The sequence below is a fragment of the Haliotis asinina genome, chromosome 9 (genome assembly GCF_037392515.1).
Source record: "Haliotis asinina isolate JCU_RB_2024 chromosome 9, JCU_Hal_asi_v2, whole genome shotgun sequence".
NCBI classification, from domain to species: Eukaryota; Metazoa; Mollusca; class Gastropoda; order Lepetellida; family Haliotidae; genus Haliotis; species Haliotis asinina.
The window spans coordinates 31827633-31899721 of record NC_090288.1 but is presented as its reverse complement, the minus strand read 5'-3'; positions in this window follow the sequence as shown (position 1 = coordinate 31899721).

Sequence of the window (72089 nt, the reverse complement as noted above, 5' to 3'; positions counted from 1 at the left end):
TTCGTTCTGATAGCCTGTTTATATGCGACGCTGTAAATGGTACAGTCTATGATGACCACACTGACTGTAATGAAACAAATCTTGAAATGCTTGAGAAAGGTCCACAAACAAACTGAAAAGCCTGACACCAGCGTAAACACGAATTAATTTTATGACACTTGGGGAAACAAGATTCGAAAGAAACATTTAGAGACAGGATTCTGCAGAAACGCCCCTGATGTTGCCAGCGTCACCGCCTATCCAAGTATATATTATGATATTATCTTTGACAGCCATGGAGGTCTGAGGAGTAGCACGTGGGCATGTATCACAAAGTACATGGAATGTATCATCTATAGACATCGCTGTCTGAAGAATTAGAGTCTTGTTACCGTTTGGACAGAAAATGCTTACCCTTTCCGTGAAAACTGGTATCATCCCTGATTATCCATTGATGCACTCATATTTATGTCACTGCTTTAAGCATGGATTTTTACATTATTATGCGTTCACGTTCTATATCTATATATAACTTCACATATTGACTTCCATGAAGAACTCATGCATAAAGGGATGTACCTGAAGTAACACATTACATGCGCTACATTCCAACATACAGAGACCAAATCATTGACAGATTGACATGTCTGACATGTATGACTTGACACATATACAGCCTTTCAACTCTAGAGGCATCCAGTGGATCGTGAACAGAAAGTGAGTGAGTGAGTTTAGTTTTACACCGCTTTTTAGCAATATTCCAGCAATAACACGGCGGGGGACACCAAAAAATGGGCTTCACACTTTGTACCGATGTGGGGAATCGAACCCGGGTCTTCGGCGTGACGAGTGAATGCTTTAACAACTTGGCTACCCCACCGCCCCGTGAACAGAAAGACTTGTCTCAAGTCTAAATAATACTCTCGAAAAAATCCCGCATACAGTGGATCATTTATAGACAGGCTTGTCTAGACAAAACATTTTTGATATTGTGTTATCAAAGACACATAAAGAACCATTTAGAAATAGTCTGAAGAAATTGAAGACGTATTTGGCTTAAAGCAAGAAACGCATCCACAAGATCACTTATTGAATGTCATGTTTCCCCCCTGACGAAACAACTTTATGCTTTCACATCACGAAATGCATACGACAGTCCTTGTCCGCAGTAACACATGCAGTCTTACATCACAACGCCCATTGCATTTCGCAGTATCAGAAAGACTTCCCTAATCTAACAAATGTCGTTGCAGGAAGTATCGGTTGGTCTTGCACCATGGGAGGTGAAAGGATGCCTGTCACAATTGCTGCACTGACAAAGCGACTTGCATACGAGTGCGTGAGTGTGAGGTAGTATTTGTTATGTTGGTGTGAGATGAATGAGGTGATTGTATTGACTGGTCCTGCACATAATCAACATGTCTCCAAACCATCTAGTTTCATGCAGGAAAACGTTATTTTCTATTCCTGGATTACATGGACACCTCGCTGAGCAATGTATAAATGCATTTTTCTCATCTATTTCGGAGACAGGTACAAAAGACGAGTTGACGTCTTGTGAGGTCAAAATAAACGTTTCAGTCTCAATCTCAAAAAAGGAAAGAGCGCCTCATTTCCACCTCAGAAGACTGTTCGAAAGGTTGATATATTTCCATTTGGCACTGCTTAGTGGTCGAATCTGAATTTACTGCCTCATTAGAAGCGTCATAAAAGATGGATCGTGAAACTGAATATATCGAACCTGGAGAGACAGGAAACGAACAATTCAGTTTTCCCGTGATGACCATTGTGCACAAAGTGGAATCTCCATTACGTTGAGCCTTCCGAAAGGAGATGTAACTCCACTGTAACAGTCTATCTGTTGGTGAAAATGCTGGAAAAAACGAGTCATTTCAAGCGTCACGAACACCATAAAAGGTTACCCAAGGGCAAAGCGAGAATAAGTATGTTGAGAATTTCAAAGAAGGAGAATAAAGAAAAGGTCATTATCTATCTGTCAGCATTAATCAGGTGAACCGTCACGTCTTGGATAATTGCGAATGACGTTGCATGTTCTGAAATGAAAGAGATGCAGCATGTAGACTGAATAAGATGATCGGAATTGATTTGTCTACAAAAGTGGATTTTTCTCGACATTAATTTACAGTATAGACATTTTTCGTCACACGCGAAAATAACGCCCCGATGTATTCAACCGCATAGCTCTATGATGCATAAAATCCCCGGCATTATGTGTTCGCAAGCCCTGCAACCTTGCAATATCATTAGCGTGAGAAGCTAATGTTATCATTTCCTTTATGTACGAAGTGTACCTGGAGCCGCAGCCTTTTTTTTCTGTCCACACTATCACATCGTATGAGGTAGAATTGAGCATGCCCTTTCCATGATTTCAAAGAGCTCCCTGTGACGCTTGCTCAAAGTGTAGTCAGTGTTAAGTCATTCAAGATCAATTACAGCTTTTGTAAAGATGGTTGGGTGACTGTAGATGAGATTTCCAGATTTGGCGTGTCAACGACCAACCGATGTCCGGTGCCATTCCCAATATGGAACCTTACTTTTATGTTCACATCAAGTGAATAAACATAATTAATCTGGCCCTCACTGTGTGACAAGTCGGTGCTATTTGACAGTCTTCCACAAACACATGTTCATGACGGTCATGTTGTTTTCGTTCAATGGACTCTGCTTTTTTTCCGATATGTCTTTTGACAGAGCGTGTTGCTGCACTTATTTGACACGCTCGTACATCCTAAATGCTGCAGCAGTTGCGAAGAACAGGGTTTAGGTGATATTAAACTGTACTTCTTTAACTGGCACTTTAAAAAGTTGGTAAGTTCGTGAGCTTGACCGTTGTAAAGCATTTGTAAAGCGATCGTGTTATTAGCAGTCAGAAAGCCAGAAATGTCCCTGGCAATTTCCTTTTTTATATTCTATACATCATTAGGAACTGCAGAGTATATCCAATGAATACATCTTGCAAATGAGTTTCCAGATCTTTGCAAGTATATGATGCCATTTAGAATCTTTTAACCTTCCATAACGTGTAGTATGTGGAATACGTTTTGTTGAGCGGGTTACGGCATTGCAGTTCTTGAAGGATCCAGCAAAACCTCACTTATATGACAACATCAAGTAAATGAAAGTAACGACGAAATATAGTTTTATGGGCAATATAGGATTGCATAAAAGACGGCAATACACAAGTGTTACTATTACACGTAGTACTCCAGACCTGGTGGCTTGCGGAGCTGAAACATGTATACACTCATTACTGATTTGAAGATTCTTCATGAAAATAAACTTTGGATTTTCAGAATATTCCCTGATGAGATTATAGATTTTGTTCAAAGTTGTAACAGTGAACATAACTTTGTAAAATATTATCGATATTACCGTAATCACAAGTCCTTGTATGACTATTCTGAAAAGAATATTGCGTCGGTACTTTTTTCATTCGAATCTTTTTTATTGTTCGGAGTAAACAAATAAGCAGCGCGTTTAACATCGGGTTTTATATTCATTATCATTTCGGCGCCTGTTCATCGTTACTGTGTGACTGCAGCTAGGACGAGAGCGTCCCTCCTCTTCAAATGGTCTCCTAAACCCCGATTGAATCTTTATTATTGCCTACATAGATGTTGTGAAGGAACAATACAGACATAAGAACAGTTAAACATTTAAATCCAGACAGGAACTCATCTTGTTGGTCCACAATTGGTTTTACACTGCCCATCATTTTGGTTTATAACTGCCAATCGTACCACGGGACCTGTTGTGTAATTTCGCAGTTGAAGAATGAAATCGGGCACTCTATTAGTTATGAAATAAGATGATGGGAAACGTCCGACAAGGGACGAGTCGTTTTCATTTTCATTGAACCAGTTCTCTAACTCGTGGCCATCGGCTATTGCTGTGTGGACTTGCAGTTGCACTGTGGTTCAAATCAAGATGAATGAATGAATGAATGAATGAATGAATGACACCAAGCTTCCATAAGAATCACAGATTTTGGATTTATTAATATCATTCCATTTTGCCTCTGGGCATATGACATCTATTGTCAATAGGTGACGGGGATTTATGAATGCTATGAGCAAACACGATTTTTCTGTATACCCCTGAATTAGCAGCCATAACATAACCTCCCTCACCCCCACCCCCTACCCCCACCCCCACGTTTTAGCATACCATACCAACTTTATTATTATCACACAAAACATGGAACAATATTTCTTCTTGCATGTCTGAAAAGGTTAATGCAGTAAGTCGTGCTTTCAGTGTTTGTGTGTTGTATCTAGACATAGTTATTCGTTGCCCATATCGGTTGTGCATTACACTTACACATAACTCACCTGTGAGGAACTGGTTTAGAATTACCTAATCGGGTGGTCGGGTTCAGTAAATCCAGACAGGGACTCATGGGTTTGCTCATGTCATTGTATACCAGTTGCGTAGTTCGATGATCATGCTGCTGATCACTGGATTGTCAGGTCCAGATTCGATTAGTTACAGACAACCGCCACATAGCGGGGACATTGCTGATTGCAGTGATAAACAACAACAACAACAAAAAACAACCAAACAGAAAAAAACCCACTAAAGGTAACTGGTACACGCTGTTGACAAATGTCTTAAGTATCAATTAATCGTTATTTTATCGATGTTTTATGTTATCTATCAGCAAGTAATTGACCCGCTGGTATCAACAGTGGGCTCAGATGCACAGTAATATATTTTATCCGCAGATAGATGCTCATGCTGTTGATCCTTGGATTGTCTGGCCCAGACTCGATTATTTACAATCCGCAGCCATATAGATGGAGTATCGCAGAGTGCGGCGTAAAAATATACTCACTCACTCACTTTTATGATGGTTTTAGAATGAAATGACAGTGGAAAAAATGCACTACCCTCTGTCATAAAAGTAGATGGACAGATATAGCGTCTATAACTTGAGGGCTCAAATAATGACATTCAAAATCTGCTTTAATCCATTCAATAAAAAACCCTCTCTTTTTGCATTATTCATCTATTCATAAACAAAAAAAAAACCCCGCTATTGCAAGCAATCAGTCAAGTAATCAGTGTCTTCAGACAGAGGTCAGTTGTACGGTATACCTTAACAATAGAAATCATTAAGAAATCTTGCCAAATGTCAAAAAGCATTTGTGTCAAGATGCATTGTTTTCATGGTGCATTAATACAGTTTCATTGGCCTGGTAATGATGTGTCAGTCTTTGCACATTCTCGTAACTATAGTATCATCCTTGTGCATCTACATACGTGGATATGTATCCACTCTTTGTGCTGACTCAGCATTCACCCGAGGAAGCAGCAAGAATTAGCCCTGAAACGTCGTGTAAATAATGAAAGCAAGTTGTCATCCATAAAACGTGACATGTGCTCATGGACGTTTCGTTGTTAAAAACTCCCCATACCCAAATGCACACTAATTCCCACAAACATGACAATACAATAGCCGTGTGCTATACATACAGGTACTTGAACATCACTTCAACATTCCAATTCACCATTTGCAGCATTACAAACCATATCATATAAGAGACAAACGTTACATATTTGAAGAGTTGCGGTTATTGCTGAGTATTCAAGGCATGGAATTCGAAATTTCATTGCTGAAAACTCCAAATACCCAATACATGCGTATACCAATTCCTACAAAATTAACAATACAATAACGGTATGCTATACATAAAGTTACTCGTGAAGGTCCCGGGGGTAGAATAGGCCTTCAGCAACCCATGCTTGCCATTAAAGGCGACTCAGCTTGTCGTAAGAGGCGGCTAATGGGATCGGGTGGTCAGGCTTGCTGACTTGGTTGACACATGCCATCGGTTCCCACTTACGCAGATCGATGCTCATGTTGTTGATCTCTGGATTGTCTGGTCCAGACTCGATTATTTACAGACCGCCGCCATTTAGCTGGAATATTGCTGAGTGCGGCGTAAAACTAAAACTCACTCACTCACTCATACATAAAGTTACTTGAACATCACCTCATCATACCAGTTGTGGCAGCATTTATTTGGAGCATTACCTACCATACTACTTTATATATAATTAATGATTTGCGGTTATTGCTGAGGATACAAGGCATGGAATTTGAAATTTCATTGTTGAAAACTCCCAATATCAAATGCACACATACATGAAAAATGGACTCTTCGTTTCTCTGTGTTGTTTGTGTAAGTGTATTCGTCGGTAATGTGCATGTATGCCTATTCTGTTGACCGTAGTGGACATGGTGATGTATGAAGGTTGAGAATCTCGTGCCTTGCACTGGCGAATCGACTTACACGTCTGCCATCGACAAACGCTGGTAGTTCTGACACCCCTGATATTGTTCATTGCAGTTTCCTCTCGGTTACAATCGTATTGATTTCAAAACATCAAGAATTGAAACGTGCAGTATTTACGTACGCATGTGAACATTTGTAAGCATGTGTTTCAGATGTTTGCTTGATGTGTAACTTTCACAGCATAAGTTAAGAGATAATGCTGAAATACTTAACACTGACAATATTGACGCTACACATTTAGTGATGTCAGATTACCTTCCCCTGCAACCACATTGCTATTTACATTGCGAATCACACGCCGTAAGGAAGGAAATGTAAATAGATTATGTTTCCAAGCTAAACATTTTATCATTCACTCGGAGACTCGGAGGCTGTTGTTATTACAATTGTTCTGACCCTGGGGGATACTTAAAAACAAAAGGAACGTCAGATGTCAATTGTGAAGCGGTTCTGCATTCATATTCCTTAATTCGTTTAAAGATGAATTATGTAGTTCAGACCGATTTGTTCAAATCGTTAAACGACAACATAATCACATATGCCATCGAATGGAAGCTTGAGAGTCTCCTAAGGCGTGCGACGTTAATGAGCGGTTCACCTCAAAAGAGCTTTCTTTGAACATTTAGCAATTTTTAGGACGTAGTCATCTGAACACTGGAGACATGCCCCTGCATTTGAAATGTCAGCCAATGTTTTTATAATACACGGGGCAATGAAATATTATGTGGTAAAGTTTGAAGTTATACCGAGATGAGACTTGAATAAATTTGCCTCTTGTATGGGAAATTATACCAGGATCCAGGTAGATCCCGTTTGTGGCAGTATTTTGATGTATATCAGTGACGAAAAAATACCCCGATGGAATTGTTGGTGTTTTGTTACAAATGTTTAAGGCTATTATACCGTTTTCACGTTTCCCTGTACAATACACAGGATGAGGTCGCATAACCGTTTGTGCACATGGACAATAATGCCAACATCAAAATGGCTGCACGACGTCATTGTACTGCTCGCATTGTGGGGAATCGAGCCTGGGTCTTTGACTTGACGAGTGAATCACGGTGACCTCACGGTTCAAAATAGAAAAAGTGAGTTCATCCTTCCCAACCGATGACATCCGTGACAAGCACATGCAAAAATGTATCAACAGTTCACTTGACAAAAAGGCAGAACTACATGACGTAGGGAAATGTATACGACACTTTGCATCTGTTTTATACATGTCCTTATCCAGCTGAACATATACCTGTTGTTCTTACCAGGGTCAGCTTTTATTTGGTTCAGGTTCATGATTAGCTGCGAAGGAGGTCATTGTTTTATCAGCACATATTAATGCCTGTCAGTTTCGCGGGGTCTGATCTGCACTATTTTTCCTGCTGTTAAATGGGGAATATCTCTCTCACTCATTCTTGATCCAGAGTAAATAATTAAAATATGTTCAAACTTGTTAAAGGAATTAAAACTTCGCAGTTAAAAGTAATTTGACTTTAAGGTCCCACACAGTGACTGTATTCCGTTAATGTACCCCATGTCTTTTTGTCATCGCCTGACAACTGTCACAAGCTAAGAAAAAAGTCTCGTATGTACACTCATTATACAGGGTCGATATTTCAAAGGAATTTCCAAAAACTGAAAACCTTTGTTCTCCTTACAGTAAATCATGATCTACGTGATATAAATTCTGGCATAAACATTGAGATTGGAGGTTTGTAAATGTTGAGGTTTTCGTTTGTTTTGATGACTAAACTTTATTAAGTGTGATGCTGTAGATCGTACAATTTATGAGGACCATGTCGACTATAATCAAACATATCGTGCAAGATGTGAGAAGATCTTCCAAAGAACTGCCAGCCAAATTGAAGAGGAATAATGTTCTTACTTTTAGACACATGATTTGGCAGAAACGTCCATGGTGCTGAAATCGACGCCGCATTTTCAAGCTATATTATGATGCTAACATTATCAGCTAGACAGGTCTGAAGCACTACATGGACATATACCACAAAGTACATAAAGTGCATCATCTGTAGACAGTTCTCTGTGAAGAATTAGATATATAGTCCTGTTACCGTTTGGACAGGGCATGCTTACCCTTTTCACAAAAACTGGTATCATTGCTGATTATCCATCGATCTACTCATATTTTGGTCACCGCTTTAAGCATGGATTTACACTCGGTGAAATCTGTCCCTGGGCATAGTGACGTCTGGTCATTATCCGGTGTTCATATTCTATAGTTATCTGTATGACTTAACAGATAGACGTACATGGCGAAAACATTGAATAAATCATGTATAGAGAGATTTGCCTGAAGTAACAATTTACATTCCTAACACTCGTACTCATATATACCAAATTACTGACGGACAGAGTTGTCTCACTTAGCACATCATCTGTCTTTCAACACAGGAATCATCCGGTGGCTCATGGACAGAAAGAATTGCCTTAAATCAAACATATATATGATCTCGAAAAATGTATACAGTGGATCATTTGTATACTTGTCTAAATAACATTTTTAATCATATGACATACAAAGAAGCATTTATAATTTATAAGCCATATACGTGTTCAGATTCTTAACACTATTTAAAATAGGCTGAAGAAAGTCAACACCTATATGGCTCATAGCAAGAAACGCATCCTCACGATCACGTATAGAATGTCCAGTTTTCCCCTGAAGAAACACCTTTATGCTTTCACATCACGGAAAGCATATAGCAGCTCTTGTCCGCTGTAACACATACATATAGTCTTACATCACGAGACACATGCATTGTGCAATACCAGAAACACTTTTCAAATGTCTTTGCATTACGTGTGGATTGCACACAGTGCATAATTCAATTCTCACAATTTGTGCATTAACAAAGAAACATGCATACGAGCGTGTGTGGTAGTAGTTGTTAGTCTTGGTGTGAGCATTTACGTATTTCCTGCGTTTGAATATATTGTGAACGTCTATAAATAAATGAGGTTATTTTATTCATTGGTCCTGTACATAATCAACATATCTCCAAATCATCTCGTTTCATACAGGAAAACGTAATTTTCTCCTCTTGGATTACATAGACATCTCGTCAAGTGATGTATAATTGCTTTTTTTTCATCTATTTCGACGACAGGTACAAAAGACGAGTTGACGTCTTGTGAGGTCAAAATAAAAGTTTCAGTCTCAACTTCAAAAAAGGAAAGAAAGCCTCATTTCCTAATCTTTAAATCGAGAAGACTGTTCAAAGTGCTGATACATATCCATTGGGCACTGCTTAGTGGTCGAATCTACATTTACTGCCTCATTAGAAGCGTCATAAAAGATGGATCGTGAAACTGAATATATCGAACCTTGAGAGACAGGAAACGAATAATTCAGTTTTCCCGTGATGACCATTGTGCACTACAGTGAAATCTTCATTGCGTTGAGCCTTCTGTGAGGAGATGTAACTCCAATGTAACAGGCTTACCAAAACCACTTTTTAGTTGGTTAAAATGCTGGAATAAACGAGTCATCTCAGGCTTCACGAACACCATGAAAGTTAACCAAGGGCAATACCAGAATAAGTATGTTGGGAATTTCAAAGGATTCGAATACAGAAAAGGTAATTATCTATCTGTCAGGGTGAACCGTCACGTCTTGGATGAATGCAAATGACGTCGCATGTTCAGAAATGAAAGAGATGCAGGATATAGATTATATAAGATGTTCTAAATTGATTTTTCTACAAAGATGGATCTTTTTTGTCATTAAGTTACAATAAAGACCTTTTTCGTCACACGTGTATAATTACGCTTCTATGTATAGACATGCATAGTTGTCTGATCCGTAAAATCCTCGGCATTACATGTGCTCAAGCCCTGCAACCTTACGATATCATTAGCGAGAGCTGCCTATTGTCGTCATTTCCTTTATGTTAAAGAATATACCTGCAGCTGCATCCTTTGATGCAATCACTATCACACAACTGAGATAGAATTGAGCATGCTCTTTCCATGACTTGACACAGCTCCATATATGGCTCCTGCTCTATATGATTCTTGTGTGATCAGGATTACGTCATTCAAGATCAGTTTTTATAAAGTTTGGTGTGACTGCTGAGATTCCCAGATTTGATGTATCAACGACCAACCGATGTCCGGTGCCATTCCCACGGTGGCACATTAACCCCACTTTCACATCAGGGGAATAAACACAATGAATCTGCTACCCATTGGGTGACAAGTCGGTGCCATCTCCCACAAACACATGCTCATACCTGTCATGTTGTTCTTTTTGTTCAAAAGATTTTTGTCGATATGTCTTTTGACAAAACCTGTTCTGCACTTATTTGACAGCCTCACAAAGGAAGGACATTCGAAGGTCAACATATTACCATTCCAGTAACAGAAAATAACTCGTACATCCAAAATTCTACAGCAGTTGCGAAGAACAGGGATAAGGTGATACTAAACTGTACTTCTTTAACTGGCACTTTAAAAGTTGGGAAGTACAATAATGACAATCTTTGTGTCTAAGAACTTCTTTTATTCGTGTCAGAAAGCCAGAAATGTCCCTGGCAATTTCCTTTTTTATGTTCTATACATCATTAGGAACTGCAGAGTATATCCAATGAATGCATCTATCTATCTATCTATCTATCTATCTATCTATCTATCTATCTATCTATCTATCTATCTATCTATCTATCTATCTATCTATCTATCTGTCTGTCTGTCTGTCTGTCTGTCTGTCGGGGAATTTGTGGTGTAGTTCTTAACCGTTGACGTTGACTTGTATATGTTACAGTCAGACCGTGTAATCAGTCATGCCGTGAACTGACAGAACCTTTCATTTAGTTCGTGTAGTCATGAAATGACTGAAATTTGGCCATGGGAGTTACACTATCTGACTGAAATAACTGTTCGCTGGTGATACTTCATATATATCAATGCGAAATATACATATTACATTCTTTTATTTCATATTCATGTAACCAGATAACCATCATTATTCATAACCCATAGAGGCAGGTCTTGGCACATGCAAATATTGTATCACAACAGTTTAAGCTATTATGGCAACGACTGCTACATCTCAGTTTGACCCTAAAACACTTGCACCTAATTGTCTGGTACCCTTTAAGTCCTGCAAGAGGGCGGGACCTGGTACTCGAACATAAGGTAGTACTCATGACTCTTTTTACATGTTGATTCACCAGCCTACCTAACCTCTTCTACCAAAGTGAAGTACTCTTCTCTGGGGATCATGTCCTTTGGGCATCTGGCGTATGTCTCTTGTAGTCCAGTAAGAAACCGTTGCTAAATACTGATATCCAGACTGAAAGTTGGCTGCAAATGTACGTTGGTGGCAGTGTTCGGTACATTTTTTTAAAATTCAGGTGGTGTTTTCATAACTACCTATTCCAACCACTTGAATCTTCTCCAGGAAGGAATTAATCCTTGAGAAACAACTAAAGGACAGCAGATAACGATGTTGTGATAGCTATGTTGCTTCAGAGTACACTCCCTGTGAACTCATTGTAATGTTAAGCTAATTAGAATGTTTTCATAACAATCCGTCTTAGTTTCATTTCTGCAAGTACGAATGTTATAATGCAATATGTCAATAAGCAACACAATACTTTCCAGTACATCTCTGGTTGCTGTGCGGGGCATCTGAATACACAGCTCTGGTAGCCTTTGTCACATTGGTTACCTCCAGATAATATAATTTCTTCACCTCGGTTAAACAGAAATGTTCAAAATAATATTTAATTATAAAAGACGCAGACCAGCAATATCGTTACCTGAATCTAATTATATTTCCTATCTGATACCAAGACATTACAGCTATGTGCGATCAAAGAACGTATCATAGTGTGGAGTATGTGTCTAATTTTTATAAAATGTTTCAGTTCTTTAATGACCCAGCATAATTAAATGTCACCACGTACGTAATATGCAAAACATCAATTACATCATAACATCAACTAAATGTATTTCATAATGAAATATATTGTTTATGCATAAGGGTCAAATATGATCGCATGGCAGACAGCTATTTGTGATACAAAAGATCTCTTAGAACACATAGTAAGTGGCGTACTTAGCTGAAACACGTACACACTGCTTATTGATTTGAAGATTGGACATAACAATAAACTTTCGAGTGTCAGGATTATATTCTCAGATAAGACAGGAGATTTATTTCAAAGCTGTAACAATGAACACAGTTTGGTAAAATATTGTCCATATTATCCTCAGCACTTGTCATTATATGACTATTCGAAGAAAGTTAATTTTACTGTTGTGTCGATACTGTTTTCATTACACTTTGTGCATCATTTTTATAGTAAAGGAAAAAGGAAGTGAACTCCACATGCCCCTTGAACATCGGGTTATATATTGATAATCAGCCCGGCGCCTGTTCATCGTTACAGTGTGACTGAAACTGGGACCAGAGCCTCATTTCTCTTCAAATGGTCTCCTAAAACCCGATTGAATCTTTATTACTGCCTACATAGATGTTGTGAAGGGACAATACAGGCATAAGAACGGTTAAACATTTAAATCCAGACAGAAATTCATCTTGTTGGTCCCAAATTGGGTTTCACGCTGCCCATCCTTTTGGTTTTTAACTGCCAGTCGTGCCTTGGGACCTGTTGTGTAATTTCACAGATGATGAATGAAATCTTGCCCTCCATTATTGATCAAATAAGATCTATATGAAAACGTCCGACATGGGACAAGTCGTTTTCAATTTCAGGAAAGGCAGTTCTCCAGCTGCTGTAGGAATGACTTGCACTGTGGTTCAAATCAAGATGTAATAGTTACAATTCTGCTCGTATCGCTTCAATCCTGAATGTTTTGTTCACTTTTCTTTAAAGTTGCAGTAGTGGACAAGGAGGTAAATTGTTTCACGTGCAATTTAATAGGACACTGAAACACTGCATGATCCATTATGTTATTCTAGTGTTTCTGAGTAGGCAGTGAGCCTGGTATTTCTGTCATGTACATGAATTCATTTCAATGCCGCGTGTTTGTGTTAAAAACATTCATACCCCGCAAACACCCCCATGCTCAGGCTGTTTATCGCTGGATTGTCCGGTCCTGACTCGATTATTTACAGGCTGCAGCCATATAGCTGGCATTTTGCCGCAATGTAAACAAACAACTAAATACAACTAGTACATACTGTTAACTGGTACAGTCTTTGATATCAATTACATGCTGTGACGATGTCATATTCTAATCTATCAACAAAAAACTCACTGACAAGGCTGGTATCAATTGTATGCTCTTTTATGATGAAACGACAGTAATAAAAACACACTTCCCTCTGTCACAAAAGTAGCCGTACAAACCTAGCATCTGTTACGAAAGGGTTCAAATAATGACATTCAAAATCTTATTCGATCAATTCAGTAAAAAACCCTCTCTTTTGTATTATTCATCTATTCGTAAAAGAGAAGAAAGGTCATTCCAAGAGACCAGTCATGTGTCTCCAGACAGAGATCAGTTGTACGACATACCTGAACAATAAAAATCATTTAGAAATTTCATCTCGCGAAATGTCAAACCCCAGTTGTGAGATCAGAAAGGTTTCTAAGTCAAGATGACACGCCGTCCTGACTGTAATTAATGTCCTAAAATAACACCGATCATGTCAAACAAAAAGGTAAATTCAATTTATTACCACAATAAAACCGCAAGGAGGTCCATAAAACACAGTCAGATATGCTGTCATGTGAAAATGGGGTTTTCCGAAATATAATTTTTAACCATCGTCGATGTCATTCAATAGCTAAAGCAAATTATTTTTTTTGACATTCCAGCTTACAACTGATATATGAACATTAAGGAGTCGAACGAAGTGAGGCTTGGTGACTGGCTGATTGTAATCCAAATAAACTGCCATATTCTCTTGTCTTTGAGTTTTTGTAGAATCTGAATCAAGACATGATTGGCTAATCATTAATGAAGTCTTTCGGCACCCTCCATGCACTGCTGTCTCCAATAAAACCAAATAGGAACTTTTGTTTGTTTCCACAATACCCGTTCATTTGTGTTTCCACGGTGCAATAAATTCATACGACGTATATTGTTCTACGTTAGTCTCACACCAAGCAGGAATATCTTCCAAACAGCGCTTCCTTCGTATGTACAGGATCAGAAACACCGCAACAGAGCCTCAAAGTACAAGCGGAAGCTGTCTGAACAGGCACTCTTTGGGACTGAATAAATAATCCAGTTTAGACAATGTGCTGGATTGTAGAGCTGATGATAAGTGTCCAAGTCACAGATGGGACTGTGATTTCATGTCGGTGTTGACAAGTTGCCGGATTGGACAGATGCCGATTCTGACAGCTTCCACTGTATTTTGCAACACCATAATTGATGATCCAGTGTTGACAGATGCTGAACGTTTCAAGATATGTGGTCCAAATATCCACGGAGTGTATAGTAACGGAAGTGGACAGACATAAGTTTGATAATTTAACCCATAGTCATCCCTTCAGCTTGTTCGTAGTTGAAGAAAGTGAAAATGTTTCCCAAGACATTTGGGTGCGAGAATAACAAATACGAGACATATTGGCAATATTTTCGAATACTTAACAAAATCAAATTAGAGAATATTTATGTTTGTTAATACGCCTCAGCATAATGGTGGTGTATATGTTACACGATATATTATATGTGAGAACGCGTCCAGTACATGGCCAGACTGCTCTGAATCTCTACGCCATGCTATTTTCTGGCACCGTTGCCCGTTGGAGACTCAAGTAGTGTTACATATTAAACTGAGACGTTGTCTCTGTAATCAGTCCGGGCTATTATCCGCTCGCGTGATAAACATAACGCAATTAACACAGATATCAGAGTCTTGATTACGACCTTATCAGTATTGCTTGGATAATATTATGGGAAGTAGTTTGGGAGTCTGATTACTTGTAAATGCACATTCCTAGACGCGTTAAGTGTCTCCAAATTGTTTATAGCTCGTTCAGATATGTTCAATGTATATATTTAGTCAATCTTCGAGAAGACTATAAATCACAGTCTGATTACAAAATACGAGACCACTTTATGCACATTATATATTCAATATAACCTTTCTTGATTACACTATAAGCCTTGAAAAGTGGACCATCTAGGCTTCTGATAATAAACTAAACAGTTGTATTTTGTAAGAGAATGCGCTCGATCGATTGAGGAACTATATTAAGGGAAGGGGATACATCATTGTGCAGCCTTTACCATATTTGAAATATAAACTTCTTGATATCGTGCACTGTTGCAAAAGATGATTGGAATAATTCACTTTATCACTTTACCACACTTCGTATGTATTCTGTAGCAAACCCAGACACGACATCTGACGGGCTATCAGATGAAGTTCCAAACATACGTACACGTTTTCACTTTTTTGAAGCTCGTTGCAATTACTGAGTCTGATATCAATACTACATATAGAATTATCCCTCAAACAAACGTTGCCACGCTCAACAATATCCCTGCAAAATAACATCACTATGTAAATAATCTGGATCAGACAAAAACATGTGGTCAGCAACATATGCATCGATCTACACAACTGGGACACGGCGACATGTATCAACCAAGTCAGCGAGCCTGAACATCCGATCTCGTTAGTCTCCTCTTATATCTGAGGGTTGCTGAAGACCAATTCTAACCCGGATCTCCACGGGTATGTTGGTGAGTTCGTCGCCCTACAAACTGCACTATGACTGCGTACACTTTGTTGGTGTTTAAGCAATATTTACGACTATTACACTCGGGCTAGAAGACATTGTGGTCTATATTACGATCAGAGTACACCAAACCACTCAAACTTGTTCAGTCGCATCTTGCGAAGTACATTGGAGTACTGATATTTATTCCTTGCATTATGATCCTTGTGAAGATACACGCCCTTTCTGTTTCTCTTTGTTGGTGATTCCTATATATGAAAACGTCAAAAATAATTCACTTAATCATACGAAAATCTCTGGTAAAGTCGCAGTCGATCGTATGGCACACTCGTGTGTCCATGAATCACTCTTATGGAGAGTTCATCCAGCTATCATCTTTACAATATTTGCTTGAGCTTACTGGACAAATTATACAGCAAAACTCAATCCAATGTTTCTAGATAGAACGTCAACTCGAACATCCACGATGAGTTTTACAATGTAAATAATTTTGTTTCATTCGCTTTCAGAAAGGTAAGATTGTCATTGATTTTACAGGAGACTGACATGTCCTGTACGATATAAAATATCAGTCTGCAAACTCTGGTATTTAGACATTGATCTCGACATTTTCCCAATACAAGCAGTGAAATACTGAGTGTCCAGACGAGGCATAGTTTCATCATCAAATGATACGCAATGAATATGATTAAGGTGATAAAGTATTTTCTCTTGCAGATTGGAAAATGTTATTAGACTTCATTGTAGACCACAGATAAAGAGTAAGTGATGTTTGTGTCTGAGGAATATGTTATCATATTAGACTCACTCCGTATTTCGTGCACAAATCATCACAAATATCTTGTTCACTTGTTTTCGGGGATGTTATTGCATGTACGGATAATACCCCGGTATATTTATATAATTTTGAAATAATAATATGCATAGCCACCTATCTTCATGGAAACCTTTTCAGATTCAGCTCGACAAACATTGAATCCTGGTCAAGGAACAAACCTATGCACTACGAGAGGCATCACTGTAGACCACGTGATCAACCATATTCCTTAAGCTGAACTCTGTGTTATGATTTCGAGAATATAAGTTTGTACTCACCAAATAAAAACAGAAATGATGATAAATGTAGTGAGTTTAGGTTTACGCCGCATTCATCAATATTTATCTATATGGCGGCGGTTGGTAATTATAGACTCTGGACCAGACAATCTAGTGATCAACACCATGAACATCGATCTGCGCAATTGGGAACCGATGACATGTGTCAACCAACTCAGCGAGCCTGACCACCCGTTCCCGTTAGTCGCGTCATACGACACGCATAGTCGCCTTTTATGGCAAGCATGGGTTGTTGAAGGCCTATTCTACCCTGGACCTTCACGGGTCATGACAAATGTAAAATCTAAAGACACTTAAATGTAAAGTGTAAAAACACTTTGAAGCAGCAATTATTCAAGCTGAATATTAATCATTTCAAATTATATTCATGAAGAAAATCAAACGTGATCAGTGTCACTGCTGGAGGTTCCAATTTTATGTTTATTAATATCGTAATCCGGGCCCCACGAACTGACAGCATTATTACTTTATCTGTATATTAACTGCCTGGCACGTTATTCCTTCCAACCCATTATATGGCTTGAACGGACACTGACACTGAACCGTGAGCACCGCATAAGTATTCATCTTGTTAAAGAGAAAATGGCACTGACACGAAGCATGTTTTAGCATTAAGAAAAGCTCGTAACTGCAGCTGCCACCACATTCAAGAGAAATACTTAAGTAAGCTCTCTCGTTGATCAGGGAATCGGAACGGGTAATAAAATGTACACCTTCTGGGAGGTTGTTACATGCAAACTTACACCCTCGGGCATTAACTGTGAGATTTAAATATTTATTTCTTGGTTAAAACACAAGGACAAATTACAACTGCGGGAGTGCTTGAGCTTTCGGGTTATTGAAGTGCTTTCTTAATCTTTTACATCTGTGGTGGGGATAGTTAGTAGAACCCAAATTAGATTTATCTTGGATTTATTTCTCGGGGTGTTGCAATACCGGTGGTCCGGAAAATAATTGTAAGGTTGCATCACTTTTAATTTTAGAGTTGTTTGCTTCGACTGTTAACTGTAATCGGTATGTTGAACGCATAATGTGGGTTAGTTGCTTGTGGAGAAGCGCCGGAAGGTGTTTCAGAAACCATATCTTGTTTAGAGTTGAACACGGTTCTTCAGCAGAACGAAGACAAATATGCCCATATTGTGGTATATCTTTGGCTGTCTTCAAAACATCATCACATGGGAGCCGATTCCAGTGTCACATATGCAATGATACCATTTTCTTCTCAATAGTGATACTTTTTTAATAATGTTTTTTTTCATTCGCTGTGTGTTTCAATATTGTTCTTTCTACAGACTACGAACAGGTGAATTTAACCATGGCTGCCCATTACAATACTGTATGCGTTTGATATCAGCCTATTAGAATTGATGAAATACATTTCATGTATACACCTGGGACTTAATTAAGCACCCCTTGATATATTTCATGATAGTAGAGCAACTGTTAACCATCGTTAAACATGAATGGGACTTTCTTGGACGCCATGTGAGACTGAGAGAACCCCCGTCTCCAGATTCTTGCACAGCTGGAAGCTGCTTTGTATGAAGAATGGCGGCAATTGTCACTTGATCTTATGAGAAGGTTTAATACCGATACTGACGCCAGACACATCAGACGTTAACACGTGGCATTCCTTGTGCATAATTTCTTGTAATAGTCAGCCATTGACAATGCTACGACCATACGTGTTCAGTGACTATTTTCATAAAAAATCAATAGTGACCAAATGACACTGGTTACGCAATTAAAACAATACGAACTGGAATAATTTTCTTGATTTTTATTTGCCATTATATGGTATGTTTCACAGTCGCTAAGGTTCCACTATCTATGGAATAGTGAGAGAGGTACAGTTGGGGGTTGGGTTGTGTGTGTGTGTGTGTGTGTGTGTGTGTGTGTGTGTGTGTGTGTGTGTGTGTGTGAAATAATGAAAAATGGGCTTCGTGTTCTGTTATCAAGCAAATAATCATCACCAGTGATCCTGTGGCAATATTGCTGTTTGAACCTGCACCAGATCCCGAAGCTTGTCGTCAGATGCGACTAACGGGATTGACACAGTCATAAGTGAGTCAGTCGTCATGATTACCCGTTTCTCTTCACACACGGAGTCCATATGAACAATTGTACACGAGTCGCCAACATGACAAGCCAGCACTATAATTACAAGACTAAGTATACCATTCCACCTTTTTACTTATGTACTCCGACGAAATGAGGACGATAGTCAATAGTGACATTTGTCACGATGACCTTTCCTTTACAGAGCCATAAGATCTGAACTAATCGCTGACAGCGTTAGTAAAGTAATAATTCCAAATGTAAGAAAACACGCCATCACCAAATGTATATGTCATATACCGTGAACAACTGACTATAATACCTAATCTTCCAAGAAATACGCTTGTGTCTGATATGTGCACTCTTACTATAGAACTTGTATTAATGGTTTACTTATCAATATAACTCTGAATGGACTACAAACCCGTGAAGGTCCCGAGGTAGAATAGGCCTTCAGCAACCCATGCTTGCCTTAAAAGGTGACTATGCTGGTCGTAAGAGGCGACTAACGGGATCGGGTGGTCAGGCTTGTTGACTTGGTTGACACATGTCATCGGTTTCCAATTGCGAAAATCGATACTTATGTTGTTGGTCACGGGATTGTCTGGTTCAGACTCTATTATTTACAGACCGCCGCCATATAGCTGGAATATTGCTGAGTGCGGCGTAAACCTAAACTCCCTCACTCACTCATTGAATAGACTGCAGTCCAAGGGTTGTCTCATGAAGGGATACCTAATCAAGATCATATGTCCGTCTGGAAAGCTAATATAACCTCGATCATCTTCAAAACCTGAGTTCATGACTGCTTAACACCGACGGAGGAAGGACATTTTTTCCCCAGTTGTGGATAATTAATGGAATCTCGGCAGTAAATGATCAGACGCTGGTTTGTAATGGCTTCGCACACAATTGGTAAAGACATAACCCTTCTATAAAAATAAAAATAAATTATTTCTCTAAATAATACTATCAGCCCTCACTGAAGCTAGCATATGATGTAGTTTTCAAAATGCGTATTCAGTTGAATTGCATTAAGTCGACTTTCGCGCCTTCTACCGGCCGGAGTTATTTCAAGCGACCTATATAGACGTATGTTCCTTGGGGTGTTATTTACGAATATCCTATGCACCACCTGTGATAGAGACCTGTACCGTAAACACATACAACACTACGTGCGACAGTTTTCGAAATACGGAGCAACTGTTTACATTCATTTAAACACACACACACACACACACACACACACACACACACACACACACACACACATTGGCTGCTTGGAAGCTGTTCTGCTCAAGTTTCAGTTAGCGATTTCAAGTGTGATAATGAGTCTTTTACTGCACCAATAAGGACCTTAACGTGAATGCACGTGTCCCAATATATATAACGTATTTTCGTAAATGTTTAACTGTTTGTCCCATTCAGTGTTGACTCTTGACATGATCGACTGATCAGAAAGCTGTGTCTCTTCCACGGGATTTGAAATTCGCTTGTTCTACTTCTACACTTCTTCTTCTATGTAATTGTATTCGTGGCTTATTATGTAAAGATGCTTGCTACAGCCTATACGCATCACCGAAAGTGGATTTGATAATCACGACGTATTTGACCAGACAAAAAAAGTGATTTGTGAGTGAGTGAATTAATATTTAACGTCACATCGGCAATATTGCAGCCATATCGTGACGAGAACGAGTAATTATGAAAATACAAATGAATTAATAGCACATACATCGTAAAACCCTGGACAGTAAAACTAACTAGGATATCACAAGGTAGAATGTAAAACTAGTGAATAGACCTAAAACAATGTATCTATAGAGGACAGTATAATATAAAAATGAGCTATAGGTTGCCAACAACTGAAGGTAGATCACCATACTAGGGACAATAGTGATTTGTACTATGTTCATTATGAACATATTCCTTCATCTGGAACGTCGAATGAAGGATAATGCCTGGATTGATTTAAAGGTTAACTTATGCTTGCCGCGTTCTTACGGAGCAGCTTCCTTCTCTCTGAATTCTCCAAATAATATCTGAGTCTAGATGAATCGATTCACAGCAACTAACGTTGAGTAGAACAGCTGATTTGCCGGCAGCAACGATATCACCTGAGACACGTTTCGATTGTACATTCATAGAGAATTAAGTGTGAAAGTTTACTTTATACAGACGAAGAATCCGTCCAAAGACTTATTAACGTTTTTGTGACAAAAAAAAAAGAGATTTAATTTTATACGTTACTTGAAGGCGGGCGTAGGAATTACTAAACTAACTTTTAAAACCAACCTGGTTGTGTTTTCTGCAATGTCACGCACAGTGTTGTATCTACAAAATATTGACTTTAGAAGCAGTGGTGCTTCATTCATATCACATGTGTGCGAATAAGGTATAGTGAAGTAACAGCTCAGCTTGAGTACGAGTGAGTGAGTTTGTCTTTACGCCGCTGTCAGCAGTTTACTCCAACAATCTCACGGTGGGGGACACCAAAAATGGGCTTCACACACTGCACCCAAGTGTGGGATCGAAACCGTGTCTTCAGCGTGACGGGCAGACTCTTTAACTATCAGGCTAGCTCACCGCCTCATATTTATACAACTGATCTTTTTCAAACGAGAAAGAAAAAATAATAAAGCAATGTTATAAATGCAAGTATATGTATAAGATACGCTTAATGTATATCGCCTAATTCTTCAAACCAATAGTAACTATTTCTGAGCAAAAACAAAACAGCAATGCTTGCATTGCCTTCAAGCAGGAGTCAGGTAGACGGCAAGATGAAATAACAGATAACTCAAAGCCTGGTCGACTGCACAATTAATGTAGACTGTCAACCAAGAAAAGGAATCTATTTCTTAAACACGATAAGGCGAAATAAAGCATTATCAAACAGAAGAAAAACAGTGCTGTAATCCTATATTGTATTATGGGGAACATAGAATGGCCAGAAACAACGTCTGTATGTGTGGATCAGATACATTCCAACAAACATCGGTATCAGTAATGTCAAGAATGTGAACAGTGTGTTCATTAGAACCTATCCGTGTCAGTCGCGCCTTAAGATATGAAAACAACACCAACACCTACACATTTTGCGCGTTCATACCGTTTACGCCAAGCACACCAGAAATGAGGGTGAGTAAGCTTAGGTTTATGTCGCTTTAGTAATGTTCCAGCTATATCCCGGCAGCGGACACCAGAAGTGGGCATCACACATTATTCCCATGTGAGAAGTCGAACCCGGGACGAGCAAACTCTTTAACCACAAAGCTGCCCCACCCAGAGATAAGAGAATCATGTAGTCAATGCATTCTTAGGGCAATCTTTACAACCAGCACTCTTAACTGAAAGGGACATTTTCTGAATGTAGCCGTAATTCTATTACTACAGAGATTTGTGATGCCGGTGGGCTCCAGTTACATTTTAAAGTGCCAGAAAAAGTAGCAGCTAATTGCTCCTCAAACATATGCATGTTTTATGCCCTTCCTGGTAATAAGCGTTATGGATGCACTTCATGATATGCACTTCAGGATGTACACTCGGTGTGAACGATGTGAAGACGTTTACTTAATTATATGATACATTGCCAAGATGTTCAACCATAGTTAAGGCAAATTGACTGGCGAACGAAAGCGCCCGTCCATGTTTTAGGTGGCAAAAGGTGAAACAAATAATAAATGGTTAGTCGATGGTGATGCACTTGATGCAGGCATTGCGGCTGGCTTGGTACTTGAAGCCGATCTTAGGGACTGCTCATCTTTTTAATGTTCTGGTCAAAGCCCAATTTCCATGTGACCTGCCTTCGTCCGGCAGTTTATGAAGATGACCATACCTCCCCTTGCCACTGAGGCGTTAATAAACTCATGCTTTCTGTGATACTAGTTTTCTATGATAACAAAGGTTCACCATCGATGTCATGTGTATATGGTCATTTCATAATTTGCATATTTTAAAATACTTCAAAACATGTTAAATCATTGCCATATTCATTGGACATTCGAATTAAATTAAAATTGAATACTTTTCTTAAAAGACGTTTTCCTTTGCAGAACCAGGATAACGGGTAAATTGAATTAAATTAAAACTGAATACTTTTCTTAAACGACGTTTTCCTTTGCGGAACCAGGATAACGGGTAACAATGATAGCTAGCCAGTAGCGACATTGATATTCCAACATACAACTTCAGGGCACTGAAATTCATTAACAAATCTTTGATTGGTGGTCATGGGAATTAGTCATGGAATTGGGAAAATGAGATTTGTGACAGGGAAAAATATGTGATCATTATCATGAGTATTTTTTAAACAATCTGCCTGTCGTCACAAACAGTATTGCCTGATCACACATTCCATGCAATTTACCCGACATATGTCTTCTGACATCCGCGCCTCGAGAAGACCCAGGGTTGAACTGGCCTTCAACAAGCAACGCTTGCCGAAATACTAACGGGACCAGATGGTCAAGGTTGCTCACTTGTTTGGCGTATTTCGTTAGCATGGTATTTCTGTTATTCCTACCAAATTTGATGCCTACGTTCTTGTGGCTGGAAAGGATTCCGCCTCTTTGTCGTGTCATATCTCGATAATCCTGCGACTGAAAGTTTCCCTGATTTATGCTTGGTGTCAGCAACATTCACGGGCTAGTAGCTATTACCAACGATTTAGACCCACGCGTTGTCTCTGGCCCCGCTCTCAACCGTTAAATTAATGATAGCTTAAGGGTCGCGGTCATTTGTGTTGTTTGTAAGGGGTAACCGAATTTATTGGTTGCTGACTTGGTTGTTGGCAACCAATATGGTCCATTCTCTAAATATCAGATATCAAACACAGGGTTGAATAAGCCCACTTTTCTTTCACTTGTCACCGCCAATAGCTGTAGTGTTGCTTAGTTTACAAACAGACAACATTAGTCAACAGAGGACTGATTGGAGACACTTCCATAGTGTTTGCTTTAAATGTCTTTTCTTGTAAATGTCCATTTCTGGTGGGATATCCTAGTGGTTAAAGCGTTCGTTCGTCACGCTGACGACCGGGGTTCAATTCACAATACGGATATCGATTTCTGGTGTCTCTCGCCGTCATATTCCTGGAATAGTGGTAAAACCGACGTGAAGAAGACTCATCCACTTTTGCCCATTTTGACGTCATTGAATGAGACGCCTCATTCAATGTTTGTGGTACGGTTCAAACTGCCCTCCTTGTTTCGGTCTGGAAATGGAGATGGATTCTGGAGATTTCGTTTTTAACAGGCAGCAATAAATCACATGTTGTACCCGATCACTCCCAGCCCTTTCCTGAAAATGTTCTGTGGCTGATTCGAACAGGCGCCGTTTGATACGAAATGGTGATGTATTGCAAGGTTTTTGGTAAAAGAAGGGAAGTGAGTAAGAAGAATGATTTGCATGCCACAGAGGTTGAAATCGTTGAGGGGGCGGATCACAAAGTTAAACGAGAGATGGGGTGAAGGACGTTCTCCAATGATGGGATTGCGGATCTAAAGATTAGTTGTGCGTGCGATAGGCAGGGTGAGCAGCATCCGGCTAAATAATCGTCTATCTTGGGGTTGGTTTATTGACTTGCTTACAACTTGCTTCTGAAACGGTTAAGATGCCGAAAGTTTGAGTATGACGATAAGACTTACGGGCAGTATTCTAAAGACTTTCTTGCCGAAAATGTAAGGTATTTCATGAATGTACCTGAAATCAATACTGATGACGTATCTTCTTAACGGTCAAGTTATATCAGGACTGGACACAGAGGATGATGCTAGAAACGACTGTGGACCTATGAACCTGGGCAACTGCTCTCATCCTCAGGATATTCTCTGAAAGGTGTTGATAGTCTTGTGATCCAGGGCTATTCCTGCATTCGCCACAGTTTGGTGCAGATTGAGGCGCACTCGACGGCCACGTTCCAATATGATGACATGACGTTCTTATCTAATGAAGGAAGTATAGATTCCTGAAACGTCCAGTCTGTGAACGGGTATTATTCTCATTCTCCAGGACAGATAAGGAAGCCGATGCCTGACTACATCATGACAGCATGGTACCCAGTATGTCAACTGGCACCCCTACTCATTGTACAATTCGACTAGGTAATCTGTATATGTACAGACGGAACTTCGATTCGTCGTTGGTCACAAGATCTGGGTTCGATTACATACTCCCTCATTCACACCATTCTAAAACAGAAGTAGTCGCAGTTCATCATTACGGTTAATTAGCTAATCTCAGAAAGTTTGAATATCAGCTTTACCTCCAAATGAAGTAACAACAAGGAACATGCACATGCTCATGGTGATATGTTTCAGTTACTCTGTGTTAATATCTGTTAAAATATGTTCATCCCATTAACTTTACTTCAAAGCAATATCCAATTATCAATCTCATGACTTTTGGTGGTGTTTTGCCATTTCCATTTTTATCAGAGCGAATACTGTGTCCAACTACAAGCACACCATTTGTTTGATTAGGTTTTCGCAAACGGATTTATTTCCGTGAAAAAAACCCACAGTTCCATAAATCCAATTCCCATGAAAAAGCGTTCTAAGATGTGGAAAATGCAATTCAAGGTTTTATAAGAAACTATTCAAAACATCAATTCCATCCAACCAGAACAGCGGTATGATGGTTTTCGATGTTTTCTTTGGTGTCATGGCAACCTGACCACTTGATCGGACCTCGACACTTGACCTGCAACACAGCTTGTTCAGAGATGTGTACAACATTCTCGAGGAATAACAACCCCAATCTGTTATTCTTCAACACTGGCATTCAAGATTGAATTGGAAAAACAGATTGAAATGGCCTTAGATTTTATTTCCGGTAAATTGTACACTACAACCTTTCCACTGTCAGTCCTGTTTGTCTTCCATCCTCATGTTCTGAACAATTTCGGAAAACACAGCAAAAGAAGCGCCTTAGCTGTTTTGCCAGTATTCCCGATATTGCCAATTTGGGCAAACAGCATCATGCATCATATATCGCGAACATCGTCATCTTAAAGAAGACGAAAAAAGTTTTGTTTTGGTACTCTTTCTAATCATTACATCTGAAACATATTTTGTTATTCTTAAACGGGACACCAAGTTCAATCTGAAAAAGCTTGGGGTTAATAAATATCAAGCGATTAAAGTTGCCAAAAAGTCGTCTGTTTCACTCTCGCCCACCAACGGAAGATACTGGTTATGTAACTCGGTCGTCAGAGGGCACTTTAACGAACCGGAAGGGAAGTTACGCGAGGAAAGATTTGTATATAATGTGTGTATGAAGCTGGTCAATTTGCTCATTTCTCGAACCGGTGGGTTGCCGTCAATTGCTCCCGGGATCGGATGATGGTGTCACCATGCACAGATTTCCATCGGACCCCGCAGATCGTGCAAACGTAAACGGATGGCTCGATCCCAACACAGACAGAGACAATATTGCGCGATACATTTCTTGCTACATCCACGCTGTTAAAGTCCATACTAGTCAATCTCCCTGTTGCTGTGATGAACCAAGCAGGTCGTCGTTTTCGGTATAACTGTGATTCCAACAAAGAATAGCCTTGTGATTGTTTCCTCATTGGTGTCCGAGGAACAGTCTCTACTAGAGGATTGACAATCCATGTAAAGGGAAAGATTGTTGCTGTCTGAATTACTCCGGTCATGTCAGAGTCTTCCTTTTATTGAAATGCCAACCCACTTAGTTAATGTTTAAATCACTTGACACGAGTGAACCGGGAGCAAACGCCATACCATACCAACAGGTAAGGGTTATGACAGCGAGCGATTTTGACAGAACTCGGAAGTTACAGGTGACCCAGTTATCTGATAGAAGGTTGGTAAAGAATAAAGCTTTCATTTTTCAGAACAGTTGTCACGATTTCAGATTTAGAGAAACCTGTAGACATGAATTCTACAGCGCCCCTCTTATGCATACCTCATATTACGTCACTGTGAGGCTCCCTCCCGTTGGTTGAAATTTCGTTCGCGGGAGACAGTTGTGTATTGTTGTCAAACAGGCCGATTTAATTTGATTTTAGATGTCGAACTGATTAGTTCCTATGACGGGGTTTCATTTTTTGCGATGTCAGTATATGATTTATGTATTGTACAGAACTAAATGTTTTTAAATGTATGTGATCAGGGATAATCTACAACTGGGATAGGTCACTCGCTTGCTTTCTTTACCATTTGTAACTAATTAGCGTGTGCCTTGTCATGCTCCAAAGCACACGTCGACTTGGTTCTTTCTCTTGAAGGAAATATTTGTGACCGCATGAATCTTGGAAGTAGTGAGACTTTTGTTCCTGTTTTTGTTACGAGTTGTATTGATGGTGTCGTCAGTGTTACCATAAGGCTGCTCTTGCAGAGATGTGAGGAGGACTATCAAAAGCAGAATTCTGCACTGAGCACACAAGAATGTGCTGCATTTGATTGCAGGTTTTCTGATCTGTTCTCTCAAGAAAAGTGCCAAACAGGACGAGAACAAGTTATAAGAGACCTCAGATTCAAAGAAGGAAAATATATTCGCTGATGTGGTCTCATAAAATTGACTGTCTCCAACCACCCTGTGACGCCCTTCTAACTGTCAGACTGTTTGAAATAGAAGCCAGGTAGGTCCTGCCAGTGGCTAAAACCAACAAAATGGATAACCAGTCATGAAGAGAGGTCATCCTCACAAATGTTTTGGTAATTAAGTAATGGAACTCTCTTGTCGCAGACTCTCACATTAGTAGTCAGCTGTTGGAAGAGATCGTCCAAAAGTTCCTCAAAGTCAGGTCACATGGGATGGCAAGAAAACTAGAGAGGCAAGATGAGCTGTGAACGCTAAAAGAGCGCCAAGGAAGAAGTCGAGAAGTCTCCGTGGTTCACTGAAGGACTAAACTATGACTTGAAACATTGTTTTGTTCTAAGAATTTCTGTTTGTGTGACAATTGTGATAGAGCGTTCGAAATGCTCTCCAGTCCAGAGGCCCAGCGCCGGTTGTTAATGTATCGGGCCGGCAGTTTCAGATATCTGCAAGCCCCTGTGGCCTTCAGTTAATTATCTCTCATTTCCTTTCAAATAGAATCATGCCCATAATTGTAATCTTTATTAACGTTTGGGAATCATCCCTGATCATACATGTTACGATAACTTACAGTTTCACTTCCTAGTATTTCAGTGCTTGGCGCACTGGAATGTCAACACCAGTCTTTAACAAATATAAACTTTTCTTTGCGCCAGAGGCTTCACTAACGGATTTTGTAGAAACTGTGACACTCCGTACAGTGAAGACTATTTTGTCTCAATTTCTAATTCTACACTGAATGAATGAATGAATTGTATGTGAATGAATGAAAGAATAAATGATAAAACTCGGCCACCCCTCCCCAAACACTATACAGAACACAAAAGTATCACTAGAACACGAATTGACATCACCTGTTCTTTATCTTTAAAAATCTTTTTTGAGACATTTTCTTACATTATTAATTAATTAAGATATCCAGATATCTTCCTGCATGTGCGCAAATTGCATGGGTGTTGACAGAACGTTAACTGACACTCTCACTCCCCCTTCAAAAACAGAAAGTTTAAATTATTAAAGCGTTGAGAAGACCTTTCTTGTTTTGTCAAATACTAAGATGACTATGTGAAAGAAGTTTTTGGAGCAATAACTAGAACCCTCAAACAACGCCGTGTAGTATTTCAATGGCAGATCAGATCAGATCAGATCGGCGATATGTGATATTTTTCACACACAGCAATTACAACCTAACAATTTTTTAAAGTCACAAAACTATCACTGTTACTTGCAAACACCTTTCAACTAAAGGTATAATTAAAATTAAACGAATTCATGAAAGAAGTTTTCATCGCCACAGTTTAGTCTGTCTTCACAATGTACCGAGAATGGAAGCCAGAGTTACAACATGGCGACATCATATAGATTCTGAAATATATTGTTTTTATACTGACACTAATAACAAATATTTGACTTGAACCTAAGTGACTTACCTTCTACATGTAGGGTTTTAGTTGTCACAACGCTCAACAAATTTAAACAGCTGTTGAAAATAAACCGGGCTCAATCTTAAATACAAAGCCGCCGCCACATTGTCTATACTGGTCACGTGACGAGCTCAGGCATAGGTTCAGGGGCTTTTCGAGGAGTTTCCACTCCCTCTGTATATGGTCTCCCTGATGTGATCTTTAAGATTCACACTGCTGCTTTACTTATGATTACACATGCACCCACACGCACATAATTATTGTCGGCAAATTTGTGCTCGTCCCTCCTGTCATTTTATTGCTCACATCTAGTTTGAGTAGAATTCACACTAATGATATACAAACCACTTTACAATCCCCATACAGATTTATGTACAGTGAATATTCATAAAGTGCACTACTTGTTTAGGTATCATGTTCTTTATGCATGACTTACCCATTCCTTTTAGGTAACACGTAGCCCATGTTTCTCCAACAGCTGCTCACAATATGGATCGGTTGGTTACACATTATGACCTAACTGAAGGTCATTCTGACCGACGGCATTCGTCAACAACTGGTTTGCCTGACCCAGCGTCGATCAATCACAGACTGCATTGAAGGAGTTCGAATATGGCCCACTGCAGAGTGAATCAATATTCAATTATACACTGTCTGCAAACAGTCCATGACTTGACTCCTTCCTGGCCACCAACATCATAACATCGAGTTATCCGTTTTCTCGCAAACTCCGGATATTGTATTTATAAATATGAAGTGATAACATCTCAGACACACACACGCATGCACGCACACTTACTTTTTATGAGCACCTGCTTGGAAATGTGTTTGTTGAGTGCAAACATTATGAAAGAATGAGACAGACGTATTTCTTCAATTACGACATCATATTTAAGGGGATTTGTTCGTAAATAAACGCAATTAAAAAGTGGACATTATACCGTCTGGTGCCCATATCCAGGGACGCCATAGTCACGTCCCTAATGTCTTAACAAGTTTCCCGTATGTTCACAACTGCATTCGTTTCAAAGAATAAATGTCGAGTGGAAAAAAAGAAATTCTAATTCATCCATTTGAAAATGGGGAGAGTTACTTTATTTACTATTTTATGGCACGTCAATACCGATGTAGCAAGGTTCAAAGTCATTACTGTCATTATTTATTAAGCCAGGGGGACTCTTGTCAGGCAGTCGATGGACTATCTCGACCACTGATGATGCCCAATCGGTAGATGAAGGTATCATTTGTGCACATTTAAGTATCAACCGTTAAGATACACGTATCATGTACGAAGATACAGATGTTCGTATCATCATCTTGATGTGAATAAAGTTTCATCACGATGATAGCACCAGGATTTCTCCGTTGATTGTCAAAATGAAAACAAGATAATTTGGCCCAGAATTGAAACCTCATCGATGAGGTAATATATCGATGACTTGATATCGCTCAGTAACCATGAAATAGCCAATTTCTATTCGATGAGTGACCCGCCTGAACTAAAATTACAGAGACTGGTGAAACTGACACATCATTTCACAGTTAGATCTATTTACATAGCTTCAGAGTTTATCTACAAAGGTCAGGAGACAGTTTGCAAAGAGTTCACAAACCCAACAGCCATCATACTTATTAAATGAGCAGTATTACCACAGCTGAAGTCATGTGAGCTCGCAAGCTTTAGGTTTGGGCTACAGTCTGAATTTAGCTTCACCGAATATTTATCATATAGGATATTTATATGATTCGATATAGGATATTTATATAACGCACAGATTTAGGCGCACGTATTTTTCCCTCGATCACTGGATGTCAATCTCATCAGCACATCGTGTTTCAATCTTAACTCCCTGGGGAGTATACAACTGTTGCTGCCACTTGGCGCACCGAGTGTATTGAGGCCGTCTCATCCTAGCGAGGTTTAACGTATGTTGTATACGGTTAATTATTTGGAATATCACATAAGGGGTAAGTTTCAAAGCTTGACGCATTGGTGACAAAAACAACAGCCAATACCCAGTTTGCCTAAACTTCACTTAGTAACAATGAGGCAACATATCCTTGTGAATTATATAATGAACCGTTTCAAAACAATGTGTTTGCGTTGACCATGTTTCACTGAGCGAAAACTGGTAGTTACATAATTGCTGTTCCGAACACCTTGGATCACATCATTTTTTTAAACACATTAAACATGACTTTCGACACAGGACTGAACTTCCACTAAAACCACTACTCGAGGTAGACCACATAACTGAACTGGATCATGAAGTCGACAAGTTTCGTAGAACCAGCCCTTGATACGGAAGGTGGTATACCCGATATGGTTTGCTGTGATTAGACTTGATGAGACGCAAACCACAAAGACATAGCTGGAACTCTCCTTTGACCTGATCCACGAGAATTGGAGAATCAGGTGAATCATGAGGCATTAGCATATTTTCCGTCGTATCTCGGGGGTTACAACTGGAGCAACACAATTTCCATCGTACACACAAGATGACGACAAATGGTAGCAGGAAGTCATCAAAGCATAGGCCAAAGGCGCCATCATCAGTAATAGATTTACAGTGATCTGGCTCCGATGCAGCATGTACCCTTGCTAATTATGTCAAGCATTGGTGTTTCTTGTACATACTGGAAAATTGTCAAGTCTACGTCAGAAATCATGCACACAAATAGAGAAACAAACAAAAGTTCCATAATATAGTCTTATTATTATGAACAAAGAAGAAATATACATCAGAGGACAGTGACCTTTACAAGACAAGACTATTGCTTTGATCAGTCGTTCACTGACCTTCTAAAGCCTTCAAAAATATTTCGAGAGTATTTACAACATCAAATACCGCAAAATCATCTGATCAATACGCATGCCCTTAAATTGGACATAAAGAAGCTTTCAAGAGATACCAAATGGTCTGAAAACCTAACATAACATCGGATCTAAATATGCCATTTTCGCCATCAATACCAATATTTATACCTACCACACTGGACATGATGCTAGAAGATTGTATTAACTTGTATGATAACGACAACATACTGGTGGAATAACCAGCGGTTACTGTGCATGCTACATTTAATACATCGGTAATTACTCTGTAGTATGGAAGCGTCAGCGACCAAGAGGATCATATTTGCAAGTATATTATTTTTATATCAACGTTAGCCTAATACTCCAGACAGTCCTGTTATGACCAAGACTACGACCCATCCTATACAATGTACGTTTTAAGTAATCTGGTTTCTCAGAACATTAAGCCAGTTTCAAATCGGTGTAATCTTTTTTTATGTCAAATCCCAGTATGGTAGTTAGAAATATGTAGGGCAACTAAAACCTCGGATTCGTGCAAAGGAATACATTTGTCGAGTGTCTAAATGGCTCAAAGCGTCAAGGTTTCTTATTCTTATTACTTGTAGTTTGTTACGAATAATCAGAATACGCTTTGATGTTTTTCTTCTTGTATTTCCGTTACTGTTCTTCCAATTCTAATGATGAGCGCTGTTGATCAGTCTCATAAATCCGCGATATTATATTCACGAATTTTTTTCATTTTTGATCAAAAGATCGTAAGCACTTCCAGGCATTTGGATCAAACGTAATTCCATTGAGTTTAAGACTCATCTTTGATGTGACGTAAAACTGAATAGGTTTAGTTTGGTAGTTTTCCCTGTACCTATCACCTTTGACGTTTCTTAAATCATAGATGCTTTTCCAGTATTGGACTGATTATTGTAAACATCCATCCTGAGCTCAAAGTGTGTCTTGTAGTTTCAAAACTGTTTAGATGTGTTGTTGTTTCCCGCCCTCAGCTATATTCCGACTTCTTGTCTGTGTCTGTGAATAATCGCGTCCGGACAATACATTGACTGGCAACTCCGCAGTTGGACTATTAAACACTAGTTAGAATATTATGAGAACACACACACACAGACACACACAGACACACACACAGACAGACAGACAGGCAGTCACTGATTCTGGAATATTCTAGTACTTTGCGACCACATCGCCACCAACTTAGTACTTTCTCGCAGATTCCCGAACGTAGACAAGGGAGGCAGCTCTAGAGCACTATATATATGTATATCTGTAACACACACACACACACACACACACACACACACGTACATATATACACACAGCATGCATATATACATAAGTTTGTGTTAACAGTTAACAGTGTCGTTGCCGTGCTCTTGGGAGAAGACGTGTATGTAAGTCGCGAAACCTTTTGCTTAAAGGTCCTTGTGTACTTTACGCGGTATCGTGCGGTGTTCGTACCTATGGATCCTTTGATCGTTAATTGGCGTTCCCATCGGTCGTGATCTTATATATAAGAAATATCTCTTGTAGGTCTTCATTTCTGATGAAATATATTTATGTAATGAATAGTAATAAAAATCCTTTTGAATCTGTGATGTCGAGAATTTTGAGAACAGGCGTTTAATGATTGATATGAAACCTGTAAGGAATTATGGTTATATCTGTAACGTAAAATATCTTGATACTTGCTGTCGACAAAAATTACAATAACAGTCGGTACATTGATTTCGGTTTGGTTGCTGTTGTAAGTTTAGACCTGGTAATTGATTTCAGGTCACCTAATGAGGTAATTTTGGTGCTGACATTCTAACAGGGTGTTCACAGTAGAAAGAACATATTTTTGTTTTGAAAAACGATATGCTTCCAGTGTCACGATTGTCGACTCCTGATGTTTCATTGTCCTTGCTTCACCGTAATTCATTCGTTTTTACCTTTCTTGCATAACTGTCGCATTAAGCAAGCATAATGAAGCTAATCAGCGTATTCCATCGCTGATTTTCAGTCCCCATAGCACCAAATGCATTCTGTTTCTGAGGATGATGAAAACTGGTTATTCATATGCACAGACGTTCCATTTAAATTATTTCCATGCTGTGTAACGTCATGAGACAAAAGTTAACAACCATTTACTGCGTGTTTGAGTGAATGAGTTAAAAGTCTAACGTCGCATCGGCGTATCTTCAGCCCAAAACATTGCAAGGGTTCATCATACATTTAACGCACACACTGTGTGTAGCGCAATTATTTCCAACAGTTTCAAAGATGAGCCCCAGCCACCTGCAACTGAAGCTCGGCCATTCCGCTGAAATCAGGGGACGAATACAATTGACAGCCAAAGAAGGTATTTCATGGAGTTTATTATTTCCTGCCTTATGCGCCCCCAAGTGTTTTAGGATCCCGACTATAACTCTAGATAGTTGGTTTGAAATCACTTCTCGGTGTAAGAAGAAGATAAACCGGTGTGAAAAGAGTTGATTCGGCCGCAGCTTTGAGATTTTGTTACCGACAATGTACACGCGACTTGGCATCCAGCAAAACATGATGTCATATTGGTCAGTAGGAAAAATATTAGCTATAGTTATAGTTAATATATGCAACTGAATTGAGCTATTACACGCATAAAATTATTGTAATACTTTGATTGAAGTTAGTACAATATTGTGTATACATAGTTACTCTGGTATGTGTTTTTCTGTAAAATCTCCCATTTTCCCAGTTACCTCCACATCGCTTTAAAACTAGCCACATTAAACTCAAACTGCCACTCGGACTTTTTCTCATCCTTGAATCAAAAAGGCCTGTGTAAATCACTTAGAAATCCTCCAACAGAAAGACACTTAGCAGTGAATATTGCCCTTCTTGTCAACCCCAAATTGACTGACTTGCTAGCTTCTTTGGCTGTAATTGAGGCTCACCTCCAACGCATATGTTGTCCTCCTCATCTTGGAAGAGCTGGGAAAGAGGTTTTTGAAAAAGTCATTTATCATCCGATTCCAGTTGATGTTGGGAATCTTATTGATACTAATCGGGATGAATAAAGTACCAGAAACTGGATGATATGTAGCTTCCGATATTTGTACAATGTGCTTAAAATCTAGTTGCGATATGCTTTACAGGCACGCGCATTCACACTGTGGTTCTGTTGTGCTCAGACTAGAATGAGACCTTTAAAGTAGTTCTGGTTATATTATAGGAGTATGACATGGTTTTGAGAAGTATTAGACGGGAAATGACGTTTTTGTCACTTCACTGCAAGTCAGTTTGTCCCAAAAGCGTTCATAAATGCTAATGGTATCACCAGATTGTCTGGCCCGTGAGATCTCCCAATATACATGTATCTTGTTAACAATTTTTTTACATACATAAGTGTATACTCATTATAAAAGTTTCAGCTAATAGACGTTCTGTATACGATCGTATTCAAGAAGTGCTTTATTCCTTGAAACGGTCGAAACCCTAAACCTTACATGTTAAAGCCCGTGAAATACACGGTGTTGGCGAACATTAATTGAACCAAATACCATACTCTGAAACAAACGACACCAGTTCCAAACAACTTATTCTTAAAAAAAACAACAATAAAGAATAAAGGATTTTGAAATGGTCTGGAGACACTGAATCGCAGACACTACATAACCCACAAAACAGTGTCATTTCAGCACGTGATTGCAATTTTGATAAGACGCCGATAGATTTCATGATGATGCGCCTGTGGACAAGCAAGTTTTAAGGCAAGCTTTAATATATGCCACTGGAAAAAAGTTCACCTTTACAAGCTTGTAAATCTTTTGTAAAGATGTTTACAAGACATTTACAATTTGGGAAAGATGATGTTTACAAGACATTTACAATTTGTAAAGATCCACAAGGGGAGATAACTGGTGGGTGATGGTAAAACGGTCTGCAAGGCCTCAAATTCACACCTAATAAATCCCAAAGGCTAATTACAGTTTGACCCCTCGACATAATTAATGAGGTAATTGCTGCGTGAAATATGAGTCGGACAGACCACTGTTCAGTGGAAGGGGTCACTCTGTTAGGGGTAGGATGCTGATGCTCTTACTACAGTGTTCGGTGGAGTGAAGATGCATGGGTGTGTCTTTCACTATGCGCAAGCTGTTAAGAAAAGAATTCTGATTCAGTATCCCACTTATTTTGTGTTTGAGAACAGTGAATAACAATAACCATAAACAATATCACCTTGTCACCTCTGATAATATGCTAAATGATAGAGATTGTGTTGTGATAACATAACACATGACAGTGTATGTTGCTATGAATCATGTGGTCGATCCAACTTTTACCAAAAGTACCAGTGATACACATGGGATAGGTCACCTTTTGAAATATTTCACAATCATATTTGATTTTTGTTGTTTCTGTTGATTCTTCCTTTCTGTGGTCAGCCAAGCAACAATCCACCATAATCCCATAAAATCATTGAGGCATGAAGTCCCATAAGCCAACTGATTAATTTTAGGCTTCGTGGGACTACACCTCAGGCCCCCCTAAGTAATTGAAGGAATTACAGCAAATTTGAAGGAATTGCATCTCAAATGGATACAAACGCAGCCCACTCGCGAAACAATTGCAGCGATATCGGTAGTTTAGCGGTAATAACAGAAACACATCGGCCCTATCGGAAGCAATGTCGGTTATACTGGAAACACGCTCAGCCATCTTCGGAGATTTTTCGGTCGCGAGCGGAAACTCACGCAGCAAAACATGCCGTCGTTGGAAGAAACACCCGTCTCGGTGAGTTGTGTTTTTCGTTCCCACTATTACATTTTTATACCTATCCATCTTTGACAACCCGTGTTGAATGCGTTTAGGTATGAGGTGTTGTCGGGGCAATAGCTTATGTTTTTAGGAAAAGATTGCCACTGCAGAACAGTGTCACAAGTCATGCCCCTGGAGATTGTTTACACCTGAACATCGAAGTCGTGCCGATGATTACGAACATCATGAACGTGCGCCATGAAGAAGTTTATGAGCCATAATTTTTCTTTCTATGAAGTGCAGTTGACAAATTTAAACATATTTTACAAAAAAAATGATGTTATATCTAGCGCACGTTCGTAATCATCGGCACGACTTCGATGTTCAGATGTAAACAGCGTCCAGGGGCATGACTTGTGACACTCTTCTAGAGTGACTATCTTTTCCTAAAAACATAAGCTATTGCCCCGACAACACCTCATACCTAAACGCATTCAACACGGGTTGTCAAAGATGGATAGGTATAAAAATGTAATAGTGGGAACGAAAAACACAACTCACCGAGACGGGTGTTTCTTCCAACGACGGCATGTTTTGCTGCGTGAGTTTCCGCTCGCGACCGAAAAATCTCCGAAGATGGCCGAGCGTGTTTCCAGTATAACCGACATTGCTTCCGATAGGACCGATGTGTTTCCATTATTACCGCTAAACTACCGATATCGCTGCAATTGTTTCGCGAGTGGGCTGCGTTTGTATCCATTTGTGATGCAATTCCTTCAAATTTGCTGTAATTCCTTCAATTACTTAGGGGGGCCTGCACCTGTTGTACACGGGCTAGCTGCAGTTAACACATACTGCTATATGAGAGGTTAAAGTAGCTTGTTGGAAAAGCCCATCCCAACGTTTTCGAGATGATAAATTTCATGTTGAACTGGAGACGCAAATTAATAAACTGAACATGGTGCAACATAGTGCTGGCCAGACACTGCTCCCAAAGAAAAAGAAACGTCAAAACCTCCAGAGAGAACTGCCCACCCTGGAACCAGAGACCATATAATATTATATTATATTATATTATTATATGGTCTCTGCTGGAACATAGGGCATTATTGATATGTTGTATTATTTTGATAGGTTATCTCATGGAACGAAACTTTCTAAAAGGTCACATGAAAAAATAAAACACAACTTTGCAGATTCTGATACCTTTGGGTATGCAGTTACCGAAACAAATCATAAAAAATGCCAATTCAACCTATAAAGAAAACAAACGCGATGGAAAAAACCCGCGAATTCGGAGTTCAAGCGATTCACTAAATTTCCCCCAGCGCTGAGGGAAGAAGTTGTTTCAACAGTTGTGCTGCGCTGCGCCCATACCGCATGCGCAGTGAATAGGTTCACGGAGCTTGAAACAGTATGCATGCCCGGAGTATGAGATCGTGAGCAGTAGTCTAATCTTGGCTGTGTACACAAACAAGTAAATAATCTACTCGTTACATAAAAACATGTTGATTGTAAGAAGAAGCCTCTATCACAGAGAAAGCTTAATGTCTGGTTTATTGACACCTATATGTATGGCTGCCTGTCTGATAAAGACAATATGCAATACACAGCTTCAGTCATTGACCACATGCAATATAAACTTAACACCTATCAGACTGGATCTCACGGAAACTGGTGCAAACGCTTGTCAGTTTCAAGTCCTGCTTTGTACTTGGACGAATTACAATTTCCAGGCGTTCACCATCTCTACTGAGATGATTGTTTATTGGATCGAACGCAAATTCAGAGATGGGTTTACAAGACCCAACATCTCTACATACATTCTTTATGGATAACAACATAGTGTATATGATTTTGTTTGACAACGGTATATCAATCCATAGTGAAACGACGCATCATATACAATACAAAAAGTTGTTATCCATAAAGAATCTTACTTTCTTGTGACTCGCCATACTTCTAAAATGCCCATCAAACACATCATCTTTCTGAACACACTATGGGCCCCACCTTATGAGCCCTTGGCGTATCAGCAAATGAAGCAGACAATCGGTAGCCGTCGTTACACTTGAGTGCACATCCACCATCTATGACTGGGTTTGGTCGTTACGAGGGACGAAATTCCAAGTACAACCAGGGATACTCTACAATACTCTATATAGGCTCCCTGGTACAACATATTGCACTTCTGAATCGCGATTGTATGCTTGTAATTTTATTATTTTCTTACAAACAGCAGAACTGATATAATGGAATATATGTTACTAATACTTATAGTGGTGGAATATTTGACATGTTGATATTTCATATGTTTTGGGTTTTTTTTTATCTCGTGATCAAAAGTGGTAACGCCAAATACTAGTAAGTTCTTATCCACCTTGTGCCTGTAAAAACGCAGAATGGCCTTCGTTCGACTTTGTGCATTGTCAGTTTATTCACATGTCATAGGAACCATATTTGAGGTGTGGCGAGTCACACTGCCTCCATTTCCCTCGCTACTCTGCTACATCTTTATTGTATAAAAAATTGGATAAGTAGAGTTGTAGGCTGGTTTGACATGTGTCATCATCGCGATAATGCGCCGAGGAGTGGGTTGTTTAGGTGGTGAAAGTTGTAATGTGCTGAATTTGGTTTATGACGCGTGAACAAGGAATTTAGCATATCATAACATTGAAATAAATTTGATGTTCGCTTGATAGTGCTCCATGGTCAATACTGCACTGTTGATGGAAATGGTATTCTATAACTGTTGATGGAATTTGTTTCACGTTTATAATACTCCCGTCTTTCATGCAAATACAAAAAACATTCCATTTACAAATTTACGGAAAATATGTTACACATTATTATCAAATATACAATCAAAAACAATGGGGTAGGATTGTAGTTGTGCATTCTTTAATACTTGTTCATATTTTGCTTTCTTATGGCTGGGGAGGTCTGCCTGTTGCATCCCTTCAACTCGATTTCTGAAGAAAACAGTCAATATGATTATACTTGCATTAAGTGAATGGTAAACCAATGTGAAAATAGAATCAATGGTTATTCTCATAATCTCATAGCAGGTATTATTGATACTTGTGTATTTAGTGCATTAGAACACAGGTGTTGTATGGTACAACCTTTTTCTCCTTTGAAAGATCACACGGATGCCTTGTTAATTGATATCATCTCAGTTAAGATTCATCAGTTAACATGCCTTCTTCCTTTCTAATTGATAGTAAGCCAAGTTATGTAGTGCATCCTCTTAAAAAATTTGCATCTAATTCTTGATTCCCGAAAGCTACTTAAATTGGTTTTCATGTTTACTTACTGTAGTTTTTCTGGAACTTCTTCTCATGACATCATTGTGTTTGTTTTGGTTGTTTTTCTTTCTTGAGACGGTTTCCTTTTTTGTCTGCAAACATCTTGTCATAGCCACTTCAACAAACAAAATACAATACCCTGACAGAAACTTTATGTTTCAATAAAACTGACGTTATAGAGTGATTACAGAATTATAGCAAGAAGTCGTCGCCAAACACATGCACCCGATTCAAACGGTTGAACAAAATCGCCCATGAACATCACATTTTGTTACATAATTTTACTGTTTGGAGCTCAGGAAATGAGCATTCTTATTTATAGTAGGTTGTGCTCATTTTTTGTTGTGCACTGATGCATATAGGACAGAGCATTAAGAAGAACTGCAATACCTTGAAACTCAGCGTGCGGAACAACAGGGAGAGCTGCCTTAGCGTCCTTATTCTGTCCTGTTTCCAAACTAAAAAAATACAATTCTAAATTTATTGTCAGCACAATGAAGATAAATTCATGTCGAGGTTATTGTAGAAACACTTGAAGCTTTACTTGTTGACTGGTTTAATGCATTGAAACTCTTGCAGTTACTGTATTTAAATCACATTAAAGTATATTTTTACGTCTGATGTGGATTTAGGGTCATTCCTTCTACAGACTCAGCATTCCGTAGAGCCTGCCTCACAGTTGTCTGTGAAAGTAAATTCATGGGGAAAATGCAATTAGCATTTTGAAAAACCTAACAAAATGACTAGCAGGTATTACAACTAAAGTCTTAAATAAAGTCGAATTACTGCTAATACAACATCGTATAAGAATATCTTGTCTGAAAACGTTACAAACATTTACAAAGGAATAAACAATCAATTTAGTTTTTAAAATATATTTGTGTTAAATTTGATTTTGAAATGCCTTAGCGATTTTGAAAAGGATATATCTATTAAAGTCACTATTCCATCCATATAATGACGTGTGATATGGGAACCCAAAATACGTATATGCATGAATCCTGGGATTAGTCTGTATTGCTCCGTCATTGTTGTTTTTGAGGAAACCTATCTCTTGAAACATAAAACAGAACATTTTACATCTGTAAGAATATGTCCAAAATCAGTCTTATACTGATTATACATTATGATTGAAATTACATGCAACAGGTAATCCTTCAGCTCAACCACAAAAAACAGCTGGCGTTACCTGGGGAATATATTCCACCCCATAGCCTGATAAAGTCCCAGGAAGGATATTTATGACATGTAATAAACCTTTGATCAGCCAGTTAGTCGGGCTGTTGTTCTCATATCGTGATTCAATATACTAAACACTTACTGAATGGCAGGGATACTCTACGACTCTGTATATTGAGCTCCCTGCTAAATGATATGGTAGTCTTGATTGTAAGATTTCTCAACAACCATGCTGCTGAAGGAACACATGGCATCATCAGGGTTGCCTTACTAATTTTACAAATAATATACTTGCATCATCTGCAATATACTCACCTGAATGTGCCCTCTGAAGAAATGTCGCTGACAGACATTCTGAACGGCTTTGTAGATGTAAAGTCTCAAATTCACGATAGCAAAAATGTCCGTATGTTGGTGTGCAATGATCAACTGCATTTTCCCATCGGGTGTTCATATATGTATTTAGATCTCAAAAGGTCATCAAATTACTTTGAGTTACTCTTCCTCTCTGTAACGTCTCCAACCAAGAAATACAATGGGCAGTGCACGTGTACATGAAACATGTAAATAAAGTTATGTCACTTTAATATGAATTTTACCAATTGACCATGTTGTTGAAATAGACTATTGTTCATCAAGACTAAGAGTTATCAAAACACTAACTCAAATCGGCCAAATAATCCCACTAGTGGTATCCTCTTTGGACTGAAGTTGTTTAGTTTAAGAGTAAGAGAATTATAAGGCATGCTCAACTGGGTTTGGTCGTTTAATTAATCCCACACAGCCATCACCAGCAGAGGGAATGATTTACACATCTCATTTTTGTGCTTAATTATTGTTTGTTTGTTTTTTATTGATAACAAATGACATGGGATTGTAAATAGCTTTACAGTTTATATCGACACCGGTACCATACAACATACAATACAAAATTTAAATGCAGCATGTGTTGTCACATATGTATGTAAATTTGAATAACAAACATGGGTAAAGCTTGAAGACAATCTTATATGAAAATAGTGAATTATCGGATCTTAATAATCTGTCCATCTTAAGATCTGCCTACCTCTTCGTCACTGCTTCTTTTAGATTTGATATATGATTGAAGAATTAACCTCGTGGTTTGTCATATGATAATCTTGTATTAGAACTTTGGTTTATTTACCTTTGTAAAGTGCATTCCACACATACAAACTAATTGTATCAATATAGAGCATTTACGAGAATGTTATTGGTAAGATAATTATTTTTGGTGTCTTGATGGTAAAATTGTGGATGCTCACCAAAGTAACCATAGACTTAAGACAACAAAGCAACTTCAAGCAGAAAGGAAGACTATAACAGAGAATGGAAAAGTTTTTTCCCATCTTGTTGGGTCAGTTGTGTATGAAGTGAACTATCACTGATGATGTATGATTGTGTAGCACTTTAAGAATTTCTTATATTCACGAAAGTCACCAAATGCAAAGCAGATTGTACAGTTATGTAAGTTATGTTTTATGTATGAATAATAAATTAAAAATTTATGTACGCCGAACATAAACAAACAAATGATAGACCGGCACGCACCATTTAAATATTCTGTAACATAATTCTTGTGAATGATTATATAAATCTCGTTACACAATGATTTTTATTAATTCATTTGACTACTTGCTCCAATCCACACGTACTGACATCACAACCAATTATCTATTGACATGTTTATGAGATGTCTTGAATACGCCGATTGCATAACACCGGTAATGAGCACCAACATAAAAGGTCTAGTGACAGGCGTTATTTAGAGAATGCATATAGTTCCCATGGAGTAGAGTGGTAAAATCATCGGAATGAGCTTGGGATTATGACTTCGAACAAAGGCAAGACATCTGTTTTAACAGGCACAAGTATTTGGTATATGGATCAATGCTGGCCCTACACATGAACTGTCATGTTTTAACGCACCAGACGCAGTTGCATTCATATGAAGCACAAATGGACTACACAAAACATGGCTTATTCTTTCAGTTTTCATGAGCACACCACAACATCCACCAATGCAGGACGCACCACCACCGGCATACATGAGTACACAACAACATCAACCAATGCATGGGCCACCAGCAATCTCATAAAAGAGACACCACCATCACATCCACCAATGCATCGCAAACCGCCACCGACATACAGGAGTACACCACAACATCCACCAATGCATGGGGCACCGCAACGACATAGATGAGTACACCACAACATCCACCAATGCATGGTAAACCGCCACCGACATACATGAGTACACCACAACATCCACCAATCCATGGCGCACCGCCACTGGCATACATGACACACCACCATCACATCCACCAATGCATGGTGCACCGCCAACGGCATACATGAGCACACCAAAACATTCACCAATGCATAGCACACCGCCAACGGCATACATGAGTGCATCACAACATCCACCAATGCATGGCGCACCACCACCGACATACAGGAGTACAGAACAACACCCACCAATGCATGGAGCACCGCCAGCAGCATACATGAGGACACTAGAACATCCACTAATGCATGGGGCAAAGCCATCGGCATACATAAGTACACCACAACATCCACCAATACATCGTCCACCGCCACCAACATACATGAGACACCACCATCACATCCACTAATTCATGGGGTACCACCACCCTCATACATGAGACAGCACCATCATATCCACCAATGCATGGCGCACCGCCACTGACACACATGATTACACCACAACATCCACCAATGCATGGGGCACCAGCACCCTAATACAAGAGACACCACCATCACATCCACCAATGCATCGCACACCGTCACCGACATACAGGAGTACACCACCATCACATCCACCAATGCATCGCACACCGTCACCGACATACATGAGTACACCACAACATCCACCAATGCATGGGGCACCAGCATCCTCATACATGAGACATTACCATCACATCCACCAGTGCATGGCATACCACCACCGACATACATGAGACACCACCATCACATCCACCAATGCATCGCACACCGTCACCAACATACAGGAGTACACCACAACATCCACCAATGTATGAGGCACCAGGATCCTCATACATGAGACACCACCATCACATCCACCAGTGCATGGAATACCACCACCAACATACATGAATACACCACAACATCCACCAATGCATGGCACATCGCTACTGGCATACAGGAGTACACTACAAAATCTACCAATGCATGGTGCACCGCCAACGGCATACATGAGCACACCAAAACATCCACCAATGGAGGGTGCACCGTTAAAGGCATACATGAGTACACCAAAACATCCACCAATGCATGGGACACTACCACTGGCATAAATGAGTACACCAAAACATTCACCAATGCATGACGCACCACCACCGGCATACATGAGTACACCACAACATCCACCAATGCATGGTGCACCGCCACCGGCATACATGAGTACACCACGACATAGACCAATGCATGGGTCACCAGCACCCTCATACAAGAGACACTACCATCACATCCACCAATGCATTGCGAACCGCCACCGACATACATCAGTACACCGCAACATCCACCAATGTATGGGACACTACCACTGGCATAAATGAGTACACCAAAACATTCACCAATGCATGACGCACCACCACCGGCATACATGAGTACACCACAACATCCACCAATGCATGGTAAACCGCCACCGACATACATGAGTACACCACAACATCCACCAATCCATGGCGCACCGCCACTGGCATACATGACACACCACCATCACATCCACCAATGCATGGTGCACCGCCAACGGCATACATGAGCACACCAAAACATTCACCAATGCATAGCACACCGCCAACGGCATACATGAGTGCATCACAACATCCACCAATGCATGGCGCACCACCACCGACATACAGGAGTACAGAACAACACCCACCAATGCATGGAGCACCGCCAGCAGCATACATGAGGACACTAGAACATCCACTAATGCATGGGGCAAAGCCATCGGCATACATAAGTACACCACAACATCCACCAATACATCGTCCACCGCCACCAACATACATGAGACACCACCATCACATCCACTAATTCATGGGGTACCACCACCCTCATACATGAGACAGCACCATCATATCCACCAATGCATGGCGCACCGCCACTGACACACATGATTACACCACAACATCCACCAATGCATGGGGCACCAGCACCCTAATACAAGAGACACCACCATCACATCCACCAATGCATCGCACACCGTCACCGACATACAGGAGTACACCACCATCACATCCACCAATGCATCGCACACCGTCACCAACATACAGGAGTACACCACAACATCCACCAATGTATGAGGCACCAGGATCCTCATACATGAGACACCACCATCACATCCACCAGTGCATGGAATACCACCACCAACATACATGAGTACACCACAACATCCACCAATGCATGGCACATCGCTACTGGCATACAGGAGTACACTACAAAATCTACCAATGCATGGTGCACCGCCAACGACATACATGAGCACACCAAAACATCCACCAATGGAGGGTGCACCGTTAAAGGCATACATGAGTACACCAAAACATCCACCAATGCATGGGACACTACCACTGGCAAAAATGAGTACACCAAAACATTCACCAATGCATGACGCACCACCACCGGCATACATGAGTACACCACAACATCCACCAATGCATGGTGCACCGCCACCGGCATACATGAGTACACCACGACATAGACCAATGCATGGGTCACCAGCACCCTCATACAAGAGACACTACCATCACATCCACCAATGCATTGCGAACCGCCACCGACATACATCAGTACACCGCAACATCCACCAATGTATGGTAAACCGCCAACGGCATACATGAGTACACCACAACATCCACCAATGCATGGGGCACTACCAGCAGCATACATGAGGACACCAGAACATCCACCAATGCATGGGGCAAAGCCACCGGCATATATAAGTACACCTGAACATCCACCAATACAACGTCCGTTGCCACCACCATACACGAGACACCACCATCATATCCACTAATTCATGGGGTACCACCACCCTCATATATTAGACAGCACCATCATATCCATCAATGCATAGTGTACCGCTATTGGCATACATGAGCACACCACAACATCCACCAATGCATGGTGCACCAGCACCCTCATACATGAGATACCACCATCACATCCACCAATGCATGGTAAACCGCCACCAGCATACAAGAGTACACCACAACATCCACCAATGCATGGCGCATCGGCACTGGCATACAGGAGGACACTACAAAATCTACCAATGCATGGTGCACCGCTACCGGCATACATGAGCACACCAAAACATCCACCAATGCATAGTGCACCGCCAAAGGCATACATGACTACACCTCCACATCCACCAAAGTATGGGGCACCAGCACCCTCATACATGAGACACCACCATCACATCCACCAATGCATGGCGTACCGCCACCAACATACATGAGTACACCACAACATCCACCAATGCATGGGGCACCAGCACCCTCATACATGAGACACCACCATCACATCCACCAATGCATGGCGCACAGCCACTGACACACATGACTACACCACAACATCCACCAATGCATGGGGCACCAGCACCCTCATACAAGAGACACCACCATCACATCCACCAATGCATCTCACACCGTCACCGACATACATGAGTACACCACAACATTCACCAATGCATGGGGCACCAGCATCCTCATACATGAGACATCACCACAACATCCACCAATGCATGGTGCATCGGCACTGGCATACAGGAGGACACTACAAAATCTACCAATGCATGGTGCACCGCCACCGGCATACATGAGCACACCAAAACATCCACCAATGCATAGTGCACCGCCAAAGGCATACATGACTACACCTCCACATCCACCAAAGTATGGGGCACCAGCACCCTCATACATGAGACACCACCACAACATCCACCAATGCATGGCACACCCCTACCGACACACAAGAGTACACCAAAACATCCACCAACGGATGGGGCACCACCACCGGCATAGATGAGTACACCACAACATTCACCAATGCATCGGCAACCCCCACCCTCATACATGAGACACCACCACCACATTCAAAATCCATGGCGCACCACCACTGGCATACACGACTACACCAAAACATCCACCAATGCATGGGACAGTACCACTGGCATAAATGAGTACACCAAAGCATCCACCAATCCATGGCGCACCACCACCGGCATACATGAGTATACCACAACATCCACCAATGCATGGCGCACCGCCACTGGCATACATGAGTCCACCACAACATCCACAAATGCATGGGGCACCAGTACCCTCATACAAGAGACACTACCATCACATCCACCAATGCATTGCGAACCGCCACCGACATACATCAGTACACCACAACATCCACCAATGTATGGTAAACCGCCAACGGCATACATGAGCCACCACCATCTCATCCACCAATCCATGGCGCATCGCAATTGGCATGCATGAGTACACAACAACATCCAACAATGCATCGTTTACTGCCACGAGCATACATGAGCTCACCATAACATCCACCAATGAATGGCGCACCGCCACCGGCATACATGACACACCACCATCACATCCACTAATTCATGGGGTGCCACCACCGTCATACACGAGAGAGCACCATCATATCCACCAATGCATGGCGCACCGCCACTGCCATACATGAGCACACCACAACACCCACCAATGCATAGTGCACCGCCACCAACATACAGGAGTACACCATAACATCCACCAATGCATGGGGCACCAGCACCCTCACACAAGAGACACCACCATCACATCCACCAATGAATGGCGTACCGCCACCGACATACATGAGTACACCACAACATCTACCAATGCATGGTGCACTGCCACTGGCATACATGACACACCACCATCACATACACCAATACATGGCGCATCGCCACTGGCATACAGGAGTACTTTACAAAATCCACCAATGCATGGTATACCGCCACCGACATACATGAGAACACCACAACATCCACCAATGCATGGCGCACCACCACCGGCATACATGAGTACACCACAACATCCACCAATGCATGTAGCACCGCCATCGGTATACATGAGTGCACCACAACATCCACCAATGCATGGAGCAAGGCCACCGGCATACATAAGTACACCACAACAACCACCAATGCATCGTACATTGCTACCACCATACATGAGACACCACCATCACATCCACTAATTCATGGGGTACCACCACCCTCATGTATGACACAGGACCATCATATCCGCCAACGCATGGTGCACCGCCATTGGCATTTATGAGTACACCACAATATCCACCAATGCATAGCACACCGCCACCGGCATACATGAGTACACCACAACATCCACCAATGCATGGCGCACTGCCACTGGCATACATGACACACCACCATCACATATACCAATGCATGGCGCATCGGCACTGGCATAAAGGAGGACACTACAAAATCTACCAATGCATGGTGCACCGCCAACGGCATACATGAGCACACCAAAACATCCACCAATGCATAGTGCACCGCCAAAGGCATACATGAGTACACCTCCACATCCACCAAAGTATGGGGCACCAGCACCCTCATTCATGAGTACACCACAACATCCACCAATGCAGGGCACACCGCCACCGACATACATGAGTACTCCAAAACATCCACCAACGCATGGGGCACCACTACCGGCATAGATGAGTACACCACAACATTTACCAATGCATAGGCAACCCCCACCCTCATACATGAGACACCAGCACCACATTCAAAAATCCATGGCGCACCACCACTGGCATACATGAGTGCACCAAAACATCCACCAATGCATGGGACACTACCACTGGCATACATGAGTACACCAAGGCATGTATCAATGCATGGGGCACCAACACTGGCATACGTGAGTACACTACAACATCCACCCATGCATGGGGTACCACCACCCTCATACATGAGACACCACCATCACATCCACCAATGCATGGCGCACAGCCACTGGCATACGTGAGCACACCACAACATCCACTAATGCAAGGCACACCGACACCGGCATACATGACTAGAACACAACATCCAGTAATGCATGGTGCACCACTATCGGTATACATGAGCCACCACCATCTCATCCACCAATGCATGGCGCACCACAACCGGCATAAATGACTACACCACCATCACATCCACTAATTCATGGGGTACCACCACCCTCATACATGAGACAGCACCATCATATCCACCAATGCATGGCGCACCGCCACTGGCATGCATGAGTACACCATAACATCCACCAATGCATGGCGCACTGCCACTGGCATACATGACACACCACCATCACATATACCAATGCATGGCGCATCGGCACTGGCATAAAGGAGGACACTACAAAATCTACCAATGCATGGTGCACCGCCAACGGCATACATGAGCACACCAAAACATCCACCAATGCATAGTGCACCACCACCGGCATACATGACACACCACCAGCACATACACCAATGCATGGCGCATTGCCACTGGCATACAGGAGAACACTACAAAATCTACCAATGCATGGCGCACCGTCACCTATGTACATGAGAACACCAGAAGATCCAGCAATGCATGGTGCACCAGCACCCTCATACATGAGACACCACCATCACATCCACCAATGCATGGCGGACTGCCAGCGGCATACATGAGTACACCACAACATCCACCAATGCATGGGGCACCACCACATTCATACATGAGTACATAATAACATCCACAAATGCATGGTGCACCGACAAAAGCATACATGAGAACACCACAACATCCACCAATGCATCGCGCACCACCACTGGCATACATGAGAACACCACAACATCCATCAATTCATGATGCACCGCCACCGGCATACATGAGCACACCACATCATCCACCAATGCATGGGGCACCTCCAAAGGCATACATGAGTACACCACAACATCCACCAATGCATGTTCCACCACCACGGTCATACATGAGACACCACCATCACATCCACCAAAGATAGCACACCGGCACCTGCATACCTCAGTGCACCACAACATCCACCAATGCACTGGGCACCACCATCGGTATATATGAGCCACCACCATCACATCCACAAATGCATGACGCACCGCCACACGCATACATGAGTACACCAAAGGATCCACCAATTCACAAGAATGACTGCATAGAAAATAAAAGTCACCGGAACCGTTATGTTGAAAGAAAACGTGTTTAAAGTCGGAATGAAATCACATCTGATCTGAACGCCCCGTGGTACAAGTTGTCGTGTATTTGAAAGGCATTATTTCCAAAACAGCCCCCGTCAATTTCCCATACTTAGGTTCGGCTCGTGTTAAAGACGTCATTCATCCTGCCTTGCCTGTTCCAATCTGTTTTCGTTTCGTCATCGATTCCATTCCGTTAAACCAGTCTAACTTACTGAATGGTATAACAATGGTTCCTCCTTACACGTGTCTGAAATCACATTTAGTATCAATCTTGGGATAATGCAAACACGACTCAGTGAAGAATGGCCACCCCTACCTATCGATGAACGTTTGGATGATTCAGGTGATGTATTATACCATTATATGAAGTGATGTATTATACCATTGTATGGGTGCCCATGTCAGATTGAGATTCATAATTTACCTTTACAGACAATCAGTGGTGCCTACAAAGACGAAACTTGGCACATGTGTATGACGAAACATTGATTATAATGTAGAATGTACAGAAAGTACCTTATTATTTAGCATCATTTCATTTCTGAGACAAGAAGCTTTATACAAATATTCACCTAAATTACACAACAGTTGCATTGTACTAATATGGTTTTATATGTTAGTAATATGGCATCTGTAGTAATATGGTTTTATATACAATTTTATGTACTCAACATGCTGTTTCCATAGTTGGATTACGAGAGTTACGTCGGAATTTAGATAAATATTTCCCGAAGATGTGCGGGATAGCTTTACATAGGTAATACAGCAGAGTGCAAATATCAATAATATTTATATAAATTACACATACTGATCAATTGGATAAATAACAACAATCTCTTGAGATGCTTGATCGAAACTTCGTATGTAAGAAGGTAGGAATGCAGGACATACTTCATCTCTATGTCATAATTCATTGATACCAATGTCAGATTTAATATTGTTCCCCTGATACGCCCAGCTATTTACACGACGGTTCTTTACTTCTCACAAAAGACATTCATAATAATTTCGAAGGATAAGATCATTTGTGTGAAGCAACTTGCACCAATACTTTATCATGTTAAATTGTCTCTGATATATGCGAGGGGGACGACCCAATTCTGCATAAGCCATAGAATTACATGTATAGTTTTTTAACTTCAGTGGAGTAATTCAACAACGAATCTAACTGCTTTTGTGAACCATCACCTGATTCAGAAATTAGGACACGTCGTCTGCATACAGTAACAGAAAAATACTTAGGGATTTACATTTATAAGAAATTCAGTTTTCTTCAAAAAAGGGGGTCTCAAAATCACTGAGATAAAATGAAAATAGAATTGGAGACAAAACATCGCCTTGCATTAAATCCGAATTATTCGTAAAAGATTCACTAAAATAGCCGCCAACGCTAACAAACGATCTAACGTTCAGATACAAAGAATATATAACTGACATTAATTTTCCATTTACATCTACCTTTGACAACTTACCACAACTTACACCTGTCTACAGAGTGCAATACACCCTGAAAGTTGACGTAAGCACGATACAATACGCTTATTATTGTTAAGGCTGTTGCTAATTAATGTGAAACTATGTTTACGACACAAATTGGAATGTTGGTATTCCCCGATCGGAAGCGAGGGATATACAGATATTTAGGCACGAGTGTGCCTATCTATTACCAAACTCAACTTTCAAACATGGGCTGGTTACCCACAATGGCCTCATTTAGAACGCAACCTTATAGAGGAGACGTGGCGTCCTTGCATTGATCACGACATCACCTCACCATGACACAGTAACATTTTTCCCTAGGTCATCGTATGAAAAATATGGCCCTGATATTTTCGACTTCGTAGTTAATATGGCTCATGGGCCAATCTGGTAGAAATATTAATATTAATTCTTCTACTGGAGTAGATCATCCGGGTATCCTTGGTGCTGTAAGTTGGAGACCCACTTGCTTTTAGCATTGTCCTTGTGATGCTCCGTGGTGGGTGGCTCGGATGATGAACCATATTACACTAACCATGGCTTACAGCTATGAAATTCCGCCCAAAAGCCCAAAATGTCCACTTGAAATTGACCCTATTGATACTGATCACAGACCTTCTGCAGCGATTGAGTATTGGCCGCTTTTCCTTGTGATCGAGACTCCTGACAAGACACCGTAAAAGGTGAACCCCTTTGCTGTATCCAAGGGTATTGAAGTAGTACAGGAGGAGGCAGCTAAAAAATCTGATGTCGTAGCCTCCCCAGTACTGAGTTTGTTTGACACTATCTTCAGTTGGTATGATGTCTTTGGCTCATGAAAAGGCCTTTAATACTCAGGTTTTTACAGGCCATTTTATGTGGTGGAGGTCTGTGAGCATTTGCATGACATTTGGTTTGCTGGCCGACAACATCTCAAAGTTAATCATGGATAGTTTTACTAATATCAATCTGATCACTGTCATTGTGACTTTTGTGTATTGCTAATTATAAAGTGTGTATATGTTTTTTGACATATATTTGCTTTTGAAAATGATGAAAATGACCGCCAGTTTGAATTGTCTTCTCGGCAGTTACATTTGCATAAAAATTAATACCGAATGTGTCCATTTACGGCCAATGTTGATACTTTTTATTGTTTTTGACACTTGTATCTTCTAGAGTGGTGACTCGGGTACAAAACGGGTGATTTTGTATGGTCATGTCGTGATAATATAATGTTTTACAGCTTACTCTTTGAGACGAGATTTTGTTTCCTGTTTACTTTTAGAGTGACAACATGTTACATGGAATAACTTGATATTACTCAGAATTCAAAAATGGCTGCCAAGATGGTCACCATTGTAGTTTTAGTGCCTATACACAGCAGAGAACTAAAAAACAATTCATTTGGTGTCACATGTTTAACACAGTTTAGAAAAAACAAAAACTTCAATGTTATGGTTAATAAAAGCTATACATTCCTAAACTATTTGATGAAATAGCAGTATCCAAAGTATTAGAAAACTATGCTTCACGATCGATAACTGCCTCTAAGCTCTCGTAGTAGCTATTCAAATGGTCTGTCAGATAACTGTTAATCACTTTTGATACATTTGTTCAGTGTATCTGCTTTGATATAGATCTCTCTCTGATGGCATACTGACTTTATTGCATTTACTGTGTCAGTTCAACCAATCCATGGGTAGCAGCATCTCTCGACACCAGAACACCAGAATAGGGATAAGCTGACCATCACAAATGCTCCAACCATGGTCAACTGGTTAAGGGATATGATTGGCAAACATGCACTTGGTTGTTTACTTGCGCAATGTAATATTCTAGACTGTTGGATGTTGGTGGGAGCTTTTCATTTAATGTCTTGTCTCATCTACAGACACCACTGGATTGTTTAGTACATACATTGAACTAAAGGTCTGTGCGATGTGATCTAGTAATGTTGATAGGCTTTTGTATTGTAAGTTCTGGTTTGTAGACATTAGAATACCCCCGTGTATTGATCTATTGTTTTAATGTTGGAATTGTTTCGTGATGTGTTTCTGTTTTGGCGGTGTTAACAGTGCATGGCAGTATATGGCTAAAAACAAGCACTCCTACAAGGCGATAAAGTCGTGCACATCCGATTTCCATGGACAAAAACAATTCTTCTCGAGTTCACAAGTTTCACAAACAAAACAGCAAAACAAACAAGTACAATTGGACCAGCTGTGCGGATTGTTTTATGAATGTCATCATTCCCAACATGGAACAGTACCAAATCCTCGAACATAAACACCAACATTGTTGTCGCAGAATGTGTGTTTAAATTGATCTTGATCAAATTTGAGATTTGAACAAGGTCAAAGGTAACTGAAGCCCGACACGTAAAACCAGAGATAAAAAACATTTTTGAGAAAAAAAACTCTGGAACCGTGTTCCCTCAACGTATGCAACGCTACCTATTCTACTGGAGGGTTTACAGTAGTAGACACGCAGAGTCAGAGTACATTGTCACAAAATGTCCGAACAGTAAAACATCCACATGCTGCTCCAGAAGAATCCTTGATCCACTTCTGTCCATGGAATATCGTCACGGTCCTGATAATAAAGGTAAACATATTTTACATCATTTGTACTGTGTGCATAAATGCAAAATATATGATTCCACGAGAACATATCTCAAACACGAAAATCAAGTTGTGACTTGGCAGTAGACGTCATTGTACACAAGGAGGCATTTTATGTTTTCTTTAAAAGATTGTTTGGAAGAACACAGTGGCTTCTGCTAATAAAGGTAAACAGTATTCTGTATCATAATTTATACTTCCAGCACATATTAAGACTGCATGAGTGTCGGTTTCACACTGCTTTTACCAGCATACCAGCTATATCACGGGGAGAAACAACAAATATCGGATCCACACATCATTCAGATATGGAAAGTCGAAACAGGTTTGTTTGGAGCGTCATGAGAGAACGCTTTAACCATTCGGTTATTCGACGATCCCCTTACATTTAAATACAAAGCAAATATATCGGGACGTGAAAAACAAAATTTCATCTAAGTTTTAAAGTGAAATAGTGAATGCTTTACCAGGAGGTAGGCCAGTACACTGACTTTCAAAGTGACCATCCGGGATTAGCTTTGCCTCGAACTACCTATTGAAGGACGGAATGGTGGGTTAGCACTAAGTTATACTATCTATAGATAGCATCGTACAGGGCATGCACGAAGGGGGCCCTATCTACACTAACCCCTAATCTACCAGTCAAGTGCAGTCAGCATTGGGTCTACTGGGGGTGCTGAAAAGACTGGGGTCACCAGTGTGCCAACCCTAAACTAGCTGGGTTGCTATAGCAACCATCCTGACTGTACAGTCAGGCCCTAGCACCGAACCTACTCCATGTACGCTCGGCAGGGGGCTACGCGGAGAGCAGACGCACAATGGAGCCACCATGAGACAAAAACTCATCCCATCGGACCCTTGGAAAGCCAGTGTACTAAAGTCCAGGTGGAAGGGTTTAGAGTGACACAACACCAAATCCAGAGTGTGCCAGGGTTCCTGCGTCTGAAAGAAATGAGTCATGCATAAGCATCAGTAATCACATTTCTCTCGGATGTAGATTGGATTAACAACAGCGAGTAAGTGTGGTTTTCTGCCGCTTTGGGCAATTTTCCAACGACGGGCCTCATACGTAGGCGTTAGGCATAGTATTTAAGTGAGGACTCGAACAATGGTACTGAACATGACGTGCCAACACTTGAACAACTAGGCTACACTACCACTCCGTTTACATGCAGAAACCAGTATCAACCTTTCCCATCTATACCTAAATGGCTGTGACTATGCTGGTCGTCAGAGGCGACTAACGGGATCGGGTGGTCAGACTCGCTGACTTCTTGGTTGAAACATGTCATCGGTTCCCATTTGCGCAGATCGATGCTCGTGTTGTTTGATCACTGGATTGTCTTGTCCAGACTCGATTATTTACAGACCGTCACCTTATAGCTGAATATTGCTGAGTGCGGCGTAAAACTAAACTCACTCACTCCTAAATGACTGTATACTATGAGAGAATTAGTGTGCACAATATATGAAACAAATATTTTCTTCCAAATAGAGTTGAAAACACCTGCCTGTCTGGTCCTCTGTCACCCTTCCGAAGAATAGTTCGTCCACTTGTATCCATGGAATATCTTCATGGCAGTTCAGGGTCCATTTCCGCCCCCAGGAAGATGGCATCCCTGCTCATAACAGTACAGAGAATATAGTTTACATCGCTGGCACTTACTGTGTGCATAAATGCAACATATATGCCTACACGTAAAATCTCAAACATGAAACTCAAGTTGTAATTTTGCAGTAGACGTCATGATAAACAAGGATGCATTGCATGTTATGGTTTATTCAAAAGATTGTTTGAAAGGAACAATTGCATGCGTAAGCAACGGTTCTACTTAAAAAGGCAAAGAACACTTTACATAATTTATGCTTCACACACAGATTATGACTGCATGAGTGTCCTTTTACACCGCTTTCAGCAATATAGTAGCTATATCACGGTGAGAAACAACAAACATATGCTTCACACATCATTCAGATATGGGAAATGGAAATAGGTTTGTTTGGAGCGTCATGAGAGAACGCTTTAACCATTCGGTTATTCGACGATCCCCTTACATTTAAATGCAAAGCAAATATGTCGGGACGTGAAAAATAAAATTTAATTTAAGTTTTAAACTGAAATAGTGAATGCTTTACCAGGAGGTAGGCCAGTACACTGACTTTCAAAGTGACCATCCGGGATTAGCTTTGCCTCGAACTACCTATTGAAGGACGGAATGGTGGGTTAACACTAAGTTATACTATCTATAGATAGCATCGTACAGGGCATGCACGAAGGGGGCCCTATCTACACTAACCCCTAATCTACCAGTCAAGTGCAGTCAGCATTGGGTCTACTGGGGGTGCTGAAAAGACTGGGGTCACCAGTGTGCCAACCCTAAACTAGCTGGGTTGCTATAGCAACCATCCTGACTGTACAGTCAGGCCCTAGCACCGAACCTACTCCATGTACGCTCGGCAGGGGGCTACGCGGAGAGCAGACGCACAATGGAGCCACCATGAGACAAAAACTCATCCCATCGGACCCTTGGAAAGCCAGTGTACTAAAGTCCAGGTGGAAGGGTTTAGAGTGACACAACACCAAATCCAGAGTGTGCCAGGGTTCCTGCGTCTGAAAGAAATGAGTCATGCATAAGCATCAGTAATCACATTTCTCTCGGATGTAGATTGGATTAACAACAGCGAGTAAGTGTGGTTTTCTGCCGCTTTGGGCAATTTTCCAACGACGGGCCTCATACGTAGGCGTTAGGCATAGTATTTAAGTGAGGACTCGAACAATGGTACTGAACATGACGTGCCAACACTTGAACAACTAGGCTACACTACCACTCCGTTTACATGCAGAAACCAGTATCAACCTTTCCCATCTATACCTAAATGGCTGTGACTATGCTGGTCGTCAGAGGCGACTAACGGGATCGGGTGGTCAGACTCGCTGACTTCTTGGTTGAAACATGTCATCGGTTCCCATTTGCGCAGATCGATGCTCGTGTTGTTTGATCACTGGATTGTCTTGTCCAGACTCGATTATTTACAGACTGTCACCTTATAGCTGAATATTGCTGAGTGCGGCGTAAAACTAAACTCACTCACTCCTAAATGGCTGTATACTATGAGAGAATTAGTGTGCACAATATATGAAACAAATATTTTCTTCCAAATAGAGTTGAAAACACCTGCCTGTCTGGTCCTCTGTCACCCTTCCGAAGAATAGTTCGTCCACTTGTATCCATGGAATATCTTCATGGCAGTTCAGGGTCCATTTCCGCCCCCAGGAAGATGGCATCCCTGCTCATAACAGTACAGAGAATATAGTTTACATCGCTGGCACTTACTGTGTGCATAAATGCAACATGTATGCCTACACGTAAAATCTCAAACATGAAACTCAAGTTGTAATTTTGCAGTAGACGTCATGATAAACAAGGATGCATTGCATGTTATGGTTTATTCAAAAGATTGTTTGAAAGGAACAAGTTGATGCGTAAGCAACGGTTCTACTTAAAAAGGCAAAGAACACTTTACATAATTTATGCTTCACACACAGATTATGACTGCATGAGTGTCCTTTTACACCGCTTTCAGCAATATAGTAGCTATATCACGGTGAGAAACAACAAACATATGCTTCACACATCATTCAGATATGGGAAATGGAAATAGGTTTGTTTGGAGCGTCATGAGAGAACGCTTTAACCATTCGGTTATTCGACGATCCCCTTACATTTAAATGCAAAGCAAATATGTCGGGACGTGAAAAACAAAATTTAATTTAAGTTTTAAACTGAAATAGTGAATGCTTTACCAGGAGGTAGGCCAGTACACTGACTTTCAAAGTGACCATCCGGGATTAGCTTTGCCTCGAACTACCTATTGAAGGACGGAATGGTGGGTTAACACTAAGTTATACTATCTATAGATAGCATCGTACAGGGCATGCACGAAGGGGGCCCTATCTACACTAACCCCTAATCTACCAGTCAAGTGCAGTCAGCATTGGGTCTACTGGGGGTGCTGAAAAGACTGGGGTCACCAGTGTGCCAACCCTAAACTAGCTGGGTTGCTATAGCAACCATCCTGACTGTACAGTCAGGCCCTAGCACCGAACCTACTCCATGTACGCTCGGCAGGGGGCTACGCGGAGAGCAGACGCACAATGGAGCCACCATGAGACAAAAACTCATCCCATCGGACCCTTGGAAAGCCAGTGTACTAAAGTCCAGGTGGAAGGGTTTAGAGTGACACAACACTAAATCCAGAGTGTGCCAGGGTTCCTGCGTCTGAAAGAAATGAGTCATGCAAAGGCATCAGTAATCACATTTCTCGCGTTTGTAGATTGGATTAACAACAGCGAGTAAGTGTGGTTTTCTGCCGCTTTGGGCAATATTCCAACGACGGGCCTTAAAAGTGGGCGTGGGACATAGTATTTAAGTGAGGACTCGAACACTGACACTAAACATGACGTGCCAACACTTGAACAACTAGGCTACACTACCACTCCGTTTACATGCAGAAACCAGTATCAACCTTTCCCATCTATACCTAAATGGCTGTGTACTATGAGAGAATGAGTGCGCACTGTATATTAAACAAATATCCATGAAGATGCATATTTTCTTCCAAGTAGATATGGAAACACCTACCTGTCTGGTCCTCTGTCGCCCTTCCGAAGAATCCTTGAAGTCGTCCTACCTCTACAGGATTTCAAGACTTTCTGTCCCCACGACGAATATTTCACATCACTATAGGTGGGTGCTCAAACTCCAAGCGGGCTTCAGTCGCTCGCTTCGGGTCGCTCGCTTACGCAACCTAATCCTAGTCGCCGAACCCGAAACAAAGGATTAGAGCTACTGAAAGCACCTCAATCACAAGTGTTTGCACAAAGGCATGTTTTTTTATTTAGCGTGAGCCAAGTAAGACCTGGTAATATTCATTATTGAAACAAAACGAAACAGAAATTTTTTCATTAATTACAGATTTATTTATGTAAGACAATATAGCTAAAACATAATCAACGGCTAATACAATACAGGTATAACCCATTGTAAATTTAAAATTACAAGTTAAACCCAAAGTGACATAGGTGTATGGAACATTCAATGTAAATGAATTAAAACAAACTGTCGTCCGTGGGTGGGAATGTTGTAAAATGTGATGTGCTTATCACTGCTCATCGCTTTCGTGACTCACTCGTGTTATTCTGCGATTACAGTCCGTTTGCCGTAAAAGCGTACCAATGAATGTCTCTTTAAACAAAAACATAAATCGAATAAAATAAAATTACGATGGCAAATTTCTTATAATTTTATACCTTGCCAATTGAGCATTTAATTCTCAGAATTTTATTCAACTTAAAATGAAAGTTGTTAAACAAACGATCATAATTTCAAATCACTTTCTTTGTTTGTATTACAGGGGGTTTGGAGTGCACATTAAATAAAACGTCGAGAAGTTGGGTTGGTTTAAGTTAACGCTCATCACGTACCGCACGTGCTCTTGTTTCACTATTATAACTGCTGCGCTTACCTCCTTGCAATACAAACCAGTAATAACGATTTCAATCTATAATCGTTTGTTAAACAACTTTTATCCTAAGTTGAATAAAATTCTAAGACTTCAATTTTCAGTTGCAAGATAAAATGACGTGGATTCGAAATATTAATTTCACTATGTCTGGTTTACGTTTTGTTTAAAGTAAAAACATCATCTCAACATCGTACACCACAATACATGTAAATGAGACACCACCATCACATTCATCAATGCATCAAACCACCACCGGCACTACATGGGACGCCACAACATCCACCAATGCATAGGGCACCACCACCGGCATACATAACTAGAACACAACATCCACTAATGCATGGTGCACCACTATCGGTATACATGAGCCACTACCATCTCATCCACCAATGCATTTCGCACCGACACCGGCATACATTAGTATATAACAACATCCACCAATGCATCTTGCACCGACACCGGCATACATGAGGACACCACAACATCCAACAATGCATCGTGCACCACCACCGGCATACATGAGTGCACCACAACATCCACCAATGCTTGTTGCACCACCTCAGGCATACATGAGACACCACCATCACATCCGCCAATGCATCATGCACCACCTCAGGCATACATGAGAACACCACAACATCCACCAATGCATGGTGCACCACTATCGGTATACATGAGACACCACCATCTCATCCACCAATGCATTTCGCACCGCCACCGGCATACATTAGTATATAACAACATCCACCAATACATATCACACCGACACCGGCATACATGAGTACACCACAACATCCACCAATGTATGGTGCACCACCGCAGGCACACATGAGCACACCACAACATCCACCAATGCATGGGGTACCACCACCCTCATACATGAGACACCACCATCACATCCACCAAAGCATGGCGCACAGCCACTGCCATACGTGAGCACACCACAACATCCACTAATGCAAGGAGCACCGACACCGGCATACATGGGGACACCACAACATCCACCAATGCTTGTTGCACCACCACCGGCATACATGAGACACCACCATCACATCCACCAATGCATCGTGCACCACCTCAGGCATACATGAGTACACCACAACATCCACCAATGCATCGGGCACCACCAGAGGCATACATTGGCCACCACCAATACATCCACCAATGCATGGGGCACCGCCACTGGCATACATTAGTACACCACAACATCCACCAATGCACTGTGCACAGCCACCGGCATACATGAGCACACCACAACATCCACCAATGCATAGGACACCACCACCGGCAAACATAATACACCAACATCACATCATCCAATGCATGGGACACCACCACCGGCATTCATGAGTACACAAAAACATCCACCAATGCATGGTGCACCACCATCGGCATACATGAGCACACCACAACATTAAAAACTGCATGGGCCACTTCTACCCTCATACATATACATGAAACACCACCAACACATCCACCAATGCATGGCGCACCACCACCGGCATAGATGAGCACACCACAACATCCACCAATGCATGGCGCACTACCACCGGCCTACTGAGGCACCACCATCACAACCAGTACTCCGTGGCGTACCACCACCAGCATACATGAGTACACCAAAGCATCCACCAATGCATGGCGCAACACCACCCTCATACGTATACATGAGACACAATCATCACATCCATCAATGCATGGCGCACCGCCACCGGCATACATGAGCACACCACAACATCCACCAATGCATAGGGCAGCACCACCGGCATACATGACTAGAACACAACATCCGCTAATGCATGGTGCACCACTATCGGTATACATGAGCCACCACCATCTCATCCACCAATGCATTTCGCACCGCCACCGGCATACATTAGTATATAACAACATCCACCAATGCATCTTGCACCGACACCGGCATACATGAGGACACCACAACATCCAACAATGCATCGTGCACCACCACAGGCATACATAAGCCACCACCATTACATCCACCAAGGCATGGCGCACCGCCACCAGCATACATGAGTACACCACAACATCCACCAATGCTTGTTGCACCACCACCGGCATACATGAGACACCACCATCACATCCACCAATGCATCGTGCACCACCTCAGGCATACATGAGAACACCACAACATCAACCAATGCATGGCACACCACCATCGGTATACATGAGACACCACCATCTCATCCACCAATGCATTTCGCACCGCCACCGGCATACATTAGTATATAACAACATCCACCAATGCATTTCACACCGACACTGGCATACATGAGGACACCACAACATCCAACAATGCATCGTGCACCACCACAGGCATACAAAAGCCACCACCATTACATCCACCAATGCATGGCGCACCGCCACCAGCATACATGAGTACACCACAACATCCACCAATGCTTGTTGCACCACCACCGGCATACATGAGACACCACCATCACATCCACCAATGCATCGTGCACCACCTCAGGCATACATGAGTACACCACAACATCCACCAATGCATCGGGCACCACCACAGGCATACATAGGCCACCACCATCACATCCACCAATGCATGGCGCACAGCCACTGGCATACATGAGCACACCACAACATCCACTAATGCAAGGCGCACCGACACCGGCATACATGACTAGAACACAACATCCACTAATGCATGGTGCACCACTATCGGTATACATGAGCCACCACCATCTCATCCACCAATGCATTTCGCACCGCCACCGGCATACATTAGTATATAACAACATCCACCAATGCATATTGCACCGACACCGGCATACATGAGGACACCACAACATCCACCAATGCATATTGCACCACCACCGGCATACATGAGGAGACCACAACATCCAACAATGCATCGTGCACCACCACAGGCATACATAAGCCACCACCATTACATCCACCAATGCATGGCGCACCGCCACCAGCATACATGAGACACCACCATCACATCCACCAATGCATCGTGCACCACCTAAGGCATACATGAGAACACCACAACATCAACCAATGCATGGCACACCACTATCGGTATACATGAGACACCCCCATCTCATCCACCAATGCATTTCGCACCGCCACCGGCATACATTAGTATATAACAACATCCACCAATACATTTCACACCGACACCGGCATACATGAGTACACCACAACATCCACCAATGCATTGATCACTACCACTGGCATACATGAGTACATAACAACATCCACCAATGCATGGTGCACCACCGCAGGCAGACATGAGCACACCACAACATCCACCAATGCATGGGGTACCACCACCCTCATACATGAGACACCACCATCACATCCACCAATGCATGGCGCACAGCCACTGGCATACGTGAGCACACCACAACATCCACTAATGCAAGGCACACCAACACCGGCATACATGACTAGAACACAACATCCAGTAATGCATGGTGCACCACTATCGGTATACATGAGCCACCACCATCTCATCCACCAATGCATTTCACACCGACACCGGCATACATGAGGACACCACAACATCCACCAATGCATCGGGCACCACCACCGGCATACATGTGACACCACCACAACATCCACCAATGCTTGTTGCACCAGCACCGGCATATATTAGTACACAAAAACATCCACCAATGCACTGTGCACAGGCACTGGCATACATGAGCACACCACAACATCCACCAATGCATGGGACACCACCCTCGGCATACATAATACACCAACATCACATCATCCAATGGATGGGGCACCACCACCGGCATACATGAGTACACAAAAACATCCACCAATGCATGGTGCACCACCATCGGCATACATGAGCACACCACAACATCCAAAAATGCATGGGCCACCACTACCCTCATACATATACATGAAACACCACCAACACATCCACCAATGCATGGCGCACCACCACCGACATAGATGAGTACACCACAACATTCACCAATGCATAGGGCACTACCACCGGCATACATGAGTACACCACAACATCCACTAATGCATGGCGCACCGTCACCAGCACACATGACTGGAAACAGCACAGTGCACAGCCACTGGCATACATGAGCACACCACAACATCCACCAATGCATGGGACACCACCCTCGGCATACATAATACACCAACATCACATCATCCAATGCATGGGGCGCCACCACCGGCATACAAGAGTACACAAAAACATCCACCAATGCATGGTGCACCACCATCGGCATTCATGAGCACACCACAACATCTAAAAATGCATGGGCCACCACTACCCTCATACATATACATGAAACACCACCAACACATCCACCAATGTATAGCGCACCACCACCGGCATACATGAGTACACCACAACATCCACTGATGCATGGCGCACCGTCACCAGCATACATGACTGGAAAAAAGTTCAACTTTACAGGCTTGTAAATCTTTTGTAAAGATGATGTTTACAAGACATTTACAATTTTGGAAAGATGATGTTTGCAAGACATTTACAATTTTATAGAGATCCACAAGGGGAGATAACTGGTGGGTGATGGTAAAACGGTCTGCAAGGCCTCAAATTCACACCTGATAAATCCCAAAGGCTAATTACAGTTTGACCCGTCGACATAATTAATGTGGTAATTGCTGCGTGAAATAAGAGTGGGACAGACCACTGTTCAGTGGACAGGGGTCACTCTGTTAGGGGAGGATGCTGATGCTCTTACTACAGTGTTCGGTGGAGTGAAGATGCATGGGTGTGTCTTTCACTATGCGCAAGCTGTTTAGAAAAGAATTCCGACTCAGTATCCCACTTATTTTGTGTTTAAGAACAGTGAATAACAATGACCATAAACAATATCACCTTGTCACCTCTGATAATATGCTAAATGATAGAGATTGTGTTGTGATAACATAACACATGACAGTATATGTTGCTATTAATCATGTGGTCGATCCAACTTTTACCAATAGTACCAGTGATACAGATGGGATAGGTCACCTCTTGAAATATTTCACAATCATATTTGATTGTTGTTGTTTCTGTTGATTCTTCCTTTCTATGGTCAGCCAATCCACCACAATCCCATAAAATCATTGAGGCATGAAGTCCCATAAGCCAACTGAATAATTTTAGGCTTCGTGGGACTACACCTGTTGTACACGGGCTAGTTGCAGTTAACACATACTGCTATATTTAACATAACTAAACAATAACCTTCAGGAATGGAAGCCCATGACAGAAATGTGCCTTGGACAAATAACAGGTTGGAGGTTGGCATGGGAGGTTAAAGTAGCTTGTTGGAAAAGCCCATCCCAACGTTTTCGAGATGATAAATTTCATGTTGGACTGGAGACGCAAATTAATAAACTGAACATGGTGCAACATAGTGCTGGCCAGACACTGCTCCCAAAGAAAAAGAAACATCAAGACCTCCAGAGAGAACTGCCCACCCTGGAACATAGGGCATTATTGATATGTTTATTGACATTATTTTGAGAGGTTATATCACGGAACGAAACTTTCTAAAAGGTCACATGAAAAAGGAAAATACAACTTTGCAGATTCTGATACCTTTGGGTATGCAATTACCGAAACAAATCATAAAAAATGCCAATTGAACCTATAAAGAAAAAAAACGCGATGGAAAAAAACCCGCGAATTCGGAGTTCAAGCGATTCACTAAATTCCCCCCAGCGCTGAGGGAAGAAGTTGTTTCAACAGTTGTGCTGCGCTGCGCCCATACCGCATGCGCAGTGAATAGGTTCACGGAGCTTGAAACAGTATGCATACCCGGAGTATGAGATCGTGAGCAGTAGTCTAATCTTGGTTGTGTATACAAACAAGTAAATAATCTACTCGTTACATAAAAAAGCATATTGATTGTAAGAAGAAGCCTCTATCACAGGGAAAGCTTAATGTCTGGTTTATTGACACCTATATGTATGGCTGCCTGTCTGCTAAAGACAATATGCAATACACAGCTTCAGTCATTGACCACATGCAATTTAAACTTAACACCTATCAGGCTATACGCCATAAACAAAATAAATTGATTGATGACTCATGCATCCGAGTCCTGTCTCAGCCACATTACGTAATTAAGCAGGTGTGATACTTGTACATATGACATGTTTTTATGTCTATGGGTTGCAAAGAAACTACATCCGTTTTTCTCGGATGACTGGATCTCACGGAAACTGGTGCAAACGCTTGTCAGTTTCAAGTCCTGCTTTGTACTTGGACGATTTACAGTTTCCAGTTGTTCACCATATCTACTGAGATGATATATGATTGGATCGAACGCAAATTCAGAGAAGGGTTTACAAAACCCAACATCTCTACATACATTCTTTATGGATAACAACATAGTGCATATGACTTTGTTTGACAACGGTATATCAATCCATAGTGAAACGACGCATCATATACAATACAAAAAGTTGTTATCCATAAAGAATCTTTCTTTCTTGTGACTCGCCATACTTCTAAAATGCCCATCAAACACATCATCTTTCTGAACACACTATGGGCCCCACCTTATGAGCCCTTGGCGTATCAGCAAATGAAGCAGACAATCGGTAGCCGTCGTTACACTTGAGTGCACATCCACCATCTATGACTGGGTTTGGTCGTTACGAGGGACGAAAGTCCAAGTACAACCAGGGATACTCTACAATACTCTATATAGGCTCCCTGGTACAACATATTGCACTTCTGAATCGCGATTGTATGCTTGTAATTTTATTATTTTCTTACAAACAGCAGAACTGATATAATGGAATATATGTTACTAATACTTATAGTGGTGGAATATTTGACATGTTGATATTTCATATGTTTTGGGGTTTTTTTTATCTCGTGATCAATAGTGGTAACGCCAAATACTAGTAAGTTCTTATCCACCTTGTGCCTGTAAAAACACAGAATGGCCTTCGTTCGACTTTGTGCATTGTCAGTTTATTCACATGGCATAGGAACCATATTTGAGGTGTGGCGAGTCACACTTCTTCCATTTCCCTCGCTACTCTGCTACATCTTTATTGTATAAAAAATTGGATAAAAAACATTTTGAAATTGTTTCTGAGGAGTTGTAGGCTGGTTTGACATCTTGCAGAATCATCATCGCGATAATGCGCCGAGGAGTGGGTTGTTTAGGTTTGTGAAAGATGTAATGTGCTGAATTTGGTTTATGACGCGTGAACAAGGAATTTAGCATGTCATAACATTGAAATAAATTTGATGTTCGCTTGATAGTGCTCCATGGTCAATACTGCACTGTTGATGGAAATGGTATTCTTTAATGCGGAATTTGTTTCACGTTTATAATACTCCCGTCTTTCATGCAAATTAAATTATCCCAAAACAAATAGACAGTGTCAAGCTTACACTAGATGTTTATTTACAGATTATAACAAGAGGAAGATGAAATTTCATACAAAAACATTCCATTTACAAATTTACGGAAAATATGTTACACATTATTATCAAATATACAATCAAAAACAATGGGGTAGCATTGTAGTTGTGCATTCTTTAATACTTGTTCATATTTTGCTTTCTTATGGCTGGGGAGGTTTGCCTGTTGCATCCCTTCGGCTCGATTTCTGAAGAAAACAGTCAATATGATTATATTTGCATTAAGTGAATGGTAAACCGATGTGAAAATAGAATCAATGGTTATTCTCATAATCTCATAGCAGGTATTATTGATACTTGTGTATTTAGTGCATTGGAACACAGGTGTTGTATGGTACAACATTTTTTCTCCTTTGAAAGATCACACGGATTAATACTGTGGGGTGATTGTTACTGTATCTCCCAGCCTTGAACAAAGCCTCAACACATAACAAGGCCTAATCCCTTGTTCATTGATGAGCAAGTCATGTCAGTAAGGGTTCATTAATTAACAAGGCCTAATGCCTTGTTAATTGATATCATCTCAGTTAAGATTCATCAATTAACATGCCTTCTTCCTTTCTAATTGATATTAAGCCAAGTTATGTACTGCATCCTCTTAAAAAAATTCATCTAATTCTTGATTCCCGAAAGCTACTTAAATTGGTTTTCATGTTTACTTACTGTAGTTTTTCTGGAACTTCTTCTCATGACATCATAGTGTTTGTTTTGGTTGGTTTTCTTTCTTGAGACGGTTTCCTTTTTTGTCTGCAAACATCTTGTCAGAGTCACTTCAACAAACAAAATACAATACCCTGACAGAAACTTTATGTTTCAATAAAACTGACGTATATTATAGAGTGATTACAGAATTATAGCAAGAATTCGTCACCAAACACATGCACCCGATTCAAACGGTTGAACAAAATCGAACATGAACATCACATTTTGTTACATAATTTTACTGTTTGGAGCTCAAGAAATGAGCAATCTTATTTATATGACAGTGGGCTGTGCTCATTTTTTTGTTGTGCACTGATGCATATAGGACAGAGCATTAAGAAGAACTGCAATACCTTGAAACTCAGCGTGCGGAATAACAGGGAGAGCTGCCTTAGCGTCCTTATTCTGTCCTGTTTCCAACCTAAACAAATACAATTCTAAATTTATTGTCAGCACAATGAAGATAAATTCATGTCGAGGTTACTGTAGAAACACCTGAAGTTTTACTTGTTGAATGGTTTAATGCATTGAAACTCTTGCAGTTACTGTATTTAAATCATATTAAAGTAGATTCTTACGTCTGTTGTGGATTTAGGGTCATTCCTCCTACAGACTCAGCATTCCGTAGAGCCTGCCTCACAGTTGTCTGTGAAAGTAAATTCATGGGGAAAATGCAATTAGCATTTTGAAAAACCTAACAAAATGACTAGCAGCTATTACAACTAAAGTCTTAAATAAAGTCGAATTACTGCTAATACAACATCGTATAAGAATATCGTGTCTGAAAACGTTACAAACATTTACAAAGGAATAAACAATCAATTTAGTTTTTAAAATATATTTGTGTTAAATTTGATTTTGAAATGCCTTAGCGATTTTGAAAAGGATATATCTGTTAAAGTCACTATTCCATCCATATAATGACGTGTGACATGGGAACCCAAAATATGTATATGCATGAATACTGGGATTAGTCTGTATTGCTCCGTCATTGTTGTTTTTGATGAAACCTATCTCTTAAAACATAAAACAGAACATTTTACATCTGTAAGAATATGTCCAAAATCAGTCATATACTGATTATACATTATGATTGAAATTACAGACGCAGTTGCATTGATATAAGGCACAAATGGACTACACAAAATATGGCTTATTCCTTCAGTTTTCATGAATAAATATGTCACATGCAAGATCCATTATGCATATCAACAGTACGAACTCTAACAGAACAAAAGAAATAATAGATTAGTAAGTTTAAAGAGTCATGGAGATTCTTGACAAACGGCAACATTGAAAGAAGTAGCGGTAAAATCCTTCCTAAATTTACAAACATTTACAAGCCTTGTAAACATCACCATTACAATCGTTGTAAATGTTTGTAAATATGACATTTAAATTTTGTAAATTTTTGTAAATCAACATTTTTTTCTTGTGTGCGTGATCAACGAATAGACTGGATGTTAAAAAAGTATAAGACTACTTTATCGATGACAATTTCTTTATTTCCATGATTCGACGTTTCGGTATAGCTTCAACTCTTCAACTCCGAAACGTCGCATCATAGACGTTGTTATCCATAAAGTATTATACTTTCCTGTTATCCACCAACTTCTAAAATGCCAAATTGAATCAAACAGATAATTAGACTTGATGTGTTACCCGACCGAGGTAACGCTACCAACCATCTCTGGCGAAATTTTGAATAAGCAATCAGAGACTGCCATGCCCTTTATGCAATCTTTTTAGTTATCCTGAAAGCATGTCTTAGTACCAGTTACGCCTAACAGAATGTTGTTTTCTGTTGAATGTAAAAGGAGCCAATTTCAAAGCACCACTCTTCAAGTCTTAAACATTCTGATTGCACGTACCTTGTTATGAAGAAGAATTATGTCGAGCTTTGCTGTTTCTCTTCAAGCAGCTCCGATACTGTTCTTTCAGCTCTTATAATAAAGGCGATCAGGCTGACCAACCTGCGACATTATATTCAGGTACCTTTCCTTTTTGTCAAATGAATGTAATCACTTCCAGGCATTGGAATAAACCGTAATTCCCACAATTATAGGGTTCATCTCTGATGTGATACAATAGTGGTAGTTTCCAAGATACCTATCATAAATGGCAGTTGACAGCCTATTCTTCATTTCGTAAATGTTGGTCAAACAAAACGTTTCTTTGCAGCTGGATGTGATGTGCATGTGTCCCTACGTTGTGCGTGTACCTTCTCGTTTAAACTGTGCCCTAAATATAATTTTGCAATAAAACACGACTTTCCGATTTGATGGCTTTTCGAAAATGCCAATCATATGATTCTTCTTCTAATGGTATTATTTAATGTAATACCATTGCATTCCTTCAAGGTGACCTCTTTCTCTTGGCCAAATGTTGTTCTGTTGATCGTGACTGTGTTTCCCTGATCCGATCCGATTATGTATCTAGGTTATCAGTAGACGGCTAATACAGTTTGTTTACTAAGGTGATAAGCACGAGAGACCTGCTTCATTCTGGGCTAAAGAAGCCGCATGAAACTCGCCTTTCTGTAAGTCATGTAACAAGGATATGTCTTCTTCAGTTAATTGGAGAACAGTGACATACAAATAATCCTAATCAGATTCTACGTAGAATTCTCCAGAAACAAGAATACCACTCCGAGCGGGGCCTGCCTTCAAACCAAAAGGAATAGGCTTTAAAAAGAAATTGAGAACATTTAATGGCCAGTATTAACGAAATGAAAAATGCTATATAAGATTAAGGAAAATAGCTTCAGACGAGATAAGATAAAATAAATAATTGGGCTCAAAGTATTATGTTTTCTTAAATTTATAAAGCGGCCTCAGTTTTGTACAGAATATCGGACAGATGTTTATGACCGAAAGGCAGAGACCTGAAAATGGCCAATATAATGATTATACAATTATACCATAACACATTTACCAACAAAATAGATGTGTAGATAGATCCTTCCATTTGAGAGTAGCCAAATGTCAAAATATTCTGTGTCTCTTCAAGTCACATGAACAAACTCATACCAGTTTCTTTTCTTCAAGCTGTTATTAAAGCTTGACCTGACCTCAACGCCCGCCACAATCAGCCACAGAAAACTTTTTAAAAGTGAACATAACTTTGATTATGTGAAACAGTCGTATATTTTCAAGTATGTTTTTCATTTGACACATGGAATTTAGTTTACTCAAATACACTTCGTTATTAGAGCATAGGTATTTGTATGACGGTTGTTTGAGGGTATTTACTTTACGTCTGCTAATAAATACGAGATGACGTGTGTTTGAGTAGCATGCACAATAATGGAACGGGGCCAGTTCATACCCAAAGCCGTAATTATCCTAAATGACAAAGCTGATGCCACTAGGGCTGTTATGGACATGCCGGTTTCTTGTCTTATAACAGAGCTCATACTTAAAATCTTATTGCAGTGATTGACTGCGTGCGTAATGTTTTTATTAGTATTATATGATATTTATATAGCGCACATATCCATGCAACTATTACTTGCAATCTCAACTCCTGCTGTCACTAGGAGCACCGAGTTTATTGTGGCTCTCCCATCCTAAAGAGGTTCCCAATTCCCAGCTGGATTGACTGGGACATATAGTCACAGTACTGCACGTTGCTGTACCCGCAACTAGGTGTATGCACGTATTCATGTGGCCACCATCTGGTCATATGCCAACGGATATTTTAAGCCGCATTTTGCACTATTCGAGTAATATCACGATTGGTACGCGCGGGGATATTTTAGATCTCCTAATGTTCATCTGGGTTTTTCTGCATCAGTTCCAAACATAGTCTCGTTGATGCAATCTCAGTGTCTCTGCAAACGAAAG